Source organism: Ochlerotatus camptorhynchus, unplaced genomic scaffold, assembly GCF_037179485.1.
Source record: "Ochlerotatus camptorhynchus isolate MF236.1 unplaced genomic scaffold, CSIRO-AGI_Acam_v1.1 ptg000763l, whole genome shotgun sequence".
Taxonomy (NCBI): Eukaryota; Metazoa; Arthropoda; class Insecta; order Diptera; family Culicidae; genus Ochlerotatus; species Ochlerotatus camptorhynchus.
Genome location: NW_027041230.1, coordinates 15,174 through 76,121, shown reverse-complemented (window position 1 = coordinate 76,121; position 60,948 = coordinate 15,174). Strand labels below are relative to the sequence as shown.

The following is a 60,948-nucleotide window of genomic DNA, read 5'->3' as shown; positions in this document are numbered from 1 at the left end:
CCACCGTTTGCTCTGATATGATTAATTTACTTATTAAAAGCTTTATAAACGTTGACTGTCTTTCTGATTCAGAACCAGAAGTTTGATCTAATAACAAACTGAATAAGTGTAATTTTCACATACATTGTCGCTTTAATTCGACTGTTTTCAATTGGTTTAATAAAATGCTTTATTAGACGTCTTATAAATGTTTTCTAGCTCCATTATTAGATTTCATTGCATTACTTTACAATATTGCTGTATAAAGGTGAATACAGTCAGCAAAATAGCTCTTATACTACTATGCGTCCATGTTTTAGTTGAATGCTTTGTAAATGCTTTATAAACGACGTATTAGATTCATTATTCCACAACACTGCCCAAAACAATTCAGAGTCACAAATAAGCATATAGATTGAATAAACGCTTTATAACAGTGTACAATGCTGAATAAAACGGGTTGTCAAATTATGTGCTCAGAAAACCTCATTGAGATCGATGATGCGCCTTTATTCCGCTGATTGCTCTGATTGATTAATATACTTATTAAAATCTATACAAACGATGACTGTCTTCCTGATTCAACACCAGAAGTTTGATCTAATAACATACTGAATAAGTGTAATTTGCACATACATTGACGCTTTAATCCGACTGTTTCAATTGATTTAATAACATGCTTTATTATACGTCTAATAATTGTTTTCTAGCTCCATTACTAGATTCCATTGCATTGCTTAACAATATTGCTGAATAAAGGTGAATACAGTCAGCATAATAGCTCTTATACCACTATGCGTCCATGTTTTAATTGCATGCTTTACAAACGGCGTATTCATTCATTATTCCACAATAGTGCTTCAGACTAATAACAAAATGAAATTGGTAGCATAGTGGTTACCGTTTCCGCTTTCCAAGTAGAAGGTCGCGAGTTCAATCCCAGCCTCAACCCTTTTTTTTATTTATGTTCTACTCCTAATTAATTTAAATCGTAATCATAAATCGTATCACTCACGACAACCAACTCATAGATCTATAGAAAAGAATAGCGTCCTTTCCATCGAAATTAGAGGGATGGAGAGGTAACGTTGGTCTAATGTTAAACAACTATGAATGAATTAATCATTCTCACATCTCCTTGAATTAGCTAGAGTTACGGCTGGAAGTGCTGATAGGTTTTCAGATTCAAGCTTTTATTGCTTATATAGCTGCTCATATGATGTATTCTAGGATAGCTCAGATGGCAAGGCAAGCGGCTGGTAATCGGAAGGTCATGGTTCGAATCCCATTTAACGACATGTGTGTGTATGTATGTATGTAATAAATTCGACAGAAAAAATGTGACACAACAATCACTAACGCGAACAACCCTGCTCGTGGCGTTCTTATTTTCGGATTAATTATCCCGTAGTTGAATAATCGTTTAATAAATGTATAATGATGTAATAATTAAACATTGTTTCACATGAGAATCAAGCGTCTACATACACCTTTATACCATCGCTGTTTAAGGAAGTACAGATGTCTAATAAACGCTGAATAATCAAAACTTTGATCGAAATAAGCTCTGTTACAACTTTTGTATGTCGAATAAAAGCTTCTAGACATACCTTATTCAACACCAAATATTTCGATGTTGTGGTTGAATAAATTCTTCAGATTTGCGTGAACAAAGCCTGAACAGAAGTTATTATTAAAAATAGTACAAGTATTATTAAGCATGAAGTGGAATAAAATCGTCAAGAAGTTGTTTCTTCAATAGGCAATTGTTTGTTGGGTAAAGTGTAGATAACAGTAACTAGTTGTTTTATTTAAATGTCATAAATAGTAGTAGATTTTTTTTTAAATGTCCACAGGCAAACAAATGTTTGAACAAACTTTTATGAAAATAGACGATGGCTACAAGCGATCTTTAACCATACATACGAAGTACATTGTGATCATAACCAAGTCTACTCCTAATAGCTACGATATATTTACATATTTTAAGATATGTTAAGATATTTTAATTAAATTTATGTGTTGGTCCAATGTCAGCCGCCATAAGGTTTTACATTGGTCTATTTTTTAATTAATTTTAGTAAAATGAGCTTTCAATTTCAATCAACCATTTCCATGACAGTCGTAAATATATAATTGATGAATATATTCACATGCTAAACATTGTTTTCCTTGCTAAAATGTGAACGTTGTTAGGTAGGGAACGATTTTTATTGATTTTTTGACTAAATGTCACCTCCACTTACAGTATCACTGAAACACTTACCAAACAAAATCTTAGACTATCCCATTTAGTTTAAGGGTAGTGTCAAAATGTTCCCCCGAAATTACATTTGAACACTACCCTGAAATGAAAGGGGATAACTTAAGGCTTAGTTAGATGTGTGGCTCAGAGATACTGATTTTTTTTTATTATCCTGAAATATTTTATTTAATGATGAAAATGTGTGTCAACCTGTTTGCCAATCGATTTAAATACATGCGATGTTTGTGTGACTTACACACCTACACACTTACTAACGACTACGCCGAAGCTGTCCTCATACGAAGCAATTAATTTTACTGATGGTACAATGAACAGCTAATATATAAAAAATCACCATTTTACCACATTCCATATAGTTGCAGAGAAAAAGCAAGGCCTACTTCGTTCAAATTTACACAGAAATCAATTTAACAAATGTTCCAGATCTTCTCACGGACCATCTGGTGACTACTCAGAGCCATTGAACAGCTAGTGTATCTATAATTACCATTTTACTTCATTTCACATAGTTGTAGAGCAAAATCAAGGCCTGCTTTGATCAAATTTACGCAGCAATAAATTTTACGGATGTTCCGTATTTCCTGGACCACCTGCTGATAACTCGAAGCCAATGACCAGCGAATATATAAAAAAAATCAACATTTTACTACATTCCATTAAGTTGCAGGGAACAAGCAAGGCCTGCTTTGATAAAATTTACACATAAATCAATTTTACGAATGTTCCGGATCTTCTCACGGACCATCTGGTGACTACTCAGAGCCATTGAACAGCTAATGTATCTAAAATCACCATTTTACTACACTCCACATAGTTGCAGAGTAAAATCAAGGCCTACTTTGATCAAATTTACACAGCAATAAATTTATCAGATTTTTCGGATCTTCCAGCGGGTTATGTCGTGACCACTCGGAACAATTGAACAGCTAATATAACAAAAATCACCATTTTACTATATTTCACGTAGTTGCAGAGCAAAATCGAGGCCTACTTTAATCAAATTTACGCAGCAATACATTTTACGGATGTTCCGGATCTTTCGGCGAGCCACTTGGAGCCAGTGAACAGCTAATATATAAAAAAAATCATAATTTTAATACATTATATACAGTTGCATTGAAAAATCAAGGCATACTTTGATGAAATTAACTTAGCAACCAATTTTACGGATGTTCCAGATCTTTCGGTGGGTCATCTGGTGACCATTTGGAGCCAATGACCAGCTAATATTTCAGAAATCACCATTTTACTGTATTCCATATAATTGCGGAGGAAAATCAAGGCCTACTTTAATCAAATTTACATAGCAATCAATTTTACGGATGTTCCGTATCTACCAGCGGACCATCTGGTGATAACTCGGAGCCATTGAACAGCTAACATATAAAAAATCAGCATTCTACTACATTTCACATTGTTGCAGAGCAAAATCAAGGCCTACTTTGATCAAATTTGCGCAGCAATAAATTTTACGGATGTTCCGGATCTTCCGGTGGGTCATCTGGTGACCACTTGGAGCCATTGAAACGCTTATATATCTAAAATCATTAATTTACTACATTTCATGTAGTTGCAGAGAATAATCAAGGCCTACTTTGATCAAAAATACATAATAATCCAGATTAAGGTTGATCCGGGTCATCGGAAGGCCTTCCGGTGGACGCTCAGTATTTAGAACCAGGTTATGGGTTGATTTTGTTAAAATATTAATCAGCACTACCCATAGATGCCTGTTGCTGTGGATTTTCAGCACCACCTTGTTCTAGACGACTGGTACCTTTTCTCCCCCCCCCCCCCCGATGGCCTCTCGGAAACCCGGAATAAAACCGGAACCACTTGGCCAATCTGTTCCAATTTTTAGTAGACCATAATTTCGAACATTTTTCTACTCACTGTGAAAATTTCAACCAATTTCATGGTTAAACAAAAAATTTATACCTATGCAAACATTGCTATTCGTATACCTGTTCGTAAAAATAAAAACTGCACAACCGCGTTAGGCCCTTTCCAGAAGTAAAGCAGGTGGTGTTCATTTGAAACGCGAATAACTTTTCGGGGGCAACTCGGATTCACATCCGGTCTTGAGCCAAGATGTTTCCAATACTCCAAAGTTGCTACATTTTGTACACGAAGAAAATCGACCCACTACAGCGCCACCTAGAGCCGCGAATGTGAAAGTGGCTCGCTCCCCCATACATTTTGTCGATTTTCCCCATACAAACTTCAAGCCGTTTGAGCGAGGGGTTCCCGTGAACCAAATGACTTCAAATTTTGGCAGGGTGTTTCTGACCCCCCAAACTACCATTCCAGAGGGTAGCGTTTGAAATCCCAGATTTGACCTATTTTGAAACACTCTAGTGTATATAGTAGTTGTAGGTTAGTTGTAGCTGTAAATAGTAGTTATAAGTAGTTTCCTTTTTCCAATTCAAATCAAACCAATCCCACCAAGGTGGTCATACTTTAAAATACACACTACCAAAAAGTCATGTAAATTTCCGTGCCCTGAGACCGACACATGCAAGCGGCCCAAATGACATAAGAATCAGTTGAAAGAAACGAGAAAATAAATTCAATTAATCGTAGTTTTCGTCGAGTTATGCATGTTTCGGTTTGGGAACACTTAATTTTACATGACATATTTGTTTACGTTCTAAAATTTAAGTCAAAGATGGATTACGTCTCGTGTAAAAATAGTTATTTTTAAGTGTGTAGGTCTGATAGGACTAGAAACTGTAATTAATAATAGTTGAAATTTCAAAAGAACTAAAGTTGAAGACACTACCTTTCCAAAATGACGTTTACATACCCAAAATAAAAAAACGCACGTTTTCGGTAGGTTGGAAATGGCTCTAATGTTGACCTATGGATCTCAGATTGGGCCCATCGATAAAAATCTGCTATTTTCAATTTTATCTAGATGAACGCGTCATTGGGACACGGTACTAATGGATATTTTGGTCGCCAATGAAAATTTGGTCGATTGCTATATACCTCACAAACAGAACACTTGAATGGCTTCCGAATTTCAACCTATCGAAATTTTTCACTGATAACGAGTTAAGAAATCAATTTAATATTTACTATACTTTTGCTATGACATTATAACTACTATGGCAAAGTATAAAACAAGTATTTTTTCATCTTTTCAGGCAAATGTTCCTCTTGTGTAAAACTCATTATTCCAAAAAAAAAAAAAAAATAGATTAACGCAATTCAAGATATTTTTACAATTGATTTTAGGAATTTCTGGCGAAAAGTTGTAGTTTTTCATATATTTTTGATTTTTTTGGACCACCCTAATGAAGAATAATTGGACCACCCTAGTGAATTATTTCGTATTAGATCCTAAATGGTGGTTTAATTTGTTATATAAGCAGGTTGGAGACAATTGTGAACAGTTTTAGAAGCCGACTCATCAATCTTCTATATTGCATATAGAACTCATGAAAAAAAATTGGAAGTCCCAGAAAGTGGATTTTTGAAAAAAAAAATTCGAGATAACACCAAATCTCGACGTATCATGCATTTTTAAGACATTTGGCATAAAAAAAAATTTCGATTTCCGAAATGTCATGTTCCCCCCCCCCCCCCCTTAGGAGATTTTCGAGAGTGAAAAAGTCAAACTTTGACGCGTTTGCGCCACCCCTAAATCATGTCCGATTGAGCTCAAATTTTGCGTAGGGTCATTTTTCGAGGCAATAAACATTTTGTATATGGTTTGTTAGCGAAATTTGATGGTCAAATTTTTCCCATACATTCATTGGCAGTCAACTGCCTTTCGTAATCCTGCGTCAAATCTATGGTCGTGTCTTGGATACAACCTCTTACTTTTTAAAGTTACGTAACTATAATAACCATAAATCCATGCAAAATTCGCTTCAAATTATATATTTTTTCTCTGAGATATATCCAAAATAACAACAGGATATCAGGTGTGTCCATGAGAGGAAGTACGAGGAAGTTCCTAAGAGCAAGACGCATGATTATGTGCGTGTTGCAAGACCTTCGCTCGTGATGGCGGGCAAAAATGTGCTAATCTCAGTATCCTTGATGGACAGTAACCTAGACCGAGCCATTACGAAAGAATTTTTCATTATCACCACACTGTTCATTGCCAAGTATCAGATGCGAGCTCACGCATTATCATATTTTTCAAATTGCGGTTACAACCGCCCAAGCCTCAGCCTCAGCAGAAGCTTTTCGTGCGTAAGTTGGTTTAGCCAGTCGCTCGCGATACTTTAGCCGGACTGGTTGGTTGTAGGGTAGAATTCGAATTTGAAATGTGGTCTCTGATTTTGACAGTGATAATATCGTCACTCGGTGCGGTCCTGTACTGGATTCATCGCCGGGCTCGGTTTCGATTCGCGGACAAGTGGCCTTGTTTGCAACCGGTGTATCCTTTGATTGGCAACGCACCTATTGTGTTCGGGAAAAGCGACGTCGAACGGTTCGAAGTGATCAGAGATGTGTGCATTGCGTCGGATCGCATTATGAAGGCTTGGGTTGGGCCAAAGCTTTTGCTAGTGACGAGTCATCCGGATTTTATCCAGCAGATTCTAGGCAGTGCACATTGCTTGGAGAAGCCGTTCCTGTACCGATTTGCCGGGTTCGAACAAGGGCTCTTCACGGCCAAGTGTATGTCGTCCGAGAGGGAGAGGAGTGAAAGTGTTCAAAAGCAATCCTTCTTCTAACCGTCGTTTTTTGCAGATCATATTTGGAAGGAAGCGCGGAAGCGATTGAATCCGACCTTCAACCAACGGATCATTCGCGGGTTTGTTCCGATTTTCGCAAAATGTGCCGACAAAATGGTGGCTCGTTTGAGTGAGTATTCCGATGGGGAAACGGTCAATATCCACAAGTATACGGCTCTTTGCACGTTGGAGATGGCCTGCGGTACCACGCTGGGAAGCGATGTACTGCAGAGGGAAGGCAAAGAGGAGTTCGAGCAGGGGCTGGATCAGTGAGTGTGATTAACGACAGCGGATGTGAGTGCGGGTGGTTAAAATTGCATGCATGAAATCGTTACAGAGCATTCAACGGGGCGGCGAGGAGAATGATGAGTGTGCATTTGTATACCGATGTCGTCTTTAGGATGACAAGACACTACAAGGAGCTGATGCATGCCAGGAAGGTTGTTTGTGATTTTTTCACCAAGGTGAGTACCGGAATTGGGGGAGGAGCACAGGAGTGGAACTTCGAACAAATGATCGAGCAAATGCTGGCACCTTGCAACTTGTCAACGGTTTTCCAAATGGGGACACATTTTAATGTTTTTGTGTGTATCAGTCGTCTACACACTTAAAACCAAAATCTGTCCTCAATGAAATGTATTGCCGTAGCCGTTCAGTAAACTAAAAATTTGCCGAAATTATGAGATAAAATAAATCATTAACCTGATTCGTCAAAGGTAATCACCTGTAATCACTGATCTTGTTTGGAAAGTGTCATACTGCCGATGTCTGAAAAACAAATTGAAGAACTTTCGGCATTCTCATGTTATTTTGCCGAAGGTACTGAAATTACTTGTCAAATCAAAAACGGTCATCTCTCATTTTTTGAATAGTCAAGAATACGGAAAATAGCTGTCAGCTGCTGAAAAGAGGAAAATAGTGTAAGCTGCTGAAATGAAAGGAAGACAACAACATTACAACATTCTAATGGTGCATTGGTGTAGCTAGAAAATTTATCCAGAGGAGACCTAGTGGGGGCCTGTTGCATTATTTTTGCTATAATATGGTCAAATAAAAACTCGCGAAGATGCTATTCTATCAAATTTCATCAAGGCAACTTAATTTTGGGAACATTTTTCTGTGACAAATAACATGACATTGAGGATCACTATTGTTTTAATGGATGAACAAAAACTCCCCCAATGGTTAGGACCTCGGTTGGGGGAGCCTTAAAAGCTTACTGATTTTGAACAAGCAATGATCGTTTGTTCATGCTTTTTGTAACGAAATCACATAGTGTCCAGATCTTATAAATTTAAGCATCTCTAACTTAAGAAAATTCTAAGAGCTAGCTAATTCAATGAATTTCGTAACTAGCTTTTTTTAGTTTTGGAATATTTCATCATCAGTTAAATCTTTGACATATTATTTTACAATTTTATAATTTTCTTAAATTCTGGCGGACAGAATAAATTTCATACATTTAGGACTCAGGCAAATGTTCAAGATATATCTCCATGCACAATTCTTAACATTCTGAATGTGAAAATATCAATAGTTTTGAGATCCCAAACCGATTTGTTTTCAATATTTTGTATTAAAAAAAAATATATCTATGATACAGATTGTAAGTATAAATTACTCGAATACAAATGTAAATGAAAGTCAATGAAATTAGTGCAATTGTCATAATTCTAAGACTAAGATAAAATTACAAGATCTTTCATAGACAGTCATTTCATAAAAATGCTAGTACATGAATACTAAAAACAAATGAAATGATATTTTAATAATATTAATATGTTTGACTCAATCAAACTCCAGAAAATAAATATTCCTTATAAAATTTAATTTGGTTCAAAATAAATTTTAGGGATTTAAGAAAGGTTTTGATAAGCGTTGAATTTCCTCGACAATATTTGTAATTCAAGATCTTGGGAAACTTCCCTAGATTCTGAGACTTACAGCATTTTCTACAGGAACATACTTCGAGATTAGAGAGTAAGATAAAATTAAGATTTAAAAATATTGAAAAATCTTGTCATCTGACAAAAGTATGAAAAATCAGGATCTTTATCAGGTTTTTTAGATACCGGATTTCAAAGGTCTAGATTCTGATATTTTACCAATTCATAATTTACACGTACTTTATCCGAGTAAGAGCTTGTTCAGTGTGTTTAATTTATTCAATCAAAAATACATACATTTCCATCACTTCGTTGAAATTTATGCCCGGAATTCAACTGCTGAAGTGCTAGTTCTTGACAATATAGCTAAGACACCAAGGCACGGGTCTTCCTTATAAAGAATGTACAAACATGACCATAAAATCTAGATTCACCATTCACGATTCCATAAGATTCAATTAGCAGGACAATATTCTGAACAAACTGCAGTCTTGAACAAATGTTTGAATTTTTAGACAGTTGGAGATCGTCAGAATTTGATCAACCTGAAGTCTTGGAAAAATATCCAGAGATCTTTACTGATATCTTCGTCTATATGGTGATCTTTAGAATATTTCCTGCTGTCTAGGGAGAATATCCTGCAAGTTATGCAACGTTTCCTGAACATCTACAAAACTCTTTCAAGTTTTACAAAATTTCCTCAACTTCTACGAAGCTACCTAAATTTATTCCAAATTCTATATTTTTGCCATCTGTCTTAATTCGATGAAGATCTCTGAACATCTTTCCACTTCTATTATCTACACACATTCTTGAACATCTGTAAACTGCCGTTATACGCATAACTGTCCCATGTTCTATGCAATCCTTATGCACCGTGGGACTCTTATGCGTATAACGGCAGTAAAGTTCCTTGAAATTTAACGAAGTTCCCAAAACCTCAAAGAAGCTCATGGAGCTTTTTTAAGGGGGTATTCCCGATCTTTTTTTTCAAAAAATAAAATTTTTTTTTTCACGTTTTTTTGTACTTTAGACTATATACTTTCATCCCCCCAAGCCGTTTTCCGATCAGCGAATTCGGTGTCCAGGCATAGCTGACTAATGGTAAGAACCCCCAAATGGTTTTAACTAAAGTCAAAACTTTAAACGCGTTTTTCTCGAAACCACATTTTTTTTATCGGGCGAAGATTTTTCTCAGAAACTATAAGAGATATTGACTTGAATCTTTGCGCATTTTGTTCCTTATTAAATTCTTTGGAGCTTCTCCCACTTTCAGCCAAAAATATTAACATTTAACATTGTTTGAAGCACCTTAAAGTTGCAAAAAAGCGGTCTAAAAATCGCCTGTTTTTTCATATGGCCGCCATTTTGTTAATTTGCAAGATTTTTTGCTGCCAACGGAAGAAGCTCCAGAGAATCTTATGCAGATTATTAATTTCATCACGAAATCTGTTTCAGATGAAGCCGTTCCAGAGAAAAGTCTTCGCCCGTCCAGGCGTTTGCGGCGAACAGGGGTCTGTTTGTCGCCATTTTGTGACGTCAATAATGTCTTTTTTTATGTCGAAAAAAATTTATTTGTAAACTTTAATGTTCAATAAACAAGAATCCCAAAGAGTTAGGCGCATTACTATTCATTTTCCTTGAAAAACAATTAATTGAAAAACAGGCCGAAAAAAGGCAAAAGATTGGGAATACCCCCTTAAATAAGATCTCTGATAAACTGCAACGATGTTCCCTAAGCTGAAGCGAGGATCGCTGAAGCTATTAGAAGTTTATTGAACTATTTCTATATCTACATCTTTCTATATAATTCCCTGAAATTCTTCAAAATGTTTTACTCTTATATGAAGTTTTAGGCAGCTCCTCAAAATGCTACGAAATTCGCAAAACTTCTACAAAGTTTACTGCACTTCTCCATTTTCCGTTGATTTTCCGTGTGCCACGTGCGAAAATTCTTGAATTTTTACGTAACTTCCACAACTATTCCATGTTCATGAGGCTTCAAAAAAGTGCCTTGAAAATATATAGAGGTTCCCGATCAATAATGAGCTTTCCTGAAATACAATAATGTTCCCTTAACTTCTACGAAGCGCACAGCAAAAAATAAATTTTAATATTACATCCAAGAGGATGCACTTCAATCATGTAGAAAATCTCATGTAATTTTTATGGCCACAAAAATAAACAAATGCAGTAAAAGCAGCGTAATGTCAGTTCATGCACTGTACCGTGGAAGCACCATATTTGACGCGGGTCCAAACTTGACGCACTTTCCAATCAATTCGATCATAACTCCTGTTTCGGTTTGAATTGCACCGAAATTGTAAAATTTCTGTCCTTTGTTTACACTCATGCCACCCATTCATAATAAAAAACATACTTTGTTTATTGCTAATAAGAGCAATCAAAATCTAAACGAAAAAGCCATCTTTCAAATGCGTCATTTTTTTCTCATCGTAGCAACAACGCTAAGGAGCAAGTTTAATGTTTATTGTTAGGTTTCACGCAGAAAATCAGTTTTTGTGTAATAATACGTTACTAACTATTAAACTGTAAGTATTTTTAACGTTTAACAGCTGATTCAGCAATATATAGTATGTTTAGAGCACATTATTTAACGAAAATGTTTTGCGTCAATTTAGGCTCACAGTGGCCCTTATTATTTTCTATGTGAAACATGGAGCCCAAAACAAAGTACATGACCTACAGCAAGACTGCACTCGGTAAAGCCGTGGACATGGCACGAAGAGGTACATCAGTTCGGAAATCTGCTGCCTTGTTTGGTATTCCGGAGGCCACCGTTCGTAGGAAGATGAATCTACAAACGCAGCGGTCACCGGGAAAACCTACCGTTTTGACCATGGAGGAGGAGAAATCAACTATCGATTGGATTTGTTTGGCGGCACAATCGGGCTTTCCGGTTGATTCACAACGATTAAAGACATCAGTTGCGTACTTCCTTCGATTGTCCGGCAAACCTAATCGATTCACAGCAGGTATTCCCGGCCGTAAGTGGCTGAAGTTATTTCTCCGGCGCCATCCTGAAATCTCTCGCCGCATACCAAGTGCTCTCTCCAAGCAACGCACTGCAGTTACGGAAAACAAGATCAGGATCTGGTTCAACGAAGTAGGTTCTTTTATTACCAAACAAAAACTACAGCAGACTCTCGAGAAACCTGAGTGCGTGTTCAATATGGATGAATCAGCGGTTAGAATGGTTCCGACGAAAGAACAGGTCTTCGCAAAAACGGGTGAAAAATATGTGCATACGAAAAATGGAAACTCTGAAAAAGAAAGCTACACTGTCCTGTTTGCAGCCAACGCTGCCGGCACTCTGGCACCACCTTTGATTCTCTTCCCGTACAAACAACGGCTCCCGGCAGAAATCGCGCGAAGTGCATCCTCCGATTGGGCAGTTGGACGGAACCAATCAGGATGGATGACACAAGAAACATTCTTGGATTATTTGAGGAAGGTATTTGTTCCTTGGGTAACAAAGTCCGGAATACCACTGCCGATAATTATTTTTGTTGATGGACACACATCACATGTGTCGTACGAGACTCTACAATTTTGCCGTTCGAACCAGATCACCCTGATTTCCTTGTTCCCCAACGCAACTCATATACTCCAGCCATTGGACGTGTCCTTTTTTCGACCCTTGAAAGTCCAGTGGAACAAACGTTTAATTGAATATCGGACTTTTCACGCCGGGGAATCATTGCCGAAGCATGAAATCGCACCGCTATTGAAAAAAGCGGTTGATGACATGAAGAATCAGAAAACCGTAATAGCAAATGGTTTCCGTAAATGCGGAATCGTACCGTGGAATCCAAGTGCGGTTAACTACGGTATGCTTTTGCAAGGGCAAGATAAGTCGAACGGGGAAACCAATACGAGTACTGAATCGGATACAGATAAGAACAGCGAAGACACCGAGGCGAAAATTGGCTTAAAATGTCTTGAATCTAGACTCACGGTTGGGCAACTGAAAATGTTTGAGAAACATGAATCTGATGTGATGTGGCCGGGTCCAATAGGTGACACCAACCTGTTCTACATTTGGAAGGGAATTAAAAAAGAGGTAGTCCAGGCTCCGAATCCCCCCGTAGCGGTCGTAGATGGATTTTGTGGATACGATATTGATGATATTGAGGGTGAGTATACTGAAGCGCATTGGAAGAAAATCAAATTATAAAATTTACTTTGAATCAATTCACAGAAAAACGGAACCAAACCAGGCTGGCGTGGGATACATATGAAAATTTACTGAACCAAACTGTTTTAACAACGCCTAAAGATGGAAGCTCAGCGAAAGTACATCCGGAAACACTTCCGGCAGAACGTCCAGAAGAGCCTGTAAACGTTGAAATCCTGAAAGAGCAACCGGAAAAGCAAGTCAGTGCAACAGTGCGCGGCACATCTCGCTCAATCTTGACAGAGCGAAAGAAAAACTTATTCAATGATGCATTTACGTTGCCTAAGGCTACGCCCAAGATGCCGAAAGCTTCACGTAGACGAGCTAATCCTCCTGCTGTCGCTACAAGCGACGAGTATAGAGCGTGGTTTGAAAGGATGGAAGCTGACAAACAGAAGGAAGAACAAATTCGAGCGGAGAAAAAGGCAGCCAGAGAAGCGAAGAAATTGGCCGCAGCAAAACGTCTTGAAAATAAACCTAAATCTGCTCCAAAGAAGATGAAATTGATTGTTTGATCTTTAATGATTTGTATATTTACCATATTTCATCAACCATTCAATAAACACTTGTTTTTTGTTGAAATTAAGCTATTTTTTTAAGTGCGTCAAATAAAGAACACCTTGCGTCAAATAAGGCACATTACAGATTCTATGCGTCAAGTTAGGAACCCAAAGTACCAAACAGAAATTTATTATAACATCAAGAAATTAACAGATATTTACGTTTTATTTATTTTTCCTACATTCTGTATTTACTGAACTATTACTGTGTAAAATATTGATTGAATTGGTAAGACTCTCATTTTTTAGAACATGTTTGAATTTGAAATTGTCTTAACTGCGTCAAGTATGGTGCTTCCACGGTATTAATGATAATTTTGTCCTTCTTGGCAAGTAATATTACACCATATTTTCGACACGATTGAAGTGCATCCACTTTGATGTGATATCAAAATTATTTTTTTGCTCTGCGCAACAAACTATAGAGAGTAGAAAGCGAGCTAGGACAACTTTAGAAAGGTACAAATCGGTTTTATCATCTCTCTTTACCGAACTCCGGGTCGAAGTGGTAGCGAGGGGGGGGGGAACCCCTCACCATCCCTCTCCAAAGGGGGAGTTTGGTAAAGAGAGATGATAAAACCGATTTGTACCTTTCTAAAGTTGTCCTAGCTCGCTTTCAACTCTCTATATACAATTTTCACACTGCCGTACTCTTAACGGAACTATCAATTCTATACTTTCATCTCCTCATTTTATAGTATAAAAATTACCACTTCAGTCTGTTATTTGAAACTAACATCTTCAACTATGTAAATCGTTGACTTCACGCAGAAGTAATACTAAACATATAGTCAAAGTAATATGATTTGCTTCTTTTGCAAGCAGGTACCTAATTATGATGATGGCTTACAGCATCATGTCAACTACTATTTAAAGGCGGCCGGATTGCGGTTACCGGATTGCGGTGGCCGGATTGCGGTTACCGGATTGTAGTGACAGGATTTCGGCGGCCGGATTGCGGTTGCCGGATTGTAGTGACAGGATTTCGGCGGCCGGATTGCGGTTGCCGGATTGTAGCGACAGGATTTCGGCGCCCGGATTTCGGGGGCCGGATTGCAGTGGCCGGATTGCGACGGCCAGATTGGAGTTGCCGGATTGCAGTTGCCGGATTGCGGTTTCCGGATTGCGGTTGCCGGATTGCGGTTGCCGGATTACGGTTGCCGGATTGTGGTTCCCGGATTGCGGTTGCCGGATTGTAGAGATAGAAGTTCGGCGGCCGGATTTTGACGACCAGATTGCAACGGCCGGATTGCGGTTGCCGGATTGCGGTTGCCGGATTGCGGTTGCTGGATTGCGGTTTCCGGATTGCGGTTGCCGGATTGCGGTTGCCGGATTACGGTTGCCGGATTGTGGTTCCCGGATTGCGGTTGCCGGATTGTAGTGACAGAAGGTCGGCGGCCGGATTTCGACGACCAGATTTCGACGACCAGATTTCGACGACCAGATTGCAACGGCCGGATTGCAGTTGCCGGATTGCGGTTTCCGGATTGCGGTTGCCGGATTGCGGTTGCCGGATTGCGGTTGCCGGATTGCGGTTGCCGGATTGCGGTTGCCGGATTGCGGTTGCCGGATTGCGGTTGCCGGATTGCGTTTGCCGGATTGCGGTTGCTGGATTGCGGTTGCCGGATTGCGGTTGCCGGATTGCGGTTGCCGGATTGCGGTTGCCGGATTGCGGTTGCCGGATTGCGGTTGCCGGATTGCGGTTGCCGGATTGCGGTTGCCGGATTGCGGTTGCCGGATTGCGGTTGCCGGATTGCGGTTGCCGGATTGCGGTTGCCGGATTGCGGTTGCCGGATTGCGGTTGCCGGATTGCGGTTGCCGGATTGCGGTTGCCGGATTGCGGTTGCCGGATTGCGGTTGCCGGATTGCGGTTGCCGGATTGCGGTTGCCGGATTGCGGTTCCCGGATTGTGGTTGCCGTTTTGCGGTTGCCGGATTGCGGTTGCCGGATTGCGGTTGCCGGATTGCGGTTGCTGGATTGCGGTTGCCGGATTGCGGTTGCCGGATTACGGTTCCCGGATTGCGGTTGCCGGATTGCGGTTGCCGGATTGCGGTTGCCGGATTGCGGTTGCTGGATTGTAGAGACAGAAGTTCGGCGGTCGGATTTCGACGACCAGATGGCAGCGGCCGGATTGCGGTTGCCGAATTGTAGTGACAGAAGGTCGGCGGCCGGATTTCGAAGACCAGATTGCAACGGCCGGATTGCAGTTGCCGAATTGCGGTTTTCGGATTGCGGTTGCCAGATGGTAGTGACAGGAGTTCGGCGGCCGGATTTCGGCTACCAGATTGCAGCTACCAGATTGCGACGGCGAGATTTCAACACGAGGCCAACAATGGAGCACCGCGATGGCCGAAGGGTGATAGCCGAAGCGCGATGGCCAAATCTCGATGGCCGGATAGGGTTGGCTAGATGGCGTCGGCCAGATGATGACGGCCGGATCCTGATCGGTTAAGTCATCTAACACCGTGATCGACGCACTTTCACCTCTTTTCCGGGCACGTTTTTTTCCCAGTCTCTCAACACTACTCGTGTATCTCCAACTATATCGTACCACAGTCAACAACACACTGCTCCTCTCTCTCGGCCGAACGATCTCTCACCTCCTCATCGACTCTCAGCTTCCCCGTAGCTAGTTTCCGTCTCTCACTACGCTACGGTGGTTCAGTGGACAGTGGTCGCTTCGCCCATGCAGCAAAACACCTCCATCATCGCCCTACCTTATCGGACACTTTAGACGTGACGTTATGGAGCTATCTCTCACACTGACCCTACTCTTACACCAATTGAATCAAATGGTACCAACCGGTAACAGTATAACCAGTTGGTTACAATCCGTGGATTTTCGTTTGTATCAGTTGTTGTTGTTTGAAAAATTCACGTTTTGTTAAACCTACAACAGTAGACACACACAAGAGCGAGAGGGTTTGTACCGCTGCAAACAACAACGTAACGTTACTGAAGGGAGGAAAATCTTGGCTTTAAAATAACAATGGATGCGCAAATTGGATGATGAATAGCTAGCCATCTTAGATTTGAAAGATTAAGCAGAAGTAACCAGGCGTCCGTGTAGACCGTGTGGCTGGAAAGCCTACCTCCGTTCAGGACCTCTTGTGCTTTTGTACATTTTGTACACCTCGTACCGTAAATAAAACGGTCTTACACGGCTCGGCTCGGAAGTCAAGATGGCTTCCGAGCCTAATAGTAAATGATACTCGATCGTCCGTCCGTCCGGACGATTCCATCAGACCGGTGGCCTTAATTGCCAAGGAGGGTCCCGTCTCGGCTCGACCAAGGTGGCCATGCCACGGTCAGCCGATGCCGTCAACGACGGAAGACGCCTGCCAGGCAAACGAGCCAGCAACGCCTGCCAGCAACGCCTGCTGAGCCGTATGTGGCTGATGAACGCCACCAGATCCGCCATTCTCCCAAAGCTGCAACACTGTCTGCAGCCCGCGCCTTAAGTTTCCGGCCACACGGTAGTGCAGGAGCAAAACTGAACTTCTGTTCAAGGTTGTCTTGAAAGGTCTGCCCAGTGGTGACTGGATCAGATCAAAGATGAACTGCCAAAATTACTTGGAGTTGAGCCAGTCCAAGTAATCAAAATGAAAATGAAATCCCATCCTGGCGATTTGCGCAATGGGATTTCTTATGATTTTTATTTAGTTCACATAACATATGAGGAACTGCATGCAAAATAACTTTTTGAAAGTTGACCCCTGTTTGGTGTTGCCTCAGTGGTATAACCATAGAGGTAACTCTAAGACCACTGGGTCCCGAAGAAAATCATTATTATTTTTGGCTCACTCAGTACCAGAACAACGGTCCCAAGCAGTCCCAAGCTATTTCACTCACCCCTGCATGTTCTGCATGAATCCACACACCCCTGATGTTATCTGTCAAACTTTCATAGCGAATCAAAACAAACATAGTGTAGTAATAGAATTTCAACTAGAATAGGGTACGTTAATCGTTTGCTTGGGACCAATAGGCTACTAAAGTGGTGAGCCAATTTAAAATCGTTAGTTTCGTATTGATTGTTGGTATAACTGGTATTGTCAGATCTCGAAAGCTTCTCAAAGCTCTAGTCAAGAGCCGGTCAGCGGATTGTAAATACACACTTCAAAAAATACATTAAAATACGAAAATTTGTGTACACGTTAAAACTAAAATCCCTTAAATGAAATACACAAAAATACCTAGCAAATAATTCGTACACGAAAAATACATTTCATAATGAATTAAATACACGCTATTTCAAAACTACCCAAATTTGGATAGAATCGACCCAGATTGGTCAAAACTGAACCTAATTAAAAATAGGTAAACTGTATTGGGAGTGACAAGTTGACAAATGAACAACATCGTTCGGATTCATGTCGATGTTGGATTTTACCCAAATTTGGCTAGTTTTGAAATAGCGTGTATAATACAAAAATACACAAAGCTTACACTCAAAGATATATTAAATCAAAAAAGCTTCAAAAGTATGCAGATTCCCGCTTCACCTTATTGAGTCCAAGCCATGATTACTTCAGCAGTAGTTATGCATGCACGGAGAACAAATTCGTTAAGTTAAGATAACAATCCTAATAGTTACTTTGACATGGAAAAAATATTGTTGTTTGAAAGAAACCTATAGTTATTCCAACATTAATTTGACCGTCAACTCAATCCTATCTACCTAATAGATTCAACTGTTCATCTTATACTCAATTCAACTATAACTTTGATCAATTATAGCAACCGTCAAATGTAATTTATTTATATAATTTGGTTTCAAGAGATCATCATAAATCCACATACTTTTAACTTGTGATGCGTAGAGCAGGCGATAAGATAGCTGGCTCTCACGCAGATGAACATGGTTCAAATCTTAGTTGAATGTTCTTGTTCACCTTTTTGTGATTTTGCAGTTGTGTTTTTGAGATCGATAAAGAAGCAAAACAAACTTCCTTAATATGTCGATAATGAAGAGCTGTTCGTTTAATAAACATTGTAAAATTTTGCTTCCCTAACAATAGTTTTCTTGAATCAACTAAACCATAGTTGTATTTTGAAGTTTGACGTTTGTTCATCTACTGAAAAATATAGTTGAGCCAACCGAGGAGCCAACTAGGAACTATAGTTGTAGCCCTCTATATATAATCAAACCAACTATCGTTTCGGGTTATCTCTAAAACAATTGAACAATATAGTTGTTTTGACCGGAAAAATAATTGCGTCTGCTATAATTTGTTCTCCGTGTGATTAAATTCGAAATAATCTCTCCAGTATTAAATTTAATTATTTTTGAATATTAATATATAATAAAAAGATTGAAATTCAATCAAAAATTATTAGAATAGAATCAAAAAACATTTAAATTAACTCAAAAAAGCTAATTTTCAATCTAATCAACCATATTTAAACTGGGTTTAATATCAGAAGATTAGTTTTTAGAAAGAGAGTTTTTAATCATTCCATGTTATTAAATGAGTCTAATGCCAAATTGATTGAATTTCAAGCAAAATGGGAATAGTTTAATTTATCAGTACGATGTCTTATGTTTATGCTCAATCAACTGTTCAGCAGGCAACATTGGTGTCTATGGCGCATAGAATAGAGAAAAAATCATAGCTGCTATGTCACACTGCAGAATACAGTGTTGCCCACAATACAGTTGCTTAATCTTGTCTTAAGATTATCAATCTCTTAATCAATTAATAACTATTTAATTTGACGTTTGGCTGAAAAACGATTTTCTGCAAAGTTGTAGCTGATAAAAATTCCAATGATAATAGCAATAGAACTTTTTAACAGTACAATATCGAAAAAGGCTAGAAGACAATGAACAAAAAGTTTTGGTTTTCCATAGTTATTTCCATATAAACTTCAAATGGTTTGTGCCAAGTCAGATTCTTATCAAATGAGTTTAAACTTTCGGAGGCAAATCAGGACCCGATTTGGAACCGTTTGAACACTGTGGAGCGAAAATTTCAAATTTTTCATCAGTCTAGTGTACAATCAAATACGTATCATAGGAGTAAAATCATAACATTTTATCGCTATCAACAAATTAATAACGTGTAATGCTCAATAAATGAAAGAATTCTTAGGTTCCATTAAAATGATACGTAATGCAACAGATTGCTTTTTAATACTATCCACCCCTGCATAACGTACTTTTCTTATACTTAATAAAAGGGTTGTAACACTTTGTCAAACGCCCTGCCCCTGCCATTTTAACAAGCACTTCACTGAGGCAAATAGACTTAAGATTTTCATAAGGCTCGAATTATGAACGACAGATATGAATTTCATAAGCACGACTTATGAAAATTTTTCGTCGTACAAGAGGTAGCTCTTCTACGCCATTAGTCATTCCATTTTCCCAAGCGTTGACAGACGAGTGGTCCAGACACAGGACTCGTACACTGAGGCAAATAGACTTAAGAATTTTATAAGAGTCAACTTATGAACGACAAATATGAATTTCATAAGCGCGATTTATGAAAGATTTTCGTCTAACACAACGTAGCCCTTATACGTCTTTAGCCATTCTAGATTCTTAAGCGTTGAAAGACGAGTGGTCAACACACGAGCTCCGTAATCTCAACGTGCATGGTTCGGAGCCAGTCTGTTCCGATTTATTAGTTTTTTTTTACATCATTTTTTTCCTTAGGCAAATCAATGAAATTCATACCGATTTCTTGTGGCTAAAATTCATAAGTGGTTCTTATGGAATTCTTACGTTCTTTTGCCTCAGTGTTGACATACTTTGCTAATAGCGAATTCGTTTATTATCGGGGTTGGAACCAGTTCCAACCCAGTGCGAAACCGAACTTTTTGTCAGTGCGAACCTCAACATGAGCTGGGTTTTAAAAACAAACGATCAAACTGACGTTTGTCAGTAAACAACCCAATCTTGATACCCGATCCTGGTTGGAACTGAATAATAAACGAATTCGCTATAAGTAAATTCCGCATGCACGGACAATGAGAACGACTTTGAATTCAGTAAGAGTTACTCATATTTGAGTTCAGGTTACTCAATTTTACGAAAACGTAGGTCACTCCTAGAATGAATAAATTTTCCGACGCTTTTCCGAGGAAAACTTCTCGAATATAAGGAAAACTAATTGTGGTTTTAGTCTGCCTACAAGTACACTTCTAACCTATGCACAATGTTCTTAATTTTTTCCCATATTCTAAATCATTAAAAATAAACTCACGCCGACCCACGCCACCCCCTGAAAGCAAGCGGCGTGACGCCGCCGTGGGCAGAAATTAACGTATCACGACGCCGCCGAAAATATTTTGATCGGCACACAGGTCTAGTTCTAGTCTCATTTTGATTTGGTTGAATTCAGAAAGAAAAAAATTATTTGAAACCGACTTGGTTATTTCAAATAAATATTCTTTGTTGTATTGAGGTTGAAAAGTGAAACAAAATCAACATCACATCCCAAGTAACATTGCAAGTTTTATCGAGGTTTTAAATTATTCTACAAGTCCAAGTCATGGTCTACAGAACCTTCATAAAACCAAAAAAATTACTTGGGATTTTAGTTAATTCCAAACATCTCAATTTTGTTAACCATAAACATGTTTGTGTAATTTTCAATATAGAAATTTAGTTGACGCAACCTAAAATCTGACGCAACCATACTTTCCTCTTCGTGTATTAACTCCGGACACGGCACGCTATCGGTGGCAACGTCTCTACTGATACGGCATTTGCAAATCATCCTCTCGTGTCGTTCCGATGGCTACACCTAGCCGTTCCCATTTCCACAAGCTCTAGTCTTAGAATCTCTGAACTGCGGCTTTGTAAGCGGGGCCATTGCGTAATTCCCGTCCTGTTCCGTCAGTTATCGGTTGATTGACGAGTCATCGTATCGTCGCGTTTGAGAAGTAAGATTTATCTTATGTAATTATACGCGCAGATTGTAAGTGTTAATTAGTTAATACAATTTGCTTACATCAATAACACTGGGCTATTGTTTGCTCTGTCAACTGATTCTGTGAGATCGCTCTTCATGGGCAATTTTAAAGGTAATTATCTCAAAGATCCAGTTCGAATCTTTGTAATTTGAGGATCTACGTCGAGGATTAAATTGAGGTTCAACATTCTGCTAACCATCTAAACATGTTTCCTTACATTTCCCTACCTTTTACAGCTGGTGATCGAGCGAAAGCAGTACCTGTCAGAAAAGTGCAACAGTAATGAACCCAAGCAAGAGGATAGTCATAAACCGAAAATTTTGGTCGATCAGCTTCTAAGTACCTCCCAGGATGGAAAGACATTCACTCAGGAGCAAATCACTGACAATGTGTACGCTGTCATCACCGGGGTAGGAAACTTGTGTCATATATGAGTGATTTGAGATTTGGGTGTAATTGATTTTGTAAACAAACACGTCAACCGCCGATTTCTCGTAAATAAAAGCTCAATCTACGTAAACAAGCTATGCCAAATGATAGAGGAATAATTCCTCTAGCTTGTAAAGCTATTAGATTTCAAAATTGAGCTTTCATTCGCGAGAAATTAGCGATTAACGTGTTTGTTTACAAATGCAATTACGCCCAAATCTCAAATCACTCCGGATATACTGTTCAATGACAAATCGTTTACAACATCGTTCAAAACAAAAATAAAAAATGTGCGGATTATCCAAATTAAGGAACTTGCACGTGGTTTCTGAACAGCCCATAATTTGATTTTTTTTAATGATGGTAAAAGTAAACATTTCCCATTTTTCTCCACAGGCTGTCGACACCACGGGTTTGGTGACGGCCCACGCTTGCCTGTTCCTGTCGTTCTATCCGGAAGTCCAGGACCGACTGTACGCCGAAATCAATCAACACTTTCCCACCGGACCCAGCGAGGAAGTCGAATTCAGCCCCGATATTCTCAAGCAGCTCACCTACATGGAAATGTTCCTCAACGAAGTGCAGCGCCACTGGACGGTCGTCCCGGCCATTGCCCGGGAAAACATTGCGGAAATAGAAATCGACGGTGTCAAAGTGCCACCGGGGAATATTTTCTGCTTGAGCTTCTATGCGCTGCATCGGAGGCAGGACATTTGGGGACCGGATGCCGACCGGTTCGATCCGGAAAATTTCTCCGAAGAGCGCGTCAAAAAGCGGCATCCGTTCGCGTTCGTTCCGTTCAGCGGAGGAAATCGAATCTGTTTGGGTTAGCACGCTTGTGGATCGTCATCGCCCGTTATGATTTAATCATGCCGTTGTTTTTCATTTGTAGGCTGGCGCTACGCATCGTTCAGTATGAAGACGGTGATGGTGAGCTTGGTGAGAAATTTCAAGTTCAGCACCAAAATTAAGCAGGAAGATATTCGATTCAAGCACGATTTGACGCTGAAGCTACCGTTCGAGCATTGGGTGCAAATTAGCAAGCGGAAACCCACTACAGCATAGTGATTTAGTTGAGGACGAGTAGTTCCATGTAAATTGACGTAAATGTAAATATCAGCAACATCGACCTATTTCGATCACGACACGACTTATGTACTATTGAATTGGTCCCATACAAAACATACACGATTTAAACCCTCTTTACATTGTATGTATCTCATGAGAACTATTTTTCTGACCATTCAGAAGATTTGCTATTAAAAAAAAATAAACTAAGAATCAAATATAGAACTGTCTCATGTTTGCAAATTGAAAAATCGGCATTAAAATGATCTTTTCTTAAGACGATGCTTATGGAGGAGTAGGGTAGAGAACTACTTCGGCCTAATCGCCCATTTTGGGCCTATCGAGCAGAAAACTTCAAATGAATCCACACAGCAAAAAAATATTAATATTCCGTTGAACTTAAACAGGAAAATGGTGGAAAAAGTACTCATGTAAACGATTTTCTAATTGAAATTTGTATCATAAATAATGCACATAAATGGAGCATGACATAAACCGCATTATTCCATTGTTACCCCACTAAAGTTACGACCACTCAATATATTTACATTTCCCAGCATAGAAAATTGTGTAACATGAGTAAATATCAATCAACAGTAGACTGATGCAAAATTTGAAATTATCTCTCCACAGTGCTTAAACGGTCCCAAATTGGGTCCTTCTTAGCCTCCCAAAATTTGAACTACTTTAGTAAGAAACTGACTTGGTACAAACCATTTCAAACCAAGTTTATATGGGAATCACTATGGGAAAACTTATGTTTTTGTTCATATCTATCTGAAAATTTACCACATAACTATGCTTTTGAAAATGATAGCAGTGATTGTAGCAAATTTTCTCAGCTACAACTTTGTTGAAAACTACTTTTCAATTAAATGTAAGGAACAAAAGTTATTAATGATTCAAGTCACTGATGTCTTATGATTATGCTCATTCAACTGTTCAGCAGGCAGCATTGGTGTTTCTGGTGCGAAGAATGGAACACAAAATCATGGCTACTATGTCACACTGCAGAATACAGTGTTGCCCACAGAACAGCTGCTTGATCATGCCATAAGATTATCAATCTCTTAAACAATTAATAACAATTTAGTTTGACATTTGGCTGAAAAACGATATTGCTCAAAGTTGTAGCTTAGAAAATTTCCAGTAAGAATAATTACATAAATTTTCGAAAAAGCAATATGAAAAATGGATAGAAGACATTGAACAACAATTTTGGTTTTCCCATAGTAATTTCCATATTAACTTCGAATAGTTTGTGCCAAGTCAGTTTCTTACCAAATGAGTTTAAATTTTGGGAGGCTAATCAGGTACACTGTGGAGCGAAAATTTCAAATTTTGCATCAGTCTAATCAACAGTCTTTGAACTTTACATGTACTAAATGTAAACAAACGAGCAGACGCAACAATCAGTCAGAGTTCCCAATGCAAGATGGCTTCCGCGCGCGTATTTATTTTGCTCTCGGTTATTTTTTTAATTTAAATAAGATTAAAAGTGATATAGTGATGTTTGGCGGAATTAAGTGTGTAAGTTGTGTTTTACAGTGCGATAGTGTACGGTCGTACTTAACCCACATAAAAATTCACCGGAATTAAAAAAAATTCGACTGCCCGGTCGAAAACTGTGCAATCCGGTTTAGATCGTTTGTTGCTTTCCGGAAGCATCTACAGCAACAGCATTTCGCTGAGAACCAAGGGCCACATCATAAATGCCTCATCCCGTCGTGCGAATATTCGGAAAAAAATATACACAAAGTTATGAAGCATATTTCAGCTGGAATTCCCGTACATTGTCCACTAAGATGTCCCACACGGAAGCCCTTTGCCACTCCTAATAGTTTACGTATACATAAAATGTATGCACACAGGAGCGAACTGAAAATTTCACCATCTATATCGGAGCATTCGCCGATTGGTGCCAGTGACGTAGATTCGGAGCTTCCTAGTGAAATTGAAGAACCTAAAGAAGACTAAGAGAATGCATGTGGTTGCAATCTTTATATGACAGCGGAATTAATTTTTGGTAGCCTTTTCTTGAAGCTTATTTTTTCAAACATCATGTCACGGATACGGCGATCCAAGAAATCGTACACGGCGAATGAGAACGACTCAAATTTGAGTTTAGTTCACTCATAATCGCCAAAAGTGCAGGAACTCAGCGATGAGTAAAATTTGTCTCATGGTTTCCTGTGGAAAACCTAAAAAATCTGCCGAAAAATGAGGAAATCGATGAACAGTCGATTGGTACTACTCGGACAGTATCGGAGTAGTACCAATAGTGTAACCGTTCTGTTACAAAGGTTCAATACAATATTTTAAATATGCACCATGTGATCGAGCATTCAAATAAATTTGTGTAACACTTGCGGTGAAACCCACTGGGCAGACGATACGGCCATGCTTAACGGCCGACTGCTGAATAAGGCGCGCATGGCCGCGGCAAAATGGTGACACGGAGTCACGGGTGATGAGCTGAAGGGTTCTGCGATGCTTAGAGAACGGCCATCGTTCACTTTATTCCAGGCGAGCGTGTAGACCAGAAGTGTATGTGGAATACATTTTAACAGAATACAGTGCGAGTAGTGAATCAAGGTGAAATGGAAATCACCAATTCAGCTGATTCAGGTAAAGTCCAAGTCATCCTCTAAATTGGTCCAAGGCACTAATGGATGTTACCTCCTCGCTAGGACCTTTCTTTTCAACCAATCAAATGGTTTTCTGGTTGGCGAGTCAAGGACCGCCATTGCACGCTACGGTCTAGGTGACATTTAGTTACCTTGACCTAACCGTAAAGGACATCGTTCTCGGGCTGAAGGCCCTAAACATCAAGGAGAATTTCCCTTCCCGGTTCGACAGAGGGCGGCCTTGCCGTCGTCGACCGGATTCGTCAGAAGGAAGCGCCTGTGCATCGGAACCATCTCCACAAACAGCTATACCAGCCCGGTAAAACCAACCCGCCATCGCACTACGGCCGACGTTCGGTCAGCCTCGCTTCGTCCGCCATTGTCGGAATTGTACCGCCATCTTGCCGACAAGGTTGGCCTTTAAGGATCTTTCCGGAACCACAGCGAGCGCTCGCTGGTCTGCAGTCGTCGTAGTCGCCATCGTCATCAAGGGTATGTGCCAAGAAAATCGAACACAACACCACACAATCCACACTATCGGTAATTGGAGAAATACAGTGTTTAAATTGATCCGCGTTGTGTTTCAGTTTCTTGAAAGCTTGAGTGACTTTTCATCCGCGTAGCCCCTCCAGTTTGCCCAGTAGTGCGCCGACTCTGAGACACAGTTCAAGGAGTCTCGTGCTGCTGAGTTGTTGTCGGGCAGAACATTAGTTTCAATAGACTGAGTGAATCCAATCTTTACAAATTCGGGAATTTTTCCCTGGAAAATCCTGGAAATCATGATGCAAATTAACTCATCGCTGAGTTAATGCACTTTTGGCGATTATGAGTGAACTAAACTCAAATTTGAGTCGTTCTCATTCGCCGTGTAGAAGTGCTTGGTGAAGTGGGTGTCATACAGGAGAGAATTTTGCGTGGCATTATTTTGCATTTTTTTTATGAAATTGGCTCACAAATATTTTATTACGTGATTTACACTAAAAAGTACGAACAAATAAAAATTGTTCCAGGCCTAATAGAACATCGAAATGGGCAATCATAAACTTTCGTTTGATGGGTGTTTCAATGATACTGATGTATTATGATAAGGTTTTATTTCAGAGACACCGTGATGTAACTGAGATCTCAGAAAAATTTACGTTTTGCTGATGAGTTTCGGAAAATGTTTTACTGAATCTCAGCATAAAACGTAATTTCCATTCAAAGTGTTTTTATGTTACTTCATACGCGAAGTTAGCGATTTTCAGAGTTGGTTGGAAAAGCTAACATGAAGCTTTAGTGTGATAATTTATTAGCTAGATAATGATCTTTAGAAGAGAGTAGGTGGATAGTTCCGTTAGAGTACGGCAGTATAAAAATTGAATAGAAGTTGAATATGAGCGAAGGGCCATTAATGCGACAGTTTTTAAAGATAGACGCACATCTCTCTTCTAAAGATCATTCTCCAGCTAATAAATTATCATACAAAAGCTTCATGTTAGCATTTCCAACCAACTCTGAAAATCGCTAACTTCGCGTATGAAGTAACTTAAAAACACTTTGAATGTAACAACTCAAGGCGGGAGTAGCCGTCAACAATGCTGATGATGGTACAGCACGCAACAACCACCCTACTGCTTTCTCTCTGAGATGATCACGTTGGTCATGACGAGAGGAGCAACACAATAGTTGGGTAAAGAAGAACTGCATTATAACACACCATCGACTGGAAATGCTCTCGCAACGTGGGGCTTTAGGTAGTGATGAAAACGTCGCTAGAACTATTCCACAGCCGCAGTCAGTTTATGAGCAAAAAGTGGGACGCACTGTAGACTTGGAGACATACTCCAAGTCTCCGCGTACATCGTACGGGTTAGGCAAAGATGTGCGTCTATCTTAAAAAAAAACTGTCGCATTAATGGCCCTTCGCTCATTTTCAACTTCTATTCAATTTTCATACTGCCATACTCAAACGGAACTATCCACCTACTCTCTTCTAAAGATCATTCTCTAGCTAATAAATTATCACACTAAAGCTGCATGTTAGCATTTCCAACCAACTCATTAAAAGTAATGTTTGCTGATATCTCAGTAGCACTCGACTGTGTAAATCTCAGAAAAATATTTCCGAGATAGCAAAAACTAAACTGAGATTTGAGGAGAAAACAATAATTAACGTTAATAACAAGACTTTTTTCTGATAATTTTTTTTCTTGTCATTTTTTCAGGCATGGGAAATGCGCATCATATGTACTACATTTACGCTGAGCACACACGGGTATCGGAAGGAACAAATAATTTTATTTGTGCTGTTCATGATTTGATGTGTGTCCTCTACGTCCACAACTTTAAGTGCCTAAAAGATGCATCAACATTCCTCGAATTGATCCAGCAGTACTTCTTAAAGATCATTCCTTGTAAGGGATCAAAATCTACCGCGACTAAAGTTGGCCAAATCCAACGCGTAGTTAACAAAAGTTATTGTTGAGCTTTCTTCATATGAAGTGGTTCCTGGTTCTTCTAACTGCGTTCCTCCTACGAAGAAAGTTTAATGTGACATCGCTCCGACAAAAATTGCAAATGTCAGAGTGAAAATGGACATCAATGTATTTTTTAAGTATCGAAATCAATAAAAACAAAAATTCTATAAAATGCAATAAACATTAGTTTATTATGAATATCCGACAGGTAATATGGGAAAAATGGAAAATTCCGTTTATTAAAGCGTATAATTACATCTAGGTTTTAAAATTACATGCAAATGTAAACCTACATTTCCATATCTTAAATTAAATATACATTAAACCAGATGCTAATGTAAAAATAGAATACAATGTAATGCTACATTATTTATCACGCTCCTTTTATGTGCATGATATTTAATGTAAATGTACGCTACTTTTTCGAACTGTACTTGATTTCAGAGTTAACAAGTCAATTATGCGTTTGGTATGATACTTTAGTTAATAAGCTACGGAACGAAGTCAATGAGAAGGCGTGATATGAATGTCTTCTCAAGTATCTTACTGAGAAGAAGCACAAATTTTTTACTTACGACACCAAAACTGAACGTGTGTTCAAGATTGTCATGAAAGGACTGCCCAGTGGTGAATCCCTGGATCAGATCAAAGATGAACTGGCAAAATTACTTGGAGTTGTGCCACTCCAAGTAATCAGAATGAAAATTAAATCCCGTGCTGGCGATTCGCGCAACGGGATTTCTAATGATTTTTATTTAATTTACTTCAAGTCTAGTGAACTAAACAACCTTAAGCCTTAGAAAAAGCTAGCCTTATGCTCCATGTCCGAGTGAAGTGGGAACACTTCAGGAAGACTGGAGGAAAACCTCAACCCCAAAACCTCACTCAGTGTCGGTAAGTGCCAGGGCTGGGGTCACGGAACTAAAAATTGCTACATGCCAGCTAAATGCATGAATTGTGGTGATTCCTCTCACGCAAAGGACGACTGTCCTGTGAAGGAAGATCCTAAGAAATTTAAATGTTCAAATTGTGGTGAAAACCACAAATCCAATTTTTGGAAATGTAAGACTCGCAAAGCGATCCTACAATCTCGTTCTAACCGACAGGTCCTCTGCTGTTAACAACGGTCAGCGAGGAACAAATTCTACATTCGTACCCGTAGGTACAAATATCACCCCTGCTTCAAATTTTTCATCTGTACCTACTCCCCTCGCTGCTATAAATGTTCAGCGAGTTAATGGAGCTACCTATGCAGCTATTGCAACGGGTAGAAATCAAAATACTTATTCTAACGGAAATTTTGTCAATTTTGACTTAGGAAGCATTACTGCCCCTAAAATGGAATTTTTACAGAAATCATTAATTGACATGATTTCTGATATGCTTAAATCTAACTCCATGTTTGATGCTATTCAAACTGGAGTAAAATTTGCTAATAATATTGTCATGACTTTAAACTGCAGTAATGGATTTTAAAGCTTTAAATATTTTAAATTGGAATGCTCGATCTCTTAAAGATAATGAAGACGAGCTATTTAACTTTTTGAGAGTTCATAACGTGCATATTGCCGTTATAACTGAAACGTTCCTTAAACCTGACCATAAGGTTAAGAAGGACTCAAATTATTTAATTTATATAAATGATCGTCTTGATGGACCCTGTGGTGGCGTTGCCATCATTGTTCATAGACGAATCAAACATAAAACTCTTTCTTCATTTGAAACCAAAGTTTTTGAAACTTTGGGAGTTTCTGTTGAAACAAAATTTGGACAACTTACGTTTATAGCTGCCTTTTTGCTTATAATGCTCAAAGCAATTCCAATAGTAATATTCTGTTTGATGATTGTTCTGCAGGTTATTACACTATTCAATATCCGAACAGCCCAACATGCTTTTCTTCAGCACAAAATCCCTCAACTATTGATTTGGTCTTAACTGATTCATGTCAACTTTGTAGCCAATGGGTTACCCATGCTGACTTCTGTTCTGATCACCTTCCAGTAACTTTTGAAATATCCCAAGACATAATTTCTAATCCCAAGACATAATTTCTAATCCCAACAGCTCTATTTTCAATTACCATAGAGCTGATTGGGAGCAATATCGAACATTTATGGAATATAACTTCGATCCAAACATTCCTTTGCAAACCAAAGATGAAATGAATTATGCTCTTGAATCTCTGACTACTTCTATAGTTGAAGCAAGAGCTGCCTCAGTTCCAAAATGCGAGGTTAAATTCGATTCAATTATAATAGACGACGATCTTCAGCTCTTGATCCGTCTTAAAAATGTCCGTAGAAGACAATATCAAAGAACACGCGATCCTGCCATTAAAGTTATCTGGCGGGATTTGCAAAAACAAATTAAAAAAACGATTTTCTGCCCTGAGGAACAAAACTTTTGAAAATAATGTTTCTAAATTAGACCCGAGTTCTCCAAACCCTTTTGGAAACTCACAAAAATTTTGAAAAACCTCAAAAGCCTAATCCAGCGCTTAAAGAAGGTGGTAAAATTTTGATCACAAATTTGGAAAATGCTCAGAAACTTGCTAAGCAATTCGAGAGTTCCCATAATTTCAGTTTGGGTCTTACTAGTCCTATTGAGAATCAGGTTGCTCGGGATTATCTGAATATTTTCTCTCGGGAAAATATTTTTGATGATTTGTGGGGGACTGATTTGGACGAAGTAAGGTCTAGTCTAGTCTATTCTACACATACACAGCCAGTACTTGAAAGAATCCTGGAAAATGATACATCTATCATTTTTCTTGTCATTATTAATGCCTGCTGCACATCAAGGATGTGAAACAAACAATAAAGCGGCCAGGCCTACTGTGTAGCGTTTAGTTAATTTTTGTGGAAGTGAATGTTTACCATGTCTACTTAATAAGTATAGACAGTATTTAACATTTAATCCACAGGTAATCAAAGAGCGGGGACATACCGTACCAACCGCTCCGTATGCAGGATTTGAAAATAGGCTATATAAATCGTTGGGAGTGACAGAGCTAAGAAAGTTAATGTACACTCCTTGGTTGTCCGATCTCCTGGTTAGTTTAGTTTAGTTTAAATGATCTTTATTTTAGTTTAACTTGGACGATTACCATATAAATTTTTACTAAGTGATTTAATTGCTTTCTTCATCTTTAGGTATGGGCAAAATTCAAAATTTGTTTTACAGAATTAGTCCTAGACTTAGTACACGGTCGACCACCTTGGTGGGATTGGTTTGTTTTGTTTTTAGAATTTGAAGAGAAACTACTTAATACTACTATTTACAGCTTAAAACTAACCTATTCTACTATATACACTTAACCTACTATGTACAAATTGCTTATTAAAGCATGTTCAGAAAGATTGCATTTTTGAATAAATTTAGTTGTCATATCATCAATTTTGGAATCTACTTTGGGAATTTCTGCCTCTTGATGGAGGTCTGCTATTCTTGTGTCGAATGGACGATCTAGGATCATCCTCAACACTCTATTCTGTGCAACCTGGATTTTGTTCCTGTGGGTCTGAGCGCACGATTCCCACACCGGGGCGGCATAGAAGATCGCGGGGGCTATGATCTGTTTGTAGACAGCCAGTTTGTTTTGCCTTGAGAGGCGGGATCTGCGGCAAATGAGCGGATACAAACACCTAACCAAGGCGGAGCACTTAACTAGGGTTTTCTCTATGTGCGAGCGGAACAGGAGCTTCTCATCGAACAACATCCCGAGATAAGTAACATCAGTGGACCACTCGACCCTTGTACCATCCATTATTACGGTACAGGAGGGAGACGGTTTAAGTTTTAATGATTGTCTGTGAAGGAACATGATCGCTTGGGTTTTCGAGGCGTTGATTTTGATTTTCCACGTGGTGGCATAATCAGTAAAGGTGTCAAGGCATCGTTGCAGCTTGTTCGTAATTTCACGAGGCATCCTACCCTTGACGGCTATCGCGGTGTCATCTGCAAACAGAAAGAACACGCAACCGTCTCCTAGAGGAGGGATGTCCGACGTGTAGATGCTGTAAAGCAGTGGTCCCAGCAGACTCCCTTGCGGAACACCTGCTGGGATCGGAAATTGTCCCGAAAGGGAACTATTCAACGACACCCTGAACGACCTTTGCTGGAGATAGTTACGGGTGATTTTCACAAGGTATGGTGGAAAGTTGGAGTTACAAAGCTTGTATATAAGTCCGTCGTGCCAGACATTGTCAAACGCCTTTTCGACGTCTAACAAGGCCATGGCTGTGGACTTGGATACAGCTTTGTTACTCCGGATGTTATTCATCACCCGCACTAGCTGATGATTGGTGGAATGCCCCTTACGGAACCTGAACTGTTCCGGAAGAAGAATGTCATGTTCCTCCACAAACTTGTTTAGTCGGCTGAGGATCAATTTTTCGAACAGCTTGCTCAGCGCTGAGAGCAGGCTAATCGGTCTGTAGCTTGACGGTAGTGAAGGGTCTTTCCCAGGTTTGCGGATCGGGATGATTTTTGCCACCTTCCAGATGCTTGGAAAGTAGTGCAGCTCCAAGCATCTGTTGAGGATGGCAGCCAGCAGCGAGTGCACCCTCGCGCTGAGATTTTTCAACTCTAGGTTAAATATTCCGTCAAACCCGGGAGCCTTCATGTTCGTACTGTGTTTCAGCGCTGAGCAAATTTGTTCCTCTGTAATCCGTTCTTCTGGAGGGACGGCACAAGGGGAGGCATCTAACGTCTGGACGCACTGCACAACCTGGTTCTCGAGTGGACTTGGGATTGTAGAGCCAAGCAAATGCGACTGGGCAATGTGCTCCCCAATTGCATTGGCCTTCTCTTCGTTGGTGATAAGCCGTTCGTCATTGACTCTAAGTGGTGGAATGGGCTTGGGGTGAGACTTCAGCACCTTGGCAACCTTCCAGAATGGTCTGGAACGGTCGTCCAGGTTCTGAACGAGCCGCCCGAAACTCTCGTTCCGGATTGAGACCATTCTGGAAGCGATCTGCCGATTCAGATCGACCATTTCGTATTTACGCTGCAGATCCCCAGTCCGCTGAAACTGGCGTCTACGAACATTTCTGAGCCGAATCAAGAGTTTGGTGTGGGAATCAATTGCTTGAAACTTACCCCTCACAGGAACTCGTCGAACGCACTCTTCTTCAGCCACGGATATGGCTTGATGGAGACCCTCCAGGGCCCGGTCGATGTCCTCCACTGTGTCGAGCGGTGGGTTGTCGTCGATGTGGCGGTCGACCACGCGTCGAAACTGGACCCAGTTGACTCGTTGGTAGTCCTTCCGCTGGCACGGTGCAGGGGCCACGTTGTAGCCCAGCTCGGTCAGCACCGGTTGGTGGTCCGAACTCAGGTCGTTGACGGCAACCGGCTTGGCTAATCTGGTGTTTGCCAAGAACAGGTCCAGCGTCGATGGGTTGCCCGTCGGTGATGTGAAGGTTGGTTCGTCCGGAAACCAGACGGAATAGAGACCATGCTGGGAATGGTCGAATAGCAGGCGGCCGTTCTGGTTCTGCTGGTAGTTCCGCCAGGCCTCGTGCCGGGCGTTCAGGTCCCCTCCGATTACAAAGCGGGCATTGGTGTGGGTTATGATGGCAAGGTCGTTCTTGAACTGCTGTGCTGTACCATTGCTAACGTTACATTGCCGGGGGCAGTAGACAACGATGAACCGGACGTTTCCGGTCGATGTTTCCACCTCAACGCCGACGGCCTCGATGATGGAAGTGCGGTAGAGGGGTAGGGTGCAGTACTTGATGCCTTTCTTGATGATGACCGCGACACCGCCCCCCTGGAGCTGGTGCGATCAAGCCGGACAATGCTGTGGTCGGGCAGCCAGAAGCTGTCACCGGTCTTGAGGTGGGTCTCGGTGAGAAGGCCCACGTCGATGTCGTGCTTGCGGAGGAAGTCTGCAAGCTCAATGTTTTTCGCCCCTACGGAGCGAGCGTTCCAGTTGGCGATCTTTATGGGTTCACGGTCCATAATTAGCGACGAAGGAGATGATAGCTTGGAGCTGTTGTGTTCTTGTTGCGCAGGTGCGCTTGATGATGATGGCCTGGGCCAACAGTGTGACGATCTCATCCGTTGACAGCGGAGAATCGTCTGTAGCTTCACCGGTTGTACCGGCCAATCCCGGAGCAGGGGGATCCGTCGATGGCCCGGAGGCTTGACCGGGTACTGCAGCGGCAGCCAACTGTTGGTTGAGCGGGAGCGGCGGCAACACTGGAATTGGCCGTGATTGGACCGGTGATAACGGAGGAAAGTTCTGCGCGTTGTTTTCTGGAACCTTCTTGCGACCGGGCTGGCTGTTGGACGAGGCCTTCTTCCGGATCTCGGCGTATTCGGCCCGCTTCGGACAGGCCTTACTCGTGGCCTTGTGGGCGGCACCGCAGTTGGCGCATGTGGGAGTGGCTTCCTCGATGCTGTCGCAGTTGTCGATCTTGTGGTTTTTGCCGCATTTGATGCAGCGGCTGGCCATGCGGCAATTCCTGGTGCCGTGCCCGAACAATAGGCAGTTCGAGCACTGAGTGACGCCACGGTGGGTGGGTTTATACCGCTCCCACTTCACTACGATGTGGAACAGTGTGCGTGTCGTCTGGAGATCCTTCACGGTTGTGGAGTTCTTCTCCAGATGGACCAGGTAGAGCTGGTCACGATACTTGATGGCCTTGCTGCGGGTCATCTTGTGGACTTCGACCGGCTTGAGGCCGTTCGCCTTAATCTCGTCCATTAAGGTGGTGGTGTCCATGTCGTGGAGCCCGCGCAGCACCACTTTCAGCGGCTTGGTGGCCTCGATGTCGTGGGAGAAGTACTCCAGCTTCATTCTGTCCAAGAGGGCCTGAACTGCGTTGTAGTGATTTTCGGCCGAGACCATCAGTTTGTAGCCTTCCGTGCACCGTTGAATGGTGCAGCGAAGGCCCTGCTTAATATAGAAATCCAGCTGCTCCCATAGCCCGGGAGGGAAGCCCTTCACATAGAAGGGTGGCAACTTAACTTTTTTCGGCACCGTCTCAGGGTCCGACTGCGGCTGGGCTCCGTTCTGCAGGGCGGAGAACGGATTGTTGCTCAGCAGCTTTTTTGCTGCTGATACGGTGGCGCTGCTGTCTTCAGGTCTGGGTCGTTTAGTTCCGGGAGGCCCCGGCTGCGGGTCCGCAACGCCTGTCGGGATGGGCAATGGGGTTTTCTTCTGCTTCTTCTGGACTGGCTCGGTGGTCGCGCCGTCTCCTGGGAGAGTCTGTTTTCCCGGTAAACCGGCACTCGCGTTACCGCGCGATTTCTTACCCATGGCTGGGTCAGCGAGAGCGTCACTACACAACGCGGAGCTAATTCGACTTGCGAACGAACGAACGAAACTAGAGAGAATTCAAATCGACTGAACTGCTCAACAGTCTGGCAGCGAATGATGTCCGATCTCCTGGGATGGAACACAGGTATTTACCCCTTGTGTTCGAGCGTACAGTCCTCCCTCCGTACAAGCGTGGTCGGCACCGCCAACCCACTGCCATCCCACAATCGATCCAGCCGACTTCAGTCGAAGGACAACAGAGAGCGGTGTGCGGACGTAACCTATACGGAGGGAATGCTGTATTCGCCTAGGTTATAGCGCCCTTGCTCGCTACCATTTTCTTCTAGCGGTTGGGACCTGAGCACTAACTCTTGTCCTAGCCCTATATGGCATATGGTTATAGCGCCATTACTCGCTTTCTGAAAAGAGAAGAAGGGAAGGGAAGGAGAGGAAAAGGACTTGGGAAAAGGAAAGGCGGAATTCCTTTCCTCATTAGTATTTGTATCGTCAACTTTTATGACAATTATATAAATCATTTTTCCTTGGTCAGAGGTATTATTACGACATTTTAATAAGATTGTCTTATCATTTGTTATTCAAAATTTAATGTTATAATGATCAACATAGCTTTGGATTATCCAATATATTTCATAATTAAAAAAAAAAAACATTTTTTTTAGCTGAAATGAGTATTTGCAACCTTGGCATACAGATCTGAAAATTAAATCAGTAGCTTGCTTCTCTGCATCAGACATGCTTAGACGGCTTAGACTGACTCCACAAATCAATGGTTGCTACTCCGTGATTGGCCAGAATCAGTGAAATTGCACAGTGAATGGGGTTAGGAGTGACCGAAAATTCTCATTGTAGGGGAAATGGCTCTAATGTTGGCCTATGGGTTTAAGATTAGGCCCATAGCTAAAAATCTGCTTTTTATCAGTTTTATCTAGATGAACGCGTCATTGGGACGGTACTAATGGATATTTTTGATCGCTATTGAAAATTTAATCGATTGCTGAATTTATGTATGGGCCCAAATTAGGGTCATTTTTGCCGACATTGCATCCATTTCCCCTAAAAGTTTCAGTGACTCCTTATATTAAAGATCAATGATGACGCCGGCCACGTCTTTGCAACCAGGTGGGAGATGGGAAAGAAAGTTAAAGTGACCTTTGTTGTTATGGGGGCCGTGTTTACCTCTGCGTCCTCACAAAGGTCACAGGAGGGAGGTTTTGTTAGTAAGGTGGGGTTCTTTGGACCAGGATTCACCTTGATAAGTGATGTGATGATTGCTTTGATACAATCGCAGTTTGATAAATACACGAATGCGGAGCTATGAGAAAACGAACCAATATTATCAACTCTTTATTGTAAAGATGTCTGGGATTGAACCCATGATTTTCTGCTCAGTAAGCAGAGTAAAATCACTATGAACGACGATCGTTTTTGAATAAACGGATATTGCAATAACGGTTGATTATTTGAAATATACGTATGGTTCAACCAACACTATCAGCGGCGCCGGTGGTATAGTGGTAAGCGTGATTACCTCTCACCCCAGAAGGCCTGGGTTCAATCCCAGTCGGCGCCGCCGGGATGTTCTGAGGCATAACATCTCTGATCACGCCTTCCTTCGGAAGGGAAGTAAAGCCGTTGGTCCCCGGTTCATGAGTTGATGGATCGATAGGTAGGATCCAGGCGTGGTAGCTGCCTCCCTAGCGTCGGTAGCATTGGTGCTCAGCACGGAAAACAAGATCGACGCAATCAAGGAAAAAAAAAAAAAAAAAAAAAACCTACACTATCACGAAGACGACGGCGATGACGACAAAAGTGATTTTGGATCTCACTTTTTGTCTAGGATATAACACCTTTGCCTGTACTGCCGCTTGGAAAGCGAGAAAATAATACTCTTTGCCATTTCGAAGAACCAATATTTCAACACCATTCGAACTTTTACTGGACGATACCCATGTTGCTTCGCGATCGCGAAACACGAAACTAAAAATTCTGTAAATTTGCAAACATTAAAACATTTAGAGATAGGTCTTTGCTCGTCGATTACCTTGCCCGTACTCGAAGGAAAGGCAATGTAAGTAATGTTTATAAATACATATGCGAGACCAAAACGGCCCCACGTGGCTCCTCGCCGCACTCTCACTACCAGTTCCGGGATTCCACGTGGCAGAATTCACCCCAGGGCGCGTCCTAGACCATCCTACCCTACCTAAGTATATGGCAAAAAAAATATTAAACTGGAACGAACTCACCAATTTAGTTGACTGTCCGTAAACTGGGTTCTTCTGCCGCTCTCGAGATGGCATCCATGTTTTCGTTGGTCGGCTGCTTCCCGATGTGAAAGGGTTCTCAGGCCGAAATTGTTCGCAACGTCAAAAATTGTCGGGATGGAAGAGGTCTCGGAATAGTACCGGCCTTACCTGAGCCATAACCGTTGGTTCCGTTACCACTTCTCGAAAACTAAACTGGGGATTGTTCTTCTTTAAATGCATTTCAGAACGGGGAATCACGAGAAAACATCTTGACAGCAAAAACGAACGCGTCCGTTCGCCGGCACAGCCTACTTCCGTCTCCTGATTTGGACGAAGTAAGGTCTATAATTAAATTTTTTCATAATATGAAAGCTCTAGGTGATGATGGAATTCTCATCAAAAAACCTCTAGAGAGTACCTTGTCTTTCTTGATAAAATTATTTAACAGATGTTTCCATTTGGTATACTTTCCTGATAAATGGAAAAATGCAAAAGTTGTTCCAATTTTGAAGCCGGATAAAAATCCAGCTGAAGCTTCTAGCTACCGTCCAATAAGTTTGCTTTCTTCAATAAGTAAACTTTTTGAAAAGATAATTTTAAATAGAATGATGCTTCACATCAATACGAACTCAATTTTTGCAGATGAGCAGTTTGGATTTCGCCATGGGCATTCAACTACTCGTCAACTCTTAAGAGTTAACAATTTAATTCGTTCAAACAAATCTGAAGGCCACTCAACTGGAGTTGCTCTTTTAGACATAGAAAAAGCATTCGACAGTGTTTGGCATGAAGGTTTGATAGCTAAATTGAAAAAGTTTAATTTTCCACTTTACATTATGAAATTAGTTCAGAATTATTTAACTGACAGAACTCTGCAGGTAAATTATCAAAATTCCAAATCCAATCGACTACCTGATAGAGCAGGAGTTCCTCTGGGTAGTATTATTGGGCCTATATTGTGTAACATTTTCACTTCGGACCTCCCTGATTTGCCTCAGGGTTGCCACAAATCTTTGTTCGCTGATGACACAGGCATTTCCGCTAAAGGAAGAAGTCTTCGTGTTATTTGTAGCAGACTGCAGAAAAGTTTAGATATTTTCTCTTCTTATTAACAAAAATGGAAGATTTCTCCCAACGCTTCCAAAACTCAACTTATAATATTTCCACATAAGCCTAGAGCTTCGTTTTTGAAACCTAGTAGTAGTCACATAGTCACTATGAACGGAGTTCCAATTTCCTGGTCAAACCTAGTGAAATATCTTGGATCAATACTTGACCAAAAATTAACTTTTAAAGATCACATTGAAGGCATTCAAGCCAAATGTAACAAATATATAAAATGTTTGTATCCTCTTATAAACAGGAAATCCAAACTTTGTCTGACGAATAAACTTCTAATATTTGAACAAGTTATTAGACTGGCCATGCTTTACGCTGTGCCAATATGGTCTTGTTGTTGCACTACCAGGAAAAAAGCACTTCAAAGGATTCAGAACAAAGTTCTGAAAATGATTTTGAAGTTGCCTCCCTGGTATAGTACTACCGAAGTACATAGAATTTCGAATGTTGAGACTTTAGAACAAATGTCCAACAAAATAATTAATAATTTCAGGCAAAAATCGTTGCAATCCTCAATTGTGATTTTAGTTTTTAGTTTTAAGATATCAATTGTTATACTGACATGCAGGTTTAAAAACCTGTTTAAAATACTGAATTCCCAAGACAGGAACAATGTAAAAACACTTAGCTATATATCATAACAATTAAGGCTGGTAAGTTACTGTAGTAACTGGAGCACCTAGGTTAAAATGAAATGTAATTTATTTTGAATTTGAAACAAATAAAGAGTTAAAAAAAGGCGTGATATGAAGGTTTGCACCCATTATTCCCAAAAACAAAAGAAGCGCTCCGACCAAATCAATTTTTATCTTCACATGATAGGCCGAAGTGAATTCATTGGCGTTTCAATGCGTTAGGCCGAGTTTAGAATCCGCAGGCCGAGTTTGGCGTCAAGAAGCAGTGTTAGACTTTTGATAATACCTCAACGATTGGTTACTCTTCATCAAATCTTACGGTACATACGAAAAGGTAAATAAATTTGGAAGCCATCAGTAATAACAACTTATGTTTGATGCTAAACTGCGCTAGATTAAGAAAGACTAAGTGCGGGTTGTACTTAATAGGCCGGAAATGGGGTAGTTAACCCTACTTTTAGGGATCAAAAAGTGCTACAAAATTTCCCTTCCTGTTCTATCAGGCGTCGAAATCGTCGCTTGCCAAATAAACGTGAAGAACAAAGATCTTTGCATAGCTTCAGTATACGTTCCACCAAGGACCTCTTTTAGCCGTAGTGAACTGTGGAATCTAGTTTCGATTCTTCCATCCCCAGTTTTAATTTTAGGTGATATGAACTGCCACGGTGGGGCCCACATTACTGTATTGTTACTCTGCTATGAGAATCTTTATTCGATAAAAATAAATCGTATAAAGTGCATAGAATTCAACTATACGTACAAATCGACAGTGTGCCGCCAGCAGTGGACTAGCGGCTAAATTCAATAAGGACCTGTCCACCATCACCCGTACCGGTTCCCGCTTCGTAGTTGGAGGAGATCTAAATGCTCGCCATGAGGCCTGGCGGAACTACCAGGCGGAACTACACAGCGTGTTCAAAGAGGTGCTCAAATATTATTTGATTGATTCCGACATTATGCCGGAAGTTGCTGTGGAGGTTGCAAAGTACACAAAAGTTACTTGTGATGCTTTTCAAAAACTGTGGCTTAAATATAACCGTTCAGCATGCAAGGTGTTGCATAACCATGTTGAATTTTTCGATAAACCGTTTAAGCTTCCTGCAAGTATCCTGAACATGCTTCCTTCATCATCAACAAGTGCCCAAATCGGTCGTAAACCAATTCCTTTCGACAAATGCAGTGAATCAACAAAGAGAAGAAAAACAGCATCCATTCGGGAAAAACATCCAGTGGAAGAACTTGTGTTTGCAACGCAAATAAAGCTTCGCGAATCAGGACAAAAACATGCTGCTGACATTCTTAAAGAGGCTACGCAGACAAGTCCATCGCGGGCAAGAAGGATTGCTAAAGTATGGGAAAAATCATCAAATCATCCATTGTATGAGTACAGTGATGCTAAAGCTTTGGCATTATTAATAGATGCAAAGTTATCTAAGGCACAGTACATAAAAATTCAATCGGGAGCGAAAGATCTAAACGCAAATATATATCCACCATATCATCGCATCCTAGAAGCCAAAAAAAGCTGCTATCCCGATGAGGACTATATAGCAGTCAGCGACACGTGTGTGGAAATCAAATTGCAACAATTGTTGGACCATACTTCGGAACGAATCATTGATGCTAATGAGGAAAATTTGGACAACTATTCAGATGAGGAGCTTCTAGACACCAAATTGACGGTTAAGTGGGGGATGGATGGCAGCTCTGGAAATCCGGAGTACAACCAAAGATTTGAAAATGACGATGGTTCAAAAAGTGAAGCGAACATATTCATCACCTCACTAGTTCCAATAGTTGCGGAAACAAACGGGAAGTATTTTTTTGTAATCCTCGGCCATCATCGACTCGGTTATGCCGGCCGATAAGAATACAAATGATTTCTGAAACTACTGAACTTGCTGTTCTAGAGAAAAACTATATTGAACAACAAATTGAGAAGCTATTGCCAACTAAAATCACGAAATACGGACGTGACATGCGTATTCAGTATTGCATGTTACTAACTATGGTAGACGGGAAGATATGTTCTGCGCTGACAGGCACAAAATCGTCACAAAGGTGTTTTATTTGCTTAGCGAAACCGACCGATATGAACGACATTGATAGAGTTCGACAACTAAAAGAAGCTGAGTCAGCATTCCAGTACGGATTATCACCACTGCACGCGTGGATAAGATTTTTTTGAATATTTTATCCATGTTGCATATAAACTTAAAACGAAGAAATGGCAGTCACGGGGCGAAGATAAGCAGAAAATGCTAGAACGTAAAAAGAAAATTCAGAAGCGATTGAAGGTGGAAATGGGGATGAATGTAGATCAACCACGACCTGGAGGATCCGGAACATCCAATAACGGAAACCTTGCTCGTAAATTTTTTGCAAATGCTGAAAAGGTAGCGGAGATCCAGCGCTGTGGTTCTATTCTTCAATCCATAGGATCAGGTTATGAAATCGATACAGTAACGTTTGACAAATATTGCATTGAGACAGCCCGCTTATTAGTCACCTTATACCCGTGGTATTATTTACCAGTAAGCGTTCATAAAGTCCTTGTTCATGGGTCTTCCATTATCAATCATTTTATGGTCCCGATTGGCCAACTTTCTGAGGAAGCGCAGGAAGCGAGAAATAAAGATTGGAAAAGGTAGGTAAATACAAACATTTTATGTATGTGCATTTTATTACCAATGTTTATCCGACAAACAGGTACCGTGAATTCAACACTCGAAAAGTTTCGAGACAAGCCACGAATCGAGATCTCATCAATATGCTTCTTGTGTCATCTGATCCTTTGATCACAAGCATTCGTGGATGGCCAAAAAAATTGGAAAAATCGTTTTCGGAGGACGCAAAAAGTCTTCTGAAGAATTTTCATCATGACAGCAAGAATGACAACGAGGATGATAACGAGAATGACAGCGAGAATGACAGCGAGAATGACAGCGAGAATGACAGCGAGAATGAATGAAATAGATAGATTGTGAAATATTTGAATCCAGGAGTTTTTGATTATCAACACAATCCCTAATAAAGATAAATAATAATAATATCAACAGAATAGAAGAAAACGAAAAATTATGAAATGTGCGAACGTATTTTTTACTAAAAATGATTGAATGCACTTACACTAAACATACCTTACAGTCGCTTACAGTCTTAGAGTTTTGCCATCATCTTAAAGTAAATTACTTGTAGTTTCACATGCATAGTTGATAACTTGCACCATTTTGTACCACATAGTACGTAAAAAATGGCCAAAAAAACAATAAAAACCTTAATAACTTTTTAATTTGAAAAACTACAGGGTTGCTATGATCGACAAAGTTTTGTATTTTAGCGTTGTCTATAACTTTCTACAACATTTCAAAGTCGAAAAAGTTATAATAAAAAAGTTATGACTAAAAAACCACTTTTAAGGGGTTGTCGACAAATAACGTGTCATATCTCCAAAAGTGAGCAAGTTACGGTTTAGGTGTCTTGGACAAAGTTATTCAAAAGAATGATTCCTTGAACTTTTGTGAAGACACCAACCCTGTATATTGTAAAATTGAAAAAATAAATTTTCTATCTCACTTTAAGGGGGATTAATCCTTGTGTTGAAAAGCCCAAAAGAAGCGCATACATTTATTGATAAACTTTTCAGAAGACACCATAGCCCTAAATATCAGAATAAAGATGTTATTAATTAAGCGCGCAAAAACGACGATTTCAACCACTGTGGGATGGTGTTCTTACTTTGATCGTTTGCGAGAAATCAACGATCGAAATCAAAAGTGACAGTGACGTTATACCGAGGTATTCCAGTATAATCTTTCATAAACAAAACTCGCCGACCGAACGCAAATTAACAGCATAATCGGATATCGGAAACTTTCCCCAACCCGATGATGGTTGCGTCACGAGATTCTATCCACCAGACTATAAGTCTGTCACTGAACAGAGCTAATATTTATGGATCGACACTAGAGTGCCTACATGCACTCTAGTCTAAGCAAAGGCGCAAGTTCGGTATTTCTACCAACGATCGACTTTTACGATCTTTCGGTTCAAGTAGAGCAGTGTACTATTTTCAATATTTATTGATCGCGACCAGACTGAAAACCGGTGGTGGAGAGTATACTATAGTGGCACAAGTACTGTGTTTTAACATTTTTTCCATAACATTTGATACTTTCGCATTGACCAAAGTGTAGACACACAAAAACAAATTGGCAAGCGGAAAAAATGTCGTGACATTTCTGAACTGTTTTGTGCCAGCGACAGAACATTGCCGCAGAAGGAAGCAGACCAGTTATAATTATGTGTTAAAAAGGTAGTTGATAATTTACTTCCTACGGAATGTTGCAGCTAAAATTTATTTATTATATACCTTTTGATAACTAATGGGTTGCGACATTTTTCCTATTATCTACCTCCGCCGTTCGCTTGAAATTTACACAGTAAAAAAACTACAAGGGACAGCCCAATGGGGTTGTACGAACAGTTGACGTAGGACTACGCTCACATATATTAATAATTGGTCAGTGTCCATTTTCCGTTTAATACTAATAAGATTCTTTTTCAGTTCATGTGTAATTATTCTTGTGTTAGAAAATATTCCAAACTAATTCTTTCTTTGAAAATTGTGGTGGCCCTGAAAAGGGCCATTTTGATGGTTTGTGGCTCTGAAAAGAGCCGTTTTGATGTTGCATGGCCCTCAAAAGAAGTAAGGACTATCCAATGGTTATGTCATCACAAAAGCACAAGAATGAGGATCGGCTCGACGACGCCAATCTTATATAGTGGCTGCTGACACGTGATTGGTTAGTTGCATTATCCAACCAGGTTGCAACACGTGGTGGTAGCTTTTAGAATTTTACATGCGAGTAAATCATCAAATCTAGGCCGGTATTATTCAATAGAATCTTATAATGTAAGGGTGTTTTATTATGTTCACTAATTACTCAGAATTTATACTATACATAAATAACTGAAGATGATAAATGCTATTTAAAAAAAAATCAAAGGTTACAAACAATACTCCTTTAGCTCAGTCGGTAAAGGCACAGCTACAAAGCAAGTCCATGCTGGAGGCGACTGAGTTCGATTCCCGTCCGGTCTATTAATTTTTCGGGTTGGAAAATTTCTCTACTTTCTTTGGCATAGGCATAGGCATAGAAAGCTCTCAATTAAAATGTGAAAGTACTTCAAAGAACACTAAGTTGAGAGCAGGCAAAAATCTAATATGCTACTATATAAGCAATAGGCTTGAAATGCCATGTAGTAGTATACAAATGCTATTTTTAGACAATGAAAACAGTTTTTTTTTTTGTCGCGAATTAGTATTTGGAGTCGCGGATTTCTTTTGAGAAATCGCGGATTTCGCGGATCAAATTTAGAAAATCTTGTAACAGCCCTGCATTTTCTCAAATTCTTTTAATCAAACCAAATTTCGACTTTATCTAATCATTTGGCAGATTAAAAGGATATTGAATTCGCTAGCTGTTGCTCGAACCTATATACCTAAAGGTACTCAGTATTTGTTTTTGAAAAAACTTTGCTATGGTTTCATCTGTATTTCTCTATTTGCATTCGAGTTCATATGTGTCATCAACTTTATTGTATTTCGTCACAACACATAACTTATATTTTGATGTTTAGTAGAATTGCATAGGAGGTAGAATCCACCCAGATCGGCCAAAACTGAACCTACCTAACAATGAGTAAACTATAATGGAAGTGACAAGTTGACAAATTGACAACATCGACATGAAAACGGAAAGACGAAACGACTCAAAACCGAGATAAAAAGTATTTAAAGTATTTAAGTAGTCCGCCAGTGAGTGAAATTTTGTTTTCATTTATGAGTACTTTAAACTTAATCTCGTAGTATAACCCGATCACTTACTTTTCGTTAATTGTACTCAAACAGTAGTCTTGAAGGAGTTCTTTATTTATTTAATTAGTTGTATTTATTTAATTGATTCCATCAACAGGCTTCAATAAGCCCCAATGATGTTAAGTAATACAAAAAACAACATGATTGTCTGTGCTTAAAACTTAAACATTACACTGCTATTCACGGTTACCTGTGCCCGAAAATATCGAGGTGAAACTACGGCGAAGCGTCTGACGTGGTACGTGAAAATCGAACACTAAGGCAACTCTGTTGAAAACTCGCTGCAGTCCGTTTATTGCTCCATTCATTCCGTAGTTCGTGCGACGAAAGGGAAGTCTCAGCATAAGACTGTTTCTTAGTGCACGTGGTCGTACATTCAAATCGATTTTTTCGAGGATAGTAGGACAATCGATTCTCCCTTGCAATGTATCGGCAACAAGTAAAGCCCTTGCAGCGTCTCTTCGGGTCGAAAGAGTTTCCAAACCAATCAGCTGACATCGGCTTTCATAGCTAGGCAAACGGAAAGGATCTCTCCAAGGCAATCGCCGAAGGGCGAAGCGTAAGAATCGGTGCTGGACTGATTCGACTCTTTCAACACCATTGTTGTAGCTTGGATTCCAAACTGCTGAGCAATATTCAAGGACTGATCGGACCAGTGAGGAGTACAATGACTTCAGGCAATAAATATCAGTAAAGTTTTTGGTTATTCTAAAGATAAAGCCTAGTGTTCTGGAAGCTTTACCAACGACATACGAAATATGCTGCTTATATGTGAGTTGCGAATCCAAAATGACTCCCAAATCCTTCACGTGGCTCACTCGTTCAATTGCTGAACCCAATAGGTTGTAGTTGAAGATTATTGGTTCTTTTATCCGAGAAAAGGAGATTACTGAGCATTTTGCCGGGTTAACTTCCATTCGGTTCAAGGTGCACCAGTCAGCAAAAGCATGAAGCTGGCGTTGAAGAAAGTGACAGTCAGCAATGGAACGAATTCGAAGGTAGATTTTAAGATCGTCAGCATACGATAGTCGAGGTCCGTCAAGCACATAATTCACATCGTTGAAGTAGAGCAGGAAGATCAAAGGTCCAAGGTGGCTACCCTGGGGTATCCCCGATGTAGCAGAATAAGTATCAGATCGGTAATCGCCTATGGCAACCATCAGTTGGCGACCGGTTACATACGATCGAAACCATTGTAATAGGTTACCATTGATCCCAAGTCTGTCTAGTTTAGCAATGGCAATCGCATGGTTTAGCTTATCGAACGCTGCTGACAGATCGGTATAAATCACATCCGTTTGAGCTCGGTCAACCATGCTATCAGTTACATAAGATGTGAGGCATAGCAGATTGGTGGTGGTGGAACGACCTGACATGAAGCCATGCTGATCATCACTCAAAACATGCTTGCAGTGAGAAAGTAGCGGTTCCATTATTACTAGTTCAAAAAGCTTCGATACGGTGCTCAGTGAGGTAATTCCACGATAGTTGTTGACATCTCGTTTGTTTCCTTTTTTGTGAACAGGAAACATGTGAGCAAACTTCCAGCAAGAAGGAAAAATACCACAGCGAAGCGATAATTGGAACACGTGACAGAGCGGAGTCAATAGACTATCGATATTCTTTTTGAGAAAAACGGACGGGATTCCATCGGGTCCAGGGTTGCAAGAAGATTTCAGCTTGGAAGCAGCTCTTAAAATAGTCATATCGTTGATGTCGATGCCATTTAATGTATCGCCGTGCATTGGAACGTTGCTTGCTGCGAGGTTAACATATTCGTCAGATAGGCTCTCGTCAGTGAAAACATCGGCAAATTTGAGAGAGAAGAGTCGGCAAATCTCCTGATTTGTGGATCCCACTTCGCCATTGAACACCATGGACGATGGATGACCGGATTTCTTTCGTTGCTCGTTTACATAGTTCCAAAAGGATTTCGGATGTGATCTCATCCTGCGCTGAATTCCCTGCTGATATCGCGAATAGTTTTGGCGACTGATCCGTTTGAATTGATGGTTTAGTCGAACATAATAGCATTTTAATTGGAACGTACGGTACTTGGTGTATTTGCGTAGTGCAGCTCTTTTAGTAGATTTCAGTCTACGGAGCTCCTTAGTCTGCCATGGATGATGAGCTGTTTTCTGGTGACTTATCTTCGGGACATGTCTGTCGATAGTATACGCCAAAATGTGTGAAAACGTTCTTGCGGCTACCTCAACATCGTGATGATCGAGGATGTTTTCCCAGTCCAAGCTGGAGAGCAAGTCTGAGATGCTGCGGTAATCTGCTTTTCGAAAATCGTAGGAAACAGCAACGGGCGTTTCGTCGAAATCGTGAAGTAACTTGCTCTCCACAGTCACAATCAAAAGAAGGTGATGTGGAGTTGGTTTCACTAGTGGAGCGGGTGCACAGGAGATGAATGGAGCGACATCCTGAGAACTGACGAAACAAAGGTTCAAGCTGCGCTCGTTGACTACATGATTGATTTGCGATAACGTAGACGTACTGTAGCTATCAAGAAGCATAGTGGCTCCACAATGGAACACTGATCGTTCTGGATCCGGATACAGAAAACCGCTATGGGATGGTTGCCACGAGATACCAGGTAAATTGTAGTCTCCCAAGACAATAACCTCGTCAATAGCAGTTGCGCTTTCCAAGACAGCTGAATTGAACGACAATGGGCGTTGATGAAATCTATATCTCGAGCTCGGTTTGGAGGTATGTAGACCACACATACAAACAACGTGCGATCCGCTAGGTCCACAGCTGCCCAGACCTGCTCTACGCTGTTCCACAGATCATTTTCAATTGCTCTGGCTTTCAATTCAGAACCGACAGCCAAGAGGACACCACCTCCCGTTGATTTTCGGCTGTTGCGGGGGTTACGATCACAACGGAAAACCTCGTATTCAGATCCAAACACTTGATTGGAGATCGTGCGGGAGTCGAGCCAAGTCTCTGTGAGAGCAATAATATTATAGCATCGGTCAGATACGGATATACGATAGTCTTCAACGTTCGAGTTCATCCCGCCTACGTTCTGATAGTAAATAGTGACGTCCTGGTTAGTACTAGCAACACGTTGAGAATCAGTGTACACCTCGCCTGAGAGGGAACTTTTGGGCATCCTAATTTCACTTCTGATAACAGCATTAGGGCAGCTTCGATGATCAAAGGCAGCAGAAGATGGGGCTGCATCGGAGAATCCAGTGGTGCAACCCGCACTTCGAGTGTTAGAGAGTACCGATACACTGCTGAAATTCGGAGTGGCGTCAGGCGGTGAATGTTCAGAGTTATCATTGTACTTGCCTGGCATAACAGGCTGGAAGACCCCCGAACCCCTACTAACAACAGGACCAGGACGACTGTGAAGAACGCTGGCTGGTACTGGCAGGACCGTATTAGAGGGACTAGGGGCTTCCAAAATGCTATTTTCAGTGCGTCCTGGTTCCACAGGTTGATGTATGAAAGGATGTGCAATTTCCTGTGTACGGGAAACTTTTTTACGCGATGAAATACTAGGTCGAATCGAGTACTTGCTTGTACAAGCAAGGTGGAAGACCCCCTCCCTACTTCCAACCGCAGGACCGAGACGACTATGAGGTACGCTGGCTGCAGTAGGCGGGACTGGGTTGGAGAGATTGGGGGCTTCCATCAAGCTTTCCATGGTGCGTCTCGGATGTGATAGCTCGGGTTCTGTACGAACAACGGTCGAATTATCGGAACAACTTCGAAGAACAGCAGCTGCAGCTAGGTTGCATAAATCAGCAGTTCCAGTGGAGTCAACATTCGGTCGGGTGATGAAATTTAGTGTGATGGGTGAAATACTGAAATTTGGAACTTCGAAACGAAAAACCGCTACAACATGCATACTTGCCTGGAAGTGCAGGCTGGAAGACCCCTTCCTCTCCTCCGAACACAGGACCGGGACGACTTTGATGGCGGGAACAATGGTGAATGCGGCTGAGCTCCGACGGGAAGCAGCGACGGCTTGAAACTCGACTGTGACGGAGGCAGAAGGGGCTTCCATTGTACCTTGCAGCGTGCATCCCGGATTGATTGTAGAGAAAACTAAGTGGCTGTTAGAGGTGGAGCAGCATCTGTTCTGGAAGTTCCATCCATCGGAGTAGGTTGGCTGTTCGGATCTTGCGAGGATGGTATCTTGACAATTATCGACACGTTTTTTGAGCGATCTTCAAATTCTCGGAAGAGAATGTTTTGAGGCCATGATTCACAAGATAAGGCTTCCGTCCTTAGATGTTTACCAATCCCAACTTTGAAGGACACAAAGTTAAGAGTCGATGGATCTCGCCCTTTTGGGATGAGCTTAATAACTTTTACTGGTTGATCGTCGCCCATGTTAAGACATTCACGAACAAAACTGACGGTTTCTTGCACTGTGGTTTCCGGATGAAAAGCAGAGAGATGAATCCATAGCAGATCGTTTCCCGTTTCAACTGTCCTCAAAGAACTGCATGTCGTTTTCGTTCCACAATATTGCTTCGTTTGTACCTTTGATACCACAGAAGAACCGTCATTACCACGGCGTCGTTTAGCGCTTGACGATTGGGCTCTGTTGTCGAACTTGAACCAGGAGCCAGAATTAACTGTCGGAGTCTGCGGTCCTAAATCAACTTTGGCGATGAGAGAAGCGACAGTCGTGCTCAGTTTGGTGATATCGTCCTGAATAGATTTGATCGCATCCAGAAATCCTTTGTCATCGTTTTCGTAACGGCCCACAGTACTACGGAAGTGGCCATTTGCGAACAACGTAGAACAGTCATCACACATCCAGTAGACGTTGTCTTTGTGCGAACGAAGCTGATCCATCAGTGGAAAATCAACTTTGACGCAAATCGTATGAAATACTTCTCCACAGAATCCTCGACATAGAATTCGATCGGAATCGGAAACGATCTTCTGGCAACATTTGCATGCCATGATGAGTGTTTTTTTCCTTCCGTGTATGGTCCGAGGTGAGTAAAGCTGACAATCGCCTTTGGTTAGAATCGACAGGTAACGATCGAAACAGGGACAGTAGTACGATTTAGATGTATCACACTTCCTTCACAGCAGATGCAGAGCAGCGTCGTTCCAACAAAAACAATCACAATGTTGTCCACACAAAATTACTATCGCGTCACAACAATTTCACAAAACCACAACTTTACAATGTAGTAAAACGTATGATAAAATGATCCAAAACAAAAACACAGTTTATAGACGGTAAATTATCGTAAAAATGAACGTTAAGTAAGAGCGAATAAAAACACGATCAATGAACTGAACAGTGTTGCCGAATGGCGGACTTTATCTCGATATTGAGTTGATTTGTTTTCCACGCTACGAAAGTATCCAAAATCAAGTGTTGCGTTTGTACTTCATTTTGCATGAAAAATCGTAATGTGCGCCATGTTTATTTAAACTTTGTCTTTACCTAAAGCTGTGAAAAAAATGTGAAAAGTGAAAAAATGTTAAATTAGTGAAGTTAGAATTATTATTATTTTTTTTTTATTATAGTCACTTTAACACTCTTGGTCATTCGTGACTTGTCCGGGGGTGAGATTTGAACTCGTGACTTTGGCGTGAGAGGTATGGATGTTAACCACTACGCCGGGGTCGCCCCCAGTTAGAATTAAGTAATAGGTACACTAATGAAGGTGATAAACGTAAACTAAACTATAGTTCTATTCTAGATCTCCATACAGACCAAAAAATGTCTGGAACCTGTGGGGAGTTTCATTCGTCATCCTTGCATTATTAAGTCGGACAAGACCTCAGGCAATACAGTCTTTTACGAGCGCAATGGCCTCCACCTGCTGATGATCTGTCTTTAGTGAAGTGCACCATTAACCCAGTATCTGAGGGCAGTGGGCCAGTAATGGTAAAGCTTTTAGTTTTTCGACCCGGAAATCGTTGCATAGCTAGAAGCTGACCACAACCAGCTAAAAAATTGTAACATAAACCTCTCCTTATTTATAAAAAAAAAATGTTTACCTCTGTACCACTTTAGAATAAATAAAACTACTGTATTGTTTATCTAATGCTCAATTATCATACACTATTTGGAAGAAAATCAATTTAAACATTTTTTTACAAATAAATATTAAAAATAAGAACCTGGTTTTAAGTATTTTTTACCCAATATTCACTCTTAATGAAACACTTACATTTGATTCAAAATGGAGTCTTCGCAAAATACTCAAAATTGGATGCTTCGCAAAGAACTCAATTTTGTCTGGTTGCAGTTAGGTGTCAAGATGAGTACAAAAGACTTAATTTTGAGTTGTTTCGTTTCTCCGTGAATCCGATCGACTTGTCACTTCCAACATACACTCAAAATATTCCACACGTCATCATCATGTGTCTCACACTTAATTTTGCGCATATTGTGAAACACATCCATTTCATGTGTGAATCTTATGCTATAAGCCATGCCTGAACACTATGGATTTGAATTGGATTCTATGTGCCTCATATGGTGATATCAATAGCTTTGCACACCATAGTTCAATATTCTACTTTATCGAATTCTACTTTACCGACTCTAAAAATGAATCGACAAATATATAAACAAAACTGCCAGAGGCCAGAGCTTTCACATATATTTTTAATGGGTCTGATTTGGGATTCGATTATGGACTGTTGGGGTATGCTGCTGCCGGAGTCTTCGTTCGATCTCACTGTGCCACGGTTGTTCTCATATATGAGGCAGGTTGATAGGATAAAGTCACAACTCTTGTTCCCGATGTTTACCTTTCTGAGCAAGAACAAGCACATCGTATTGAAATGCAAAACACCTTAAATCCATCTGTTTTGAACAGTAGCGTGATTCAATGTGCAATACACTTGAATAGATAGTGAAAGATTTTCAACATTTCAAAGTTTGAAACACTATAAATTAACGTGTATAACCCATTGAACCAAGGTGAAATACACTTAAAGTAAATGTGATTGTGCATTTAGAAAATCAAGTGTTTAAACACTTCGATCAAACGTGTGAAATTTTTTGAGTGTACACACTTAGAAATTATCGCCGACTTCGGTAATTTTTATCGAAAAAATCGGTAAAATTTATGCAATTGCTTTTCAGCTACTTTCAAACTAAATCTTCACTAAAATGACAAGGTTTGATTATTTAAACAAGGTTGAACATGTTTTAAAATTATTTTCAAATTCAATAGCCTTTAAAATGAAGGTCAAAGATTTACCGAACATTCAGCTGTTCTGATTTCGGTAAAATTAACCGAACACGGAACCAAAATCTAAGTGTGTAGTTTACCCATTTTTGGGTAGGTTCAGTTTTGACAGATCTGTGTGGATTCTACCCAAATTTGGGTATTTTTAAAATAGCGTGTGAATGAAGGATAATGCAAAATCAAAAACATACCTGCACGGAGAAAAAATACTATCCAAAATTTGAGTTCTTTTTACTTAATTTGAGATGAGCCTCTCACTTGCACTCGTTATTGTTGTCAAAAATGGAACGAGCGATTCGACCCAATCATACGGTTCGCCCAATAAGTTACTTTTGAGTAAATTGCATAGCATTTAAGTCTAGTCTAGTCTAGTCTAGTCTACACATACACAGCCAGTACTTGAAAGAATCCTGGAAAATGATAGAAATACATCTATCATTTTTCTTGTCATTATTAATGCCTGCTGCACATCAAGGATATGAAACAAACAATAAAGCGGCCAGGCCTACTGTGTAGCGTTTAGTTAATTTTTGTGGAAGTGAATGTTTACCATGTCTACTTAATAAGTATACACAGTGGTTAACATTTAATCCACAGGTAATCAAAGAGCGGGGACATACCGTACCAACCGCTCCGTATGCAAGATTTGAAAATAGGCTATATAAATCGTTGGGAGTGACAGAGCTAAGAAAGTTAATGTACACTCCTTGGTTGTCCGATCTCCTGGGATGGAACACAGGTATTTACCCCTTGTGTTCGAGCGTACAGTCCTCCCTCCGTACAAGCGTGGACGGCACCACCCACCCACTGCCATCCCTCAATCGATCCAGCCAACCTCAGTCGAAGGACAACAGAGAGCGGTGTGCGGACGTAACCTATACGGAGGGAATGCTGTATTCGCCTAGGTTATAGCGCCCTTGCTCGCTATTCGTTATTCACTGTCTACAATGAGAAGAAACAATGCATGAACTAACAACACGCCCCGCATACACGTAGTACCGATATAAAATGTATATTGGTACTGCGTGTACACTTCCATCATCAAAGCAATTCCTGCTTTGTAGATGGCACGTATTTAGTAGGATGTCTCCTAAAAAATAGGATGTCTAAAATCCATAGGATGAAAGTTAAATCTCATCCGAACAAATTATTCCAAATGCTACGGATTCATAGAAATTAAGTTTAAGGCCATCGTTCGGACATTTTGAGCCGTTTGTCTGTGATTTGGGTGGTTTTCCAGGAAACGTCCCGAAAATCCTGTGAAGGAAAGCGAATATCGGGAAACGAATTCCGTCCGATTGTAGCCAAGGATTTTGTTTTCCTAGTGGGGTAAAATTTGGGTGGAAAAGTGCATTCAACTTCAAGTGGTGTGCTTTTTCCGGGAAAGTGGCATTTCCACCCAAAAAGAATATGCACGTGAGTGTATATGTGCGCGCAAGGAAATGCAATCTTGCGCCTATGTTTTCCCGGGAATTTCCCAAGAAAGTATACCATATTTTTATACCAGGACATTCTGCAGACTATGCACAACATGATGGTATACATAAACATATGATTTTCGAAAATTTGTAGCATGGTTTTTCAATTTCCAAACCATGCGCCAAACATTCTCGCTGTAAATTCGTCACGGACATAGTAAAGAAGCAATCAGCAATTACGCATTTGTTTACCACGTTGCCACATTTTCTTGTTCGTAGGTCCACGAGTCCTTTTTCGCTAGTTCGCTCATCATATCAAATTGATCAGGAATTCTTCCGAATGTCAAAAATTATATCGAAGACCTACGACGGATCCGAAATTGAAATTGAGATCTCCATATATTCTTTCATCATATCAAACTGAACAGGAGTTCTTCAAAATCTTATCTTATCTATCGAAGACCTACGACTTATCGGGAATTGAAATCGAATCCTGCATATTCCCTCATCACATCAAATTGATCATTAATTCTTCCGAATAATTAGAAATTATATATAAAACGTATGACTAATCGGAAATTGAAAATGAGTTCTCCATATATTCCACCAACACATCAAATTGATCATAAATCCTTCTGTAGACATTCGGGCAGTTAGAATATATTTCAAAATACAAGGATGGTCAAAAATTCTTCCAAACTATCAGAAGTTATATGGAAACCCTTCGATTGATTGCAAATTGAAATCAAATTCTCCATTAATTCCTTGATCATATCATATTGGAATTATCAGGAATTATTCCGAATAATAAGAAATTATATCGGAAAATGAAATCGAGTTCTCCATATGTTCCCTCATCACATCAAATTGATCAGGATTTCTTCCAAATTATCAGAATTAATATCGAACACGTATGACTAATTGGAAATTGAAATTGAGTTCTCCATATATTCCATCAACATATCAAATTAATCAGAAATCCTTCTGAAGATCTTCGGGCAGTTCGAATGTATTTCAAAATACAAGGATGATCAGGAATTATTTCGAAATTTCACCGAATTATCAGAAGTTATATGGAAACCCTATGACTGATTGGAAATTGAAATCGATTTCACCATAATGTGTACCCTATGTACCATATCAAAGTGTTCAGAAATTCTTCCGGATTATCAGAAATTATATTGAAGGTCTTCGACTAATAGAACAATTGCAACCAAGTTTCCATATATATCTCAATCAAATCAGGTTGATCAGGAATTCTTTCGAATTATCAGAAATTATAAAAAAAAACTTCCTGATCAGAAATTGAAATCGAGTTGTCCTTATGCCCTTACCATATCAAATTGATCAGGAATTCTTTCGTGTGACCAAAAATTGTATCGAATACCTACGAATGGTGGGAAATTGAAATCGAGTTTTATCAGGACATCTTCCGAATTATCAGAAATTATATCGAAGACCTACGACTGATCGGAAATTGAAATCGAATGATCCATATACACCCTAGCAAAGTGATAATGAATTCTTCCGAATTATCAGAAATCATATTCAGGGCCTTCGACTTATAGAAGAATTGTCATCGATTTTTCCATATAGGTATATCTTTATCATATCAGGTTGATCGGCTATACTTCCGAATATCAGAAATTATATCGAACACATACGGCTAATTGGAAATTAAAATTGAGTTCCCCAAATATTCCCTCATCATATCAGATTTATAAGGAATTCTTCCGAATCAGCAGAAATTATAAAAAAGACCAATTACTGATCGGAAATTGAATTCGAGGTCTTTGAATATTTCCTCATCATATCAAAGTGATCAGGAATTCTTCCGAATTATCAGAAATTAAATCGAAAATCTACGACTGATCGGAAATTGAAATCAATTCTCCGTACATTCATCACATCAAATTGCTCAGGAATTCTTGCGAATTATCAGAAATTATTTAAAAAAAAAACTATTTCTGACCAGATATTGAAATCACGTTCTCCTTATTCCATGACCATATCAAATTGACAAGGAATTCTTCCGAATTATCATACATTATATCGAAGGCTTACGACTGATCGGAAATCCAAATCGAGTTTTCCATATATTCCTTCATCATATCAAAGTGATCAGGAATTCTTCCGAATTATCATATATTATACCGAAGGCCTTCGATTAAAAGAAGAATTGAAATCGAGCTCTCCATATGTATCCTTTTTCCATCAAATTGAATATAAATTGTCAGTTGGTCAGTAAGAATGTATTTACAAAATGTAATAATGATCAGGAATCATATAAAAGACTTTCAAATAATCAAAAATTTGTTTTAAACCCGTTGAATACTATCCAACAATGTCAGTTTGATAAATAATTCATTCGAATTATCATAAATGATACGAAGACCTACGATCGGAGATTGAAATCGAGCTCTCCATATATTCCCTGGTCATATCAGAGTGATCGGGAGTCCTTCTGATTATCTTTGGTCTGTAAGAATGTATTTTCAAAATTTAGCATTGATCAGGAGCCATGTAGACGATTTAAAACCATTTAAATATTCTTACATCATATGAGATTGGTTAGGAATTCTTCCGAATTATAAGAAATTATTTCGAGGACTTCCAACTTATAGAAAAATTTATATTGTGTTCTCCATATATTCGCTTCTCATATCAAGTCATCTTCCGAAGATCTTCGGTCAGTTAGAATGTATTTTCAAAATATAAAGATGGTTAGTTGAAGTCTTTCAAATGATTTTAAATTGAAATTCAATCTTTTGAATATTATCGTCCCATATGAGGTTGACCAATTTATCAGAATTTATATCGAAGACTTACGACTTACAGGAAATTGAAATCGATTCTCCATATATTCGCTCATCATATCAAAGTGATCAGTAATTATTATGATGATCGTCGGTCAGATATTTAGAATGTAGCAAAACTTCGAATATTCAAAGGATTTTATTTAAATTTCTGACCGTTTACAGATCTTCGACATGATTCCTGTTCAACGCTATGTTATGAAAATACGTTCTTATTGACTGAAGATCTTCAGAAGAATTGCTGATATATTTGTTATAAAAGGGGCGCTGGTGGTGTAGTGGTAAGCGTGATTCCCAAAAGGCCTGGGTTCAATCCAAGTCGGCACCACCAGGGTTTTCTGAGGAATAAAATTTCTTATCACGCCTTCCTTCTGAAGGGAAGTTGGTCCCCAGTCCATGAGTTGATGGGTCGATATGTAGGGTCCAGGTGTGGAAACTATCTCCCTGGTGCCGGTAGCATTGGTACTCAGTACGCAAAAGAAAATCGACGGAAACAAACCGAGGATTTTTTTTATATGATAAAGAAATATATGGAGAACTCGATTTCAATTTTTTTATTAGTCCAAGGTCTTCGATATAATTTTTGATAGTTCGAAAGTATTCCTAATCAACCTCATATGATGAGAGAATATTCAATGGAATTATTTTTAATGTTTAATCATGTGATTCTTATATTTTGAAATGCATTCTTACTGACCGAAGATCTTCATAAGAATTTTTAATAATTTCGATTTGATAAGGAAATATTATATCAATTTATCAATTTATTTATTTAGTTAGTCGTTAATCAAAAGCGTAGATTACATTATAATATCATTACTTATGATCTATGATTTCGCAGTGCTTGGAATTATTTTTCAATTTTAGCGGTGACATATTTAGGACTATCATTTCACAGTTTTCATTATATATAGATATCATCTGACTTATCGGTCCATATTTCGCTTAGCTAGTGCGGTGGCGATCTACCACGAACAAATGTCTATTACGCAATTTTCGAAACGGTGCATAAAAATTAAGTCTTGATAATAAATAACCTGAGTCAATGCGTTGCTAAGCTATATTGTTTACGGAAGAGACCAAGAGACGATGCTCTTTCAATACCTGAATGTTGATTAACAAGCAACATGCTTCATAAGATGGGAGAAGAAATGCTGTCCATCCCAATTAACTCATATAATAAAAACTACTTTTAGATTGACTCCATTCGTTCAATTGTGTAAGGTGTAAAGTGGAAACCAAAACGCTTTATAAAATAAAATTGCTTTATAAAATAAATATGAATTGCCTGCTTTAAGAATTATTGTGTTATAATGATCCACAATTGCTTATTTAGAATCTAGAAAAACTCGTAAATCTTTTATTTTATATATTATTTATTTTATCAAACAAACTTTTACAACACCACGTCTAAAAAAACATGTACTTCATCAGCATGAATAAGCAGTTTGGGCTTTTTCAAAATAAGAGAGATATCGTTAACGTACAAAATGAAAAGAAGAGGTTCGAAGTGCGAGCCCTGAGGAACTCTTGACAGGACTTGAAATGAATTAGATTTTTTTCTCGCAGTATTCTGGTAATTGTCTGACGGTCCGTTCCCAAGTATCACTTGCAACATCGTTCTTGACAAATAAAACAAATCCCAGTTGTGAATAAGTTCTATATTAATGCAAAACGTCTTGTTTTATATCTAGAGATGAACTAGCCTAAGTCTAAAAATCTCTTAAATAAAGAATTAAAAAAAAAGTCTTGTTTTATACCCGTTGTATTGTTTTTGTGAAGTATTCAACCTTTCTGACATGCTGTTTATCTTGAAGTTATAATTCGGTATTGAATGTCTCAATTATCGGTTTACAACATATTTATAAAAAAAAACTTGGTGAAAACTTGCTAGCCTTATAAACAACATCTTTTCGTATGTTAGTTTTAGAAACTTGAGCAAATATGAATACATCTTAAATATAACTTATTTAAAATATGAAAGTAATAAGTTATATTTCAGTGGTACACATGACTAGCAAATTTTCATCAAATACCATCAGTTATAAATGTGTTATAAACAGGTAATTAAGAGTTGCAATACCGAATTATAACTTCATTATATGATACAAGTAATGTTCTTGTTTTTCGAATACATTTCATTCATGTTTTATCATCCCAAGTATGGTGTGTAGAAGAGAAACGTAAGATAACTAAAAATAAGTTGAAATTCTATTTTTTCCCAAAAAAAAAGATGTTTGCAAAAATTGGGAATTTTTTTCAAGAATATGGTGTACAATTCTATTAACAGTATCAAGCTTTTTCTAAAGAGCCCATGAGTTTTTTGAAAGTAGAATGTAAAGATTCACCAAAAAATTGCATCTGCATTGGGAGTATGAGATCTCATTTTATGCCCTTTTGTCACACAATTAAATACCCCAGAATAATGACTTTTGTTAATTGATGATGGAAACATAAAGAAAATCCATTCGTTGGAAGGATGAAATTTATTTACAACATGCCCAAATTAGTAGGTTGCGTTATAATTATAATTAAGTTGTGCTAGCCAATTATATTTACCATAACATATGTGTTTTATATAGACATCACCTCTTGCGCTTTTATCGTGTGACTAGACTAAGTAAAAAATCTTGAAAGCGATTCTGCTGATTTTTACTTGATTTATTTGGTTTAGTCCTAAGAAAACATTTTTTTTTAAATAAACTGCAATGTCTCATTTACACCAATGACTGCGAGCAGAATGCTCTCATTTTCTGAATCAGAAATGAATGAAATCAGCATGCGTTGATTGAAAATGCCATAGATATGAATTTTAATTTCAGGAGGAAATTAAGATACTATTTATTCGGCTATTTGGAAGAATATTTCAATAGAAATATTACAATCATAATCTGTGGCGAATATAAAAGTTTCACCTGCTATATTTGTTTTCACCCACACACGCTCAAATTCTTTAGATTAAGATTGGATAATGACTTCCTAATTATTATTTTTATGAAATTGCGATGCACTATTCATGTGATTGAAATTCTTACAATACACCAGAATTACAATAAAAAGTGTTTCGGAGAAAAAAATTCTGATCAGCCGTAAGGCTTCTATATAATTTCTGATGATTCGAAAGAATTTTATATGATGCGAGAATTTGGAATAATTCCTGATCATTCTTATATGGTGGGATACTATTCAAACGATGTAGATTCAATTTTTGGTCATTTGAAGGTCTCGACATTATTCCTAAGATCTTATATTTTGAAATACATTCCAACTGAAAAGATCTTCAGATGAATTTATGATCAATTAAACATGATAAGAAAATATACGGAGAACTCGATACCAATTTCTGATCAGCCGTAAAGCTTCCAACTAACTTCTGATAGTTCGGAATGTCGAAATATTTCCTGACTATCGTTGTATTTTGAAATACATTCTAACTGCCCGAAGATCTTCAGAAGGATTTCTGATCAATTTGATATGTTGATGGAATATATGGAGAACTCAATTTCAATTTCCCGTCAGTCGTAGGTCTTCGATGTAATTTCTTATAATTCGGGAGAATTCCTGATCAATTGATGTGATGATGGAATATATGGAGAACTCGATTTCAATTTCCAATCAGTGGCAATTTCTGATAATTCGTAAACAATTCTGATCAATATGATATGATGAGGGAATTAATGGAGAAAGCGATTTCAATTTCCAATCAGTCGTAGGGATTCCATATAACCTCTGATAGTTTGGAAGAATTTCAAAATAATTCCTGACCATCCTTGTATTTTTAAAATCAGTCTAACTTCCCGAATGTCTTCAGAAGGATTTCTGATCAATTTGATATATTGATGGAATATATGGAGAACTCAATTTCAATTTCCGATTAGTCATACGTGTTAGGTATAATTTCTGATAATTCGCAAGAATTCCTGATCAATTTGATGTGATAAATGTACGGAGAATTGATTTCAATTTCCGATCAGTCGTAGATTTTCGATTTAATTTCTGATAATTCGGAAGAATTCCTGATCACTTTGATATGATGAGGAAATATTCAAAGACCTCGAATTCAATTTCCGATCAGTAATTGGTCTTTTTTATAATTTCTGCTGATTCGGAAGAATTCCTTATAAATCTGATATGATGAGGGAATATTTGGGGAACTCAATTTTAATTTCCAATTAGCCGTATGTGTTCGATATAATTTCTGATATTCGGAAGTATAGCCGATCAACCTGATATGATAAAGATATACCTATATGGAAAAA

At 39.5% G+C, this 60,948-nt stretch overlaps 1 protein-coding gene across 1 annotated transcript; it reads left to right on the top strand.

Annotated features, from left to right (window-relative positions):
• Positions 1-6,525: 6,525 nt before the first annotated feature.
• On the top strand, positions 6,526-22,997 carry LOC135714924 (probable cytochrome P450 313a4). Its single transcript, XM_065238320.1, has 6 exons — positions 6,526-6,880; positions 6,953-7,205; positions 7,274-7,400; positions 21,740-21,913; positions 22,329-22,758; positions 22,825-22,997. The coding sequence occupies exons 1-6, from the start codon at positions 6,526-6,528 to the stop codon at positions 22,995-22,997; spliced, it is 1,512 nt and encodes a 503-aa protein (XP_065094392.1).
• The last annotated feature ends 37,951 nt before the right edge of the window (positions 22,998-60,948 follow it).

Bases quoted from the DNA above. Each gene is read 5' to 3' on its own strand.
- LOC135714924 (XM_065238320.1), top strand. From the start codon at position 6,526: ATGTGGTCTCTGATTTTGACAGTGATAATATCGTCACTCGGTGCGGTC. The intron at 7,206-7,273 runs GTGAGTGTGATT...AAATCGTTACAG, and splicing joins TTCGAGCAGGGGCTGGATCA to AGCATTCAACGGGGCGGCGA. The intron at 21,914-22,328 runs GTAGGAAACTTG...TTTTCTCCACAG, and splicing joins TGTACGCTGTCATCACCGGG to GCTGTCGACACCACGGGTTT.